The sequence below is a fragment of the Periophthalmus magnuspinnatus genome, chromosome 13 (genome assembly GCF_009829125.3).
Source record: "Periophthalmus magnuspinnatus isolate fPerMag1 chromosome 13, fPerMag1.2.pri, whole genome shotgun sequence".
NCBI lineage: Eukaryota > Metazoa > Chordata > Actinopteri > Gobiiformes > Gobiidae > Periophthalmus > Periophthalmus magnuspinnatus.
Window position 1 is genome coordinate 27,838,348 of NC_047138.1, and position 72,089 is coordinate 27,910,436.

The following is a 72,089-nucleotide window of genomic DNA, read 5'->3' on the forward strand; positions in this document are numbered from 1 at the left end:
TTGGTTAATCCACCTGTCAATCATCTGAACTCAGGAAGATTCTCCAGGCAAATCACTCAAGTTTTTTATTCTGGATCCTAAACAAAGTGGTATTAGCTTGATAATTAAAGATATAATACCCACAGGCCTACATTTTAGAAGGCATTTTGGGGATGAGAACCAACCGCTGGGGGCATGGAACTTTAGTAACTTTTTGAATTGACTGAAAGTTAAAAGTATATTCTCTGGAGATTACATTTTTGTTGTAGTATAGCAAGTTTTTGAGTCGAGTCTGATCATGTTCAGCATCTGTGAATTTACTTTTTGGATATTTCATGGCAAAGTACAATGTAATCAATGGGGGAACTGGCTTTTGTCGGCCATCTTGGATTATGACATCATCATATCCCAATGGTAAAAAGCAGCAATGCGTGAAATAATTTAGACTGAATGATAATATGTATACGCCTGTTAGATGAGAACTGTAAGGAATCAGTTGCAAAGGACAGACTATTTTCTCCATTTACGTTATTGGCTGAGAATCATGTGGAAACAACCAAATGTGACCATCTCATTTTCTCTGACATGGTTCAACGTCGGAGTGAGAGAAACAGTGCTTGTGTCTGCTCTATATTTATTAATCTACAACACTTATGGATCATTATGCAGTCATTTGCACCTTTTAAATCATATTCATCTAAAACGCTCAATAAAAGAAACAAGTCCGCTCACTTCTGCGTTAGAAAAATGCGATGCCCAATGGGAGCTGACGTTGCTGTAAACTTCATCACAACAAATAGACATGTAGCTGTCAGCTCCTCCTGTGGATAGCTGCAGATCACACAAGAGAGTAGCACTTTTTTAAATTTTTCATCTGTACCAAAATGACTGATTAACTCTTTAGGAACTGAGCACATTACAGACCAGTATAGCTCGCTTAGGCTTTTTTTTTTTCTTCTTTTTTTAGCCACAAACATCATGTTAAAGGAAGTATCAGCATGTACTTTTGCCCTTTTTCCCCACACAACTACGTCTATTTTACATATCCATCCTTATTTTTCCTTTGATGCATCACATAACTGACTTGGAGAATCACCTGCGACAACGTAAGCACATTACCGTAATGACAGTAACATATTTAAAGAGCCCCATGCCTCTGCTTTGTGATGCCATTTGAATTTACATGAAGCACAATTGGTTGCGAAGTTACAGTAATGGAAAGTCTGCAACCACGAGTCTATCAGCGGCGAGAGCATCCGACGCTATAGGGTTAAGAAAATAAAATTGGAGGACAAAGTAAGTATGGAGTCACGAAAATAAGAGATTAAAGATTGCTCAAACATGAACGAATCACTCCATGTACAACTTCCTGTGAGTAAATGGCGACTGGAAATAACTATAACACGGCTAAAAGCTCTGAAAAGTTCATTTTGCTGAATACGTCTGCTTTAAACCTATCCATCTTATTTCATTTTTATTTTATGGGTGCAGCTTTAAAATGACAAATTACCCCAAAATCAATTGGAAATCCAAATAATTACTCCAGACATTATAGTAAGTGTCCAGTTCGTGTTCAGTTCCGCCTGTTTGTGTCCTCACAGACTCACCGTGAACGCCGCAGTGCAGCCTCGGCTCTGATAAATGTTTAGAAACACGATTCTCGTTTGTCTGGCTCTTGTTTCACCTCCTTCATGTAGAAAGTATTTGACCAGGCCTCTGCGTCACCCGCTTTTTTCACTGCGTAGTTATTTTAGTGGTGCTTAATTTTAATGCCTGTCTGAAAGTCCACTCACACTTTGGCAGCCCTTGAGTAAATCGAACCCAAAATGCAACCACTCCTCGAACTTCAAAGACTAAAAACGCCTGGCCCTGAAACAGTCACTGAGGGAATGGTTCAAAATTTCGATTCTGTAATCACTATGACGACCTCAATCAGACTGTAACGCAGGGACGGTGAGTTATGTTTACTTGTTCATTAACTTTTACTACAACATGCATCCCATTAGTTCAGGCCCATGGACGGAAATTTCGGGGACAAAGGCAAGAAGTCTCCCATGGGCCCCGTGTAATACAAATGAATACGATGAAGGTCCAAAGTCTTAAAACCCTGGGGCCCGGGACAACAGACCCCTTTGTCTACTCACTTGCATTAGTCTACCATTTGGATTATCTTTTTACTCTTAGCTATTTACTAAGACATAGCATAATTTCAAAGGACAATTTGTCGTACCATTATACCCAAATTTAATAACAGGATGCTAATGTTAAAGTTGCATTACGTACCTTTTTATGTGGCTGCTTGGCTTCAGATGCTATTGCTTTGCCTGGAATGTTCTACAGTATGGAATTCAACTATTTAGCTTTTATTTTCCTACTCAAAATACCTTTAAAAATCATACTGACTGTGTGTAGGGTCACCTCATCACAGATCTGACCTGTAACTATGCCTGGTGGTGTTGTGCTTGTCTCTGATATAACATAACGCACACACAAAATAAGTTGCAGTGCTGTTCAGGGATATATTTGATTTGCTCCTTCACGTGGAGAGGAGCTTCCTGGACGCCTCCCTGGAGACGTGCTCCGGGCATGTCCTACTAGGAGGACACGCAGGAGGGACTACGTATGGAAAATCTCGGGGTCCCATCGGAGGAGTTGGGGGAAGTCTGGGGTGAAGGAAGTCCCTGTTTTGACTGCTGCCCCCGCGACCCATCCCCGGATAAGCGGAAGAAAATGGATGTCTGGATGAACAATATATTTTCATCATTATTATCCCATTTTATGTGCGCATTTGCAATACTTTCGGTCTTTCCAAGAGCTCCCCTTTCCTCCCGATCAGACACGTTGTATAACTAACCTCTCCGTATGATTTTTATTAGTTTTGTCTTGTCTTTGGAAACTCACCTGTTTTTTTCTCCAGTCCAGTATCAGTGTTCTGTCTCTTTCCTACAGTCTGTGTGGTTACTGTTTTGCTCCAGTCACATTAATTTAATAACCGCCAAGAAGCATTCGTTCCCAGTGTATTATTTTTCACTACTTTTCCAATTGGCCTTTTACTTATGTCGTTCTTTCTTAGACATATACCGTTAAAAAGACCTTATTTCTGCTGTAGTCTTTCGGTCAGTGCACCGGTGTTCTAGATGATTTGTGCTCCCTGCCAAGTTGGTGATTGCCATCCTTCCTCCTCTCTCCGGTTACTTCGGGGGCTGATGGATTTGACTCGCGATTGGGGAGGACAGGACCATTTTAGCTCCCCGTAAAAGAGCTGTCTGCGTAACCATCCTTGTGCCGAATACTGAAACTGCACATGACAGAACAGCAGTGCTATCAAATGGGGATTGGCAAGGATTCCAGGAATACAAGGATACATTGTGAATGTGGAAGCTGTGTAATGTTATTCATGTATTGGCGAGTGGAGCGGTCAGGCACTTTGGGTTTCACTTAAACCAGCCTAAATGTTGTACAATAGACTAATCCTCCAGCTATTTTTGTTTTGTTTTTCTTTGTTTGGTCAAAGTATAACTCAGTACAGTCTACATAGTTTATATTCAGTATAGGTCCCTCGTTTATCACAGGGGTTATGTTCTAAAAATAACCCGCAATAGGCGTAATCCGCAAAGTAGTCAGCTTTATTTTTTACAATTATTATAAATGTTTTTTGCTGTAAAACCCCTCACCACACACTTTATACACTTTTCTCACACAGGCGTTAACATTTTCTCACATTTCTCTCTTGTTTAAACTTTCTCAAAGTTCAAACCTTCATAGGCGCCTTTGTCGGTGCAGAACGTTTCATCGACATTGTGGGTTTTGTCGGAGAGAAAACAAATTGCAAACGTACAGCACTTCAGAGTCACACTGCGATCCAACTTTTATGTAAATTTGTCTGAACACATTCTGTACTGTACAGGAGACACGGCACGGAGGAGACTGATGGACAATGGTCGACAGTCCCTCAGCCAATCAGGACGAAGAACACAATGCACGCTCATACGCTGTAAAAAAACAAAAAAAAAACATGCTAAATTGCACACAAAAAAAATCTGCAAAACAGCAAGGCGACGAAAGGTGAACCGTGTTGTAGTGGATATAGTATAAAGAAGTGGACTAAGTGAGTTTGACGACACCCACAGCGTTCAGCTCCAGTCAAATGAAGCTCAGTGAAGCAGTTAAAGCAGCAAATTTAGAGCTGAGTTCCATATTTGGAATTCTGACCGCGAGTATCATAGCAACGAAAAAGCGGGAGCAAGGCTGAAGGTAATGTAAGTTGAAAGGCTTCTGTTATTAATGTTTATATTTTGAATCATGGACAAAATAGAGAAGTAAAAACACCAGAATCTTGTAGAGCGGGTTAATACGAACATTTTAATACCAAAATGACGAGACGGACAGCAGGAGTTACAGAGATAGCAGCAACTATTTTCTAACATAAAGTGAATTGGAGCCAGATTTGATAGCCGGAAGCTTACCGATGCGCAGTTCTTATTTGGAACGCGGCAGCTAGCATGTAGGTATGAGTAAAACTAATGTTTGTGTCCTGCAGGTAAATGTTCTCTTCACTATTTCGGATTCGTTTTGCCTTTGTACGATGAGTTATAGGAAATGGAGATGTTTCAAATACTGACAGAATCTGACTTAAATGACCATATAACTTTTCTGTTTTGATAGCACTGAATACTTTCATATGGAAGCTATCAGCACATATATGTATAACTATAACTGCAAGAACTCAGGATCCAAGATTGATCCATCAAACTTCTACGTCAAATTCCCAGCTCTGAAACGTCTTTTTTTGTTTTTGCTGGCAGTTTTTCCGAGTGTGCGAGGGTGTAACTTAAGCTATAGCCACAGAAATGCTAACACTGCACATGGGGAATGCTGAGACCAGACGCCCCGTTGAGAGAGACGCTGGGAGCCCACAGAACAGCACTGTGGACAAACCTGACCAGAGAGGTGATGGATGGACACTAAATGATGGTATGACAGACGTCTGAGGACCACTTTAAAGGAGAGAGGGATAAACGACATGTTTTACAATTCTTGGGTGTTTTTGGCAGCGGTGGGAAGGAACTAGATACTTTTTGCCTTGTTATTAAAACGGATTTTGGTGGAATTGTGCGTTGCCTGCCGTCAGACCGGGTTGCAGGGTCGTTATAGGAGGTATCCATGGGTTTCCGAATGGAGGAAAAGTTAGGACAGTTGCCATAGTGATTAACAATTTAGCTTGTGTGTTTTTGGTAGTGGAAGGAAGGAACTAGATACTTTTTGCCTTGTTATTTAAACGGATTTTGGTGGAATTGTGCGTTGCCTGCCTTCAGACCGGGTTGCAGGGTCGTTATAGGAGGTATCCATGGGTTTCCGAATGAAAGAAAAATTAGGACAGTTGCCATAGCAATTAACAATTTAACCTGGGTGTTTTCAGCATCGGTGGGAAGTAACTACATATTTTTTCCTTGTTATTTAAGGGGATTTTGGTGGAACTGTGCATTTCCTGCCTTTAGACCAGGTTGCAGGATTGTTTGTAGGAGGTATCCATGGGTTTCTGGAGGGAGGAAAACTTAGGATAGTTGCCATAGCGATCAACAATTTAAATTACGTGTTTTTGTTAGTGGAAGGAAGTAACTAGATACTTTTGCCTTGTCATTAAGTGTGACTTTGGTGGAACTGTGCATTGCCTGTCTTCAGGCCAAGTTGCAGGATCGTTCCAGGAAGTATCCATGGGTTTCCGAAGGGGAAAATTAGGACAGTTGCCATAGAGATCAACAATTTAAAGTAGATGTTTTTGGCAGTGGTGAGGAAGTAACTAGATTTTTTTTTTGCCTTGTTATTAAAAGAGATTTTGGTGGAAGTGTAAGTTGCCCGCCTTCAGACCGGGTTGCAGGATCGTTCAAGGACGTATCCATGAAGCAAAAATTAAGACAGTTGCCACAATGATTAACAGTTTAACTTGTGAATGGGAAAACGTCCTCAAAATGTTGCCTAAAAGGAAGTTGAAACCCATGAATGAAATCTAAAACTAACAACTATACTAAAAAGCGTAAACTACCCAAGACACTTAAAGAGGAGGTATTATGCAAAATCAACTTTTTGGCGCTTTCTACCATGTTATAACGTTGACCCCTCATCAAAAACATAATTGAAGAAGTTTTATAAGTCATTCATGCATGTTTGTGTAATTTAGTGATCTCTCCCGGGCCACCCATGCTCCCTCATGACAATTTCCCATAAATATACAAAACCATGATACTAAAAATATACTACAGCTACTCCATCCTAATGTGATATAAGGTAGTTTCATTAGTGAAATTCACTGTGATTTTAATGTGCTCTGACAGGGGAAAGAATTAGTACAGGGGACAAATTGAAAGTGAAACTAATAAAACATGTTAATATGTTATGTTTGGGAAATATGGTATTTTTAAACAATAAAAAGTAACATGGTGATATAAATATGTTATGTGTTAGCAGTGAACACCCCATAGAAGTATATTATCCCTCTTACTCTCCCTCCTATTCCCTTTATAGTGACAGTAGTGTGGCTGGTTTGAACAAGAACGGCATCAGCGCTAACTGTGAAATCCCAGATGGAACTAAAAACTGTTTCTCTTATCACATGAATCAACTTGACATTTTGAGTAAAAACTATTGAGATTTCCCATTGATGTTTTTATAGTTTATCCCCAAATGTAAGTTTGTAGAATGACTCTACGAGGTCAATAATGATGATTAGACTGAGGTTAGCACTGATGACATTTGAGACGCTGACTACACTGGGGGCATTAAACGCTGGAACTGTTCAAATATGTTTTAATATGGGATCGCACAAAAGCAGAATACAGGAGTGAATTGCAGTGCTCACATATTGCACAAAAAAATCATCAATTAAAGGTGACTTAGGGTCATTTTTAAGATTTAAAGGTCCTATATTACGCAAAACTGACTCATGTGAGCTTTACGTCGTGTTGTTAATGTTGTTACTTCCTCAAAAACAGACCTGGAGTTGTGTTTTGTTTCATTCACACATGTTTGAGTAACACTTCATTATTAGTCTGTAACATCTCCAAAGCTCAAAATGCTCTGTTCTACCTTGTGATGTCATGAAGTGGTAGTTTTCAAGTTAACAGCCCCTTTTACCTTTATTTCAGTTGAGTTCGGCAATCCCAGGGCAGAAATGATCCAAATGATTCTAGTGAAGCTGTGTGGAGTTTAAAAACACGGCGGAGCACTTCCTGTATTAACACATGACATCACAAGGTGGAACGGAGTGTTTTCTGTTTGAGAGAAAACAGCCCAAATATGCAGGGTTTGTGTGTTAAACATGTGTGAGTGAAACAAAACGCATCTCAAGGTCTGTTTGTGATGAGGAAACAACATTAAAACATAAATCAGATAATAGTGTAATATGGACGGTTTAAAGATTTGACCTTTTATAACTTGAATGAGAACCATTTTGGGACAACTTTATGTGTCTATCCTGGACTGTTGTTTCACGATCATGGTTTAATATTATTGTGAGAGAAATTAATACGTGGGCGGGGCTTACAGTTCATTCAAAATCCTGTTTTTCATTCATGGTTCAAAATCTGTAACAAGCCCTTTAATATAATGTATATGTATGGAAACGCCATTGTATTACATTTGCCCACTTATCTCAAGGTTGGCGGTTGAAGGCTGTCGTTGTGTCCTTGGGCAAGACACTTAACCCGCCTCTGCCCCACTGTCTGCGTACCTTGGTGTGTGAATGGGTGAGTGGTTCCTCGATGTAAAGCGCTTTGAGTGACTTGTAGGTGGAAAAGTGCTATATAAAAATGTGAGCGTTTACCATTTAAAATACCTGATTAGCAACACAGCTAATAGCAATATGGCATTAACAGATCGAGAACAGGTCTAGGGATAAGCACGAGCACTTTCTGGCTTTTAAAACAAACTACTATCTGTTGTATTGGATTATGCTGAGATGGTTTTAAAGAAAAGCTTTTAGCGTTGCAAGTTGAGTTTGTCCTCCAAAAACAGGCGACGGAAGCTAAGTATCGATCCCATGTGGTTGCTAATTTAAAAGTTTTGGTTTGAAAATTTCAGACTCTCAAACTCTAAACCGGCAAAATGGAAAATCAAGCCTGTTATGGAGTAAATGGTCTAGACGGACTTTCTGTTTAAGTACGAGCAGGGCTATTTCAATTCATCAAAATGTTTCTTCTGGTCCCTTAGTTCACCAAAATAGAGGCATTGTTTGTCCTTATTATTGATCTAGTTTCCAAAACCAACAGAAGAATAAATCAACCCTTACCAAATTGGGTAGAGTAGTACTTTTAGCAAGGGATTTGTGAAGACAGCTTTTGCATTGAGTTGAAAATGTTTTTAAAAAATATAAATATACTGATAATAAAGTTACTCAAACACGTGTGAATGAAACAAAGCAGAAATCCAGGTGTGTTTTTGATGACTTAACAACATAAAAACATGGCTTAAAGTTCACAATTTAGAGTCAGTTTAACCCAATATAGGACCTTTAACTGATCGAGGGTCCACTACCTGCTGTTTTCCATAGACATGTTATTGCTTTGTCTATTATGTTCCACAGAATAGCTTTAACCATATCTCCAAGGAGACAAACAGGTGGTGATTCCCTCAGACAAAGTTACAGGTCAGATTTATGAAAAGGCAACCCCACTCACAGAAAAAAATGTATGTTTTTCAAGGTATGTTTCAACTTAATAGATTTCAGAGACGAGAGCGGAGTTTTGTCATGCCATGCTAACCGCACACTTCCTGATTATCGGGCAATAAAATGCTTTATAATTAGATGCAGTGGACTTATTTTTGACACTATATCTGTACTGGGGCAAGACCAGTGTTGCTCTATGAAGTACAGGCCATAGATTATATAGAAATGGACATAGCTAACCTGCTACATGATACTGGTGTTTTTATTACGCTATTGTGTCCGTAAATCAAGATATGAACATTAATAAGAGACAAATCAGGCGCCTTCTTCTCCCGGAATCACTCCCGCTAGCTTTAGCAACAGTTTTGATTGACAGCATGAGCGGTGCGAGTGGAAAGGGGCGTTACCTTCAACAGCCTGGCTCCAGATTGGCTCTTTGGTTGCTATGATACTCATGGTCGGAATTTCAAATACGGAACTCAGCTCCAAATTCGCTCCTGTAGCCACGAGCCTCAGCGAGTTTTATTTGACTAGACCCAAAAGCTATTGCTGACATCACACTCCCTTTGTACAGTCTATGGTACAGGCCCTTAAATGTCATCCTATGGGACGTTACAGACAAAGCAATAACGTCTCCGTGGGAACAAACTGGATCCCCCACCCACCACGAAAGCTCCAGAGTGCACCTTTTGGGACTCTGAGCACGTTTCAGTTTGGCGCCTTGTACCGTCCTCTCCCTGTGTCACCTCTAAGTGCCCTGACACGGTCCCTCTATGACAGAACATCACTGGCAACAACAAGGAAGAAAAAACACGCAGTGACCTTATGAAAATCCTCTATTTACCCAGCCACGTGTTGTCTGATCTGGGCCAGACAAGGTAAGACGTGGAGAGCGGAGGAAGAAATGCACATGAGAAAAAAAAAAAGAAAAAAAAAATATTTGTAGAGTTGCCAGATCTGCTTCTTTATAGCAACTTTGGGCTTATTTATTTATTTATTTATGTATTTTTTGGGGTGGGAGTAGTTGCTTCAATATATTTACAGTAGCAGATAGTTTTTTTCAGTTTTTTTATTTATTTATTTATTAATTTTTTGGTCCTCCTGGGGGTAAGTTCATGTCGTAAAAGTGTGATTTTCAACCTTTTTTTGCGTCTATATCACAACATAGACTTAGTAATGACTGAAATACAGGCTATAGGTTAACGGTTGATTAACATTTTAAATCTGTTATTAATATTACAGGTGCACTATGTAACTTTTCTGATAGAGGAGCCACCACCTGCTTGACTCCATAACAACCAGACCACATCACCAGGTCAGGTTACAGGTTAGATCTGTGGAAAAGTGGGTCCGCTCAGAGTAAGAATGCATGTCTTTGTGGTAGTTTTAAGAAATAAAACACCAGCAAATTAATAAATCCATATGTGTTTGTTTAATGCCATACTGTGGATCATCCCAGGCAAAGAAATGACCAGCAGACAGCAGACTCTCCACCAGTAAAGTTACACAGTGCACCTTTAAAGAGCCTGTATACAATTTTTTACCCACGTGTTTGCGCAAAATGTGCCTTGCCCCAGTACAGATATATTGTATAACCAGCTCTTGAGGTCAAAATAAGTTAGCTGTGTCCTGCCTACGTCTGACCATAAAGCGATTTATTGTCCAAGATTCAGCAAGTGCACGTTAGCATGCTAGTTGTTGTTAGCTTTACTGCCATCTGGATGAATAATTAGGAATGTCTGACTGCATAAGTTGAGTGAGGAATAAGTTTGGACCACTGCAAAAGTTTAAAATGAACTTATGTTGTTTTTAAGATGGTAAAAACCAAAATGGCAAAGCGCCCGGGGTCACTTGTTTCAGGCGTTTTCTTAAAGACTTGCTTCTCTCTGAAAATCTGGCAACCCTGGCTATGGGAGAAAATATGGAAGCTATCAGCACCCACCTCATTGTTCAAACAAGACTGTGATGAAAACCTAGAGGAGATGACCTGACAGGAGAGAAGAGGTTAAGATGACACAGGAGCAGATCTGAGGAGCAGAGAGGACGAAGAGGAAGAGGAAGAGGAGGAGGAGGAGGGGATAGTTGCTGGGAGACAAGACACAGAGAGAGACTCATGTCCACTCCACCTGGGATGACTAAGGGACATGACCGTCAGCAGATAAAATGTGTTTGAAAGAAAAGGCAGACACAGGAGCTGACAGTGCTGTAGTTGGGATTTACAATGGGGTTTATTTTGTTCCTAAAATCCCCTTAGAATTACAAGGTTCTATCTGATGCACTTTTCTCCGAGGGCCCAGAAATCACTCTGTTATACATAATAGATTGGTAAGTCTCCTGTGGATCTTTTAAGTCCATACACATCACTGGACTCATTCTGGACTGTTCTACTTGCACAAATGGTATATTAGCATGTTGTTAATTTGCTGCTAAAAGCTCATTTTCTGTTAGCTGAGGAACTGAAATACAAATCAAATATTTTAAACATGTATTTTCCAAACCTAGAGATTATTTATAGTGGTAAAACATGAAATATGCTGTCAAGAGAATGAAAAGCATGTTTACATGTCAATAAAGGCCAAAAATGTCCCTGATAAAACACTGAGATCACTTTGTAGTATTATATAAACCAGTGTCTCTGCCTGTGTATTGTAGATTACTAGATTGTGAATAAAATACACCACACCCTGAGGTATGTTTTGACAGTAAATCATAAACCATAGTTAAAATATCAGTTTATCAGACAACAGTACCATATTTTCTGGAGTGAAAAAGCACTGATTCATTCTAGGGATTTACAAAAATGTTAAAAGCCTTTGTTATTTCATGACAAAAGTTTTAAAAAACCACCAACATGTTTCGGTCTTACTGAGCCTCCATCAAGGCATCTTAAAGAGCAAAATGGCTGCCGGGGATCTTTTATACCAGAATCAAAGAGTCAACAGTGAACAAGATAGTGACATCACCATTGTCGTTATCATCATCATCGTCATATCATTGCCATCATCATCATCATTATCATATTCGTCATCATCATGACGTCATCATAATCATCATCATAATAATCATTGTCATCATCGTCGTCATCATAATCATCGTCATCAGCATCATAATCATCGCCGCCATTATCATCGTCATCATTATCATCATCATTGTCATCATAATCATCATCATCAACGTCATCATCATAATCATCATCATCATCATCATCATCACAAGTTCATAATGTAACTTGATAATATAGAACCACAAAGAGTAAGATGAAACAGTCAAATCTAAATCATTCAACAGTCATTAAACCAGGGGCTTAAGTCTGTGCCTCTTCTAGACATTTGAGTGTGTTCAGTGCCAACTATTCTGAAACTGTTAGGGCAGTTTCTTTGTAATACACGGCCTGTTTTTATGTCATTTTTATCCTCAGTGAGTTAACAGGAACACTCTGATCTGTGATATCATATTTTTTGTCTGTGTTGGTCATAGATTGTGTATATAAATCGACATAGCTAACCTGCTAGCTGCCGCGCTGCAAATAGGAAGTGCTTGTGGGTGCACTTTCTGCTCCATCGGCTCTGACTCTGGCTCCTTCACTTTACATTAGAACACTGTGGCCCCTGTCTCTGTAACTACTCTTGTCAGACTCGTCATTTTGGTCTTAAAATGTCCGTATTAACCCGCTCTACATGATCCTGGTGTTTTTATTTAGTTGTTATGTTCGTGATTCAAGATATCAACATTAATAACAGGCAAATTAGGCGCCTTCTTTCCCCGAGGTCTCTCCTGTTAGCGTTAGCAACAGGTTTGATGCTAAACCCGAGGTGTGGGTTGAAAGGGGCATTACCTTCAACAGCCTCGCTCCAGATTGGCTGTTTGGTTGCTATGATACTCACCGTCAGAGTTCATAATATTGAACTCGGCTCCAAATTGTCCGCTTTAACTGCTCTAGCCTCGATCAGCTTCATTTGACTCGAGCTGAACGCCGCATTTAGACATTTGTAGATGCAGTCGGCACGTTTAAAATCCCCGGTGCTTGTCGTAAACCATGTCTTTTGCTGTACGGGTGTAAGGAGCTTTTCCAAAACAAATGGTTAATCTTTCCGACAAAAACGTTTCATTTTAAGGTGTCCCAAATTTGGATTGCTTTGTCACTATAATATGTAACTAAATGTACTTGATCCACATCATATTGTGCTTTCTCTTTGTGGACTAACATTCGTTCCCTCTAGATGTTTGGGCTGCTGGTTTTGCTTGAGAAACACTCTGACATTTATAACCTCTCTCTTCAAACCTCTCGTTCATATTTCTCACATTAAGTTCAAAGTCATCGTCTGAATCACAAATGCGTTTTAGCCTCTGAAACTGACCATAAGGTGTATTGTTGATTTGTTTAAATTTAGGTATAGCTGTCCGCTCTACACAGCCTATTTCTGTCAGCGGGCTTTCTAAACATAGATGAATATAAATCCCCGTTGTTTTTATGTCTAAAAAATGAATTTTAGATGGAGAGAAATCTAAACTCTAATCCTGACAACCATTTCAAAATAATAAAGGCTGTTCAGCATTTTTGTAAATCCCTCAGCCACAGCCTTTTTTTTGTTTTACGATGACTCTGATCCCAAATCTGATGAACACCAGAGCGAGACAGATTTTAAAACACTCAAATCTGCAGCATTTCACTTGATTTTTGTGAAATATATCCATGTAAGTTTTCATCTTTCGTCCTCACCGTACTTGTTTCCAGATACCTTTTTTTTTTGTTTCCAATGGGGATCATAGACTATATATAAAAGTACATAGCTAACCTGCACGGCTCCAGATTCGCCGCTGTGACTGCTCTAGTCTTGTTGAGCTTCATTTGATTTTGCTGTGGGTGACGTCGCACTCATTTAATCCACGTCTTTATACAGTCTGTTCGCACATGTTCATATAAACGTGGAATCGGCTCTAATGATTATTTTCCTTTACTGCTCATTTCATGCACATTCAGTTTCTCATTCTCCTGCATTTTTCAAACAAATATATCCATTTCTATCACTTATTACTAACACCCGTAGAACAACTTTTCACAGGAGGGTAGTGTAGCCAAAATTTGTACTCAAAAGTAACATTACTAAAGTAGAAGTAGTGGTTATTCAAGTAATAGTAACGGTAAGAGTAACTGTGATGGTGTAACATCTGATTTACAAACAAAACATTAATGATCTTAATCAAAATCTTGTGTTTTCAAAGGATAGAAACAAAAATTAGACAAATTAAGTCATATGTGAAGGAGCCGCAGGAAACACAAATGTTCAAATCATTTCATATTTTTGACATAAAGTTTTTGTCCATCGTAGACACAGTGGAACTAATACTAATCCGAACTTTTACTCAAGTACAAGTAAAAGTATGCAGTCTGAAAACTAACTCAAGAAGTACAATTTCGTTGAAGGTCCTATGTTACTCAAAATCACTTTTGTCAGCTTTAAGACATGTTAGAATGTTGTTACGTCCTCAAAAACAAACTCGGAGCTGTGTTTTGTTTTATTCACACATGTTTGAGTAACTCTTTATTATTAGTCCAAAGCTTTAAATGCTCTGTTCCACCTTGTGATGTCATGAAGTGGTAGTTTTCAAGTTAACAGCTCATTTTACCTATGGGTCAATAAAGATAGTCAATTCCAGGGCTGAAATGATCCAAATGATTCTAGTGAAGGTGTGTGGAGTTTAAAAACACAGTGGAGCACTTCCTGTATTACCACGTGACATCACAAGTTGGAACAAAACAAAAACAAATTATGCCTGAAGAGGTTTTATATGTCATCCATGCATGTCCCAGTTCAATTTAACACACTGTTTTTGGTGAATTTAGCATTTTCAAAACAATAAAAGGGAACATGGTGATCTAAATATGTTTTGTCAGCAGTTAATACCCCATGGAAGTAAAAAGTTACTCAAGTAAATGTAGTACTACCCACGTCTCTGCTGTTTACATATCGTGAACATGGCGGCACAGTATATACACATATTTAGCCTTGAGCGGTATTTGATACATGTGGAGGTTATGGGTAGGCGGTCTCACTAATCTTCATAAATAGGAGGGTCGTGTCCACAAACAGTCACCTGACCCGCGGCGTGTTGCCATGGAAACGGCTCCGTCCTGTTTAGACATAATGAATCATATTGACAGGCGGCTCCGGACACATGGGACTCTGGAATGGGGCGGAGACAAGTACAAGTATTTCCAGAAAGTGAAAGAGGGGGATGGTGACCTTTGACCCATTGGAGCATTGCCATAAATCAGTAAAACGCACACATAAATAAATAAACACCAGTTAAATGTGCACTATGTAACGTTTCTGAGAGGGTTCTACCATTTGTTCCATGGAGATGTTGCTGCTTCACCTGCAATGTTTCACAATACGGCATTAAACTTCTTGTCTATCTTGTATTCATTCATTTGCAGGTGTTTGTACTGCTCAAAAATACCTTGACATGCATTCTTACTGTGAGTGGGCTCGCCTCTCCACAGATCTGACCTTCATCTGGTGGCATCGCCTGCTCATTTCCATCGAGGTTCAGTTCAGTTCAAGTTTATTTACTTAGCACATTTAAAGCAACTTCAGGAGACCAAAGTGCTTCACATAAAAGTCAACAAATATACACAGCTAGTATTAAATGCCAGGGAGAAGAGGTGGGTTTTCAGTCTCGTCTTGCGCTGCGTTAAAGACTGAGATGGATTTAATGACATAAAGTGGAACTTTCATGTGCCGAGTAAATGACCATATAGATCTCCTTTCCTAAGCCAGTCTTGTCTCTGCTTGGGATTGGCTAAAGTACTGGCTTATTCTTTCTTTTTACATGTAGTGTAGAACTTTTCAGTAGAGGGGACTTGCCTTGTCTCCATAGGGATGTTCTTGCTTTTACTTGGAACATTTCACACTATAAGCTTTCATAATTCATCCTATGCAATTTACATAGTGGTGGAAGAAGTACTCAATTTTCGAATATAACTTTTAACAGAGAATATTATGGATGAGCAGGGCCGTCGACTGAAAATTTGGGGGCCCAGGGCAATAAGCCTCACATGCCCTGGAGCGCCGGACAACAGACCCCTTTGTCCCCCCCGTCTACTCTCCTGTGGGTAAGTCATTTTTTCTGCACATTCTGGTGATATAATGGCGATTATCTTTGTTGGCGATTATCTCGATTATATAAAATGTCCCATGAATGATTATTGTCAACCCTTTTTATCATGATAAACAGTGTTATTGTTTATTGTCCCATCCCTAAACTCAAGTAAAAGTATCACATGGAAAAATCTACAATCTAAAAGTGAGTGTGACGTCACCCATAGCGTTCGGTTCCAGTCAGATGAAGCTCATCGAGGCCAGTGGTTATAGGGGCCAATTTGGAGCCGAGTTGCATATTAGGAAGTCTGACTGCGAGTATCATAGCAACCAAAGAGCCAATCCAGAGCGAGGTTGTTCAAGGTAGCGTGATTTTTCTGTTATTACAGTATTTTCAGGACTATAAGTCGCACTTTTTTCATAGTTTGACTAGGAGTGCGACTTATTCTCAGATGCGACTTATATGTGAAATTGTTAAAATATATAATTTCACATCTTCGTTATTGTCACACTGACAACCACGCTAGCCCACTCTAGACTTGTGTACCAGTATGACAGCCACACGGAAGCGGCCTTCATCTACTGAGTTGGCAGAGTTGTTCAGAAGTGACACCGAGGATGAAGAATTCAATGGATTTAGTGATTTAGCGTGAGATCAGGAGTAAACTTGTTAACTTGTTTTTTATGCTTTATTTATCTGATTAACTGTTAATATCTTACATTAACATACCAGACATGTATTCAGTTCTGTCTATGCTTCATGTAGCTGAATAAATATAAATCTATTATGTTAGCATGCTCTACTGCTGTTCAGCCTGTAGTTCTGTATTTTATTGGTTTTTTTTTTGCTGGTGTGACTTATATTCCAGAGCGATGTTCCACCTCTGAATCCACATGGTACTGACCCACACATGTTCATATATAGTAACAGTCAGACCTAATTATAACTGTTTAGTACTGTCGGCCTATAGACTTGTCACTATCTGTTTCATTACATTTTGAACATTCCGAGCCCGGAGTGTCGGAACGGCGCTACACGGAACATCATAAAACGCTTGATTAAACTCAGAGTCTTATGGATTCACGAGTTTGAGAAGCTAATGAGCTGTCTGACCCCCTCCCCGTCGCTGCTAATGTCTTCAGACGAGATCCAAGGGTGAAAACAGAGGTTGTGTTGACAGAGACCCAGACAGCCCCGAACACAAGGCTGAACTTTGACCTTTCAACCCCCCTGACCCTGGAAATGCAGGAAGTAAAGCGCGGCCGCCCAGATGAGAGGCTCTGTCAGCGCGTGGAGGGAACGGCAGAGGAGAGAGACTGAGGTGAGTGAAAAAAAGAATGTGGAAGAGGAAAAGAAGAAGAAGAAGAAGAAGTGAGCCAAGCGATAAAGGGAGTGTTGACGTTTGTGAGGGAATGGAGTGATTTATCTACTAAAGGAACAAGTGTAACGGTTTGGATCTGATATAAACTGAGACGAGACTGCGCAAGGGTTTAAAGGGGCATTATGTAACATTTTCAACAAGAGAGAAGGGGGGGAGAAAGGAAGGAGAGAGAGGGAGAGAGATAAGTAGTAGAACGGGAAAGAGAACAAGAGAAGTAGAGAGTGGGTGACAGAGAGAGGGAGGGAAGGAAGAAGGAAAGAGAGAACAATGAGAGGGATAAGTAAGAGAAAGAGAGAGAGAGAAAGAAAGAAAGCAAGAGTTGTGGAGAAAGCAGGGCAGAGAGAGAGAAGAAGAAGAAGGAAAAAAGAAAGGGGTATAGAGGGGAAGGTAAAGGAAAAGAGGTAAAGAAGGATGGTGAGTGAGAGGGACAGAGAGAGAGGAATGAGGAGAGAGAGATGGAGGAGAGCAAGAGATGCAAAGAGATACTGGAGAGAGAGAAAAGAGAAAAAAGAAAGGATATAGAGGGGAAGAGAAAGGAAAAGAGGTGAAGAAGGATAAGTGTGAGAGGGAAGGAGAGAGAGAAGGAGAGAGAAAGACAGAGAAAAAGAGAGAAAGAGCTGTTAAGAGATGGTGGGAGAGAGGGAAAAGAGAAAAAGAAAGAAATATAGAGGGGAAGAGAAAGGAAAAAAGTGAAGAAGGATGGAGGGTGAGAGAGGAGAACAAGAGCTGTTCAGAGATACCGGGTGAGCGAGAAAAGAGGGAAAAAAAGGGTTTAGAGAGGAAGAGAAAGGAAAAGAAGTGAAGACGGATGGCGAGTGAGAGGGAAAGAAAGAGGGGGAGAGAGAAGAAGAACAAGAGCTGTAGAGAGATAGCGGGAGAGAAAGAGGCAAGAAAGAGAAAAAGAAAGGGATATAGAGGGGAGGAGAGAGAAAGAAGGAGAGAGAGAAGGAGAGCAAGAGCTGTAGAGAGATAGTGGGAGAGAAAGAGGCAAGAAAGAGAAAAAGAAAGGGATATAGAGGGGAGGAGGGAGAAAGAAGGAGAGAGAGAAGGAGAGCAAGAGCTGTAGAGAGATAGTGGGAGAGAAAGAGACAAGAAAGGGATATAGAGGGGAGGAGAGAGAAAGAAGGAGAGAGAGAAGGAGAGCAAGAGCTGTAGAGAGACAGCGGGTGACACAGAACGAGGAGAGAGAAAGGATAAGGATTGAGAGGGAAAGAGAGGAAAAAGAGGTGAAGCAGGACAGATGGAGGGAGGGAGCGAGAGGGCAGGAGAGAGCGTCGGGTACATCTGGTTGGCTTCTCTCTCTCGTGTTGCTGTTGTGCAGATGAGACAAAGATGAGGAGGAGACTCAGATCTGGGTCTGATTGTCTCCGCTCTGAGTCCTGGCTCCTGTCAGAGACTCAGTGTAATGGGGATTTCAACACTGTCTGTTTATTTTGGGTGGCTCTGTCCATCCAGCAAACTTTATAAAGACACTTCTAATCCTAAAAAAAATTAAATTAGGTTTTAAAGACGCTGTACTCCATTTTCACCACCTTAAAGTCCCCGTATTACACTATTTTCTGATCTATGTTATAATGTTATTTCCTCATCACAAACAGACCTGGAGTTGTGTTTTGTTTCATTCACACACGTTTAACACACAAACCCTGCAGATTTAGGCTGAGTTCTTACCGGAAACTGAAAACACTCTGTCCCACCTTGTGATGTCATGTGGTAATACACTGTGTTTTTACTCTCCATACACCTTCACTAGAATAATTTGGATAATTTCAGGCTTGTTTTTGAGGAGGTAACAACATTATAACATTGTCTAAACGCTCACAAGGGTTAATTTTGTATAATATAGGATCTTTAAAACAAAAACAACTAGCATGCTAACTGCAGCCTAATATTACTTCAGACTTCTTTCTGCGTATTGTATTTGAGCAAAATTAATCCTTGCATCTAATTAGAACACATTTGTTTCTTTACCGGTTTTTGTTGTAAATACATTGAAAACGTGCAAGTGGGGTCTCCTCTCCACAGATCTGACCTCTAACTTTGGCTGTCTTATGGCTTCACCTCTGTGTCGCTATGAAGATAGTCGATTTTAATGCCATAAAGTGCAACATTTCCAGGGAAAGCAATAACTTTCTTGTCCAATAACTAGGAAGTGTGGACTTACCATGCGAGCTGTGGTTAGGATTATTATTAATAAGTTCGGAGCATTATTTAGGCTGAGTTCTTATCTCAAGCGCAAAACACTCTGTTCCACTTTGTGATGTCATGAGGTAATACAGGAAGTGCTCTACTGTGTATTTAAACTCCGTACACCTTCACTAGAATTATTTGGATAATTTCAGACGTGGAATTGCCAATCTCTACTGAACTAAAGGTCAAATGTAGCACTTCATGACATCACAAGGTGGAACGGAGCACTTTGAGCTCCAGGTATGTTTTTGATGAGGTAACGACATTATAACATGATGTAAGTCTAATGCCATACTGTGAAACATTTCAGGTAATGCCATAACATCTCCATGAGGCTAAGGGGATGCAACCAGAAATGTTACACAGTACATCTTTAACTTGCTAATTTTATCTTGGCACAACAAAATACCATTTGCCTGATCTAATCTACAAAGGTCCTTGCTTTGAAATCCAATACTGCGGAACATTCCTGGCACAACGGGGACATCTCTATGGAGACTATGGGATGCCAGACACTCCATCAGCATCATCCATCCTGGCTTCAGAAAATTGCGCAATAAACTCATTACAATGCTCTGAATATATAAGTTAACATTTGGACAAACTGCAAACTGTTTAAAATGAGCTAGTTGTGTTTTTCACATTTTGAGACAGTATAAATCCGGTAGTTTCAGGTTTAATCTTTTGGCTTACTACGCTAGGCTCTGTGTCGCTATGTTTTATTTGTTATACACCTCAAATTTAGCTTTCCAAGGCTAACAGAGTCACTACCGCTTATGTCTCCTGTACCTGAGACAAGGCACATGGTCGAGGGAATACAGTTCTATCAAATTCATGTGTTTCTAGTAGCTCGCTGATGCAGAGCAGACCTCACTCAGAAGGAATGCTTCAGTTGTCTCTTATCCTCCTATGCGCCTCGCCTTTATACGCACTCTACCATATAAGTCTGTTTACAATGTGGGTCTTTGCGATGCCGGGTGCTGTGATTAGATTTCCTGTTTATGAAATGCATTATGGGAAGAACGCGGGCCATTTCGATTTCATGCCTGTGACAGAAGGAGACGCCAGTGGGGCTTAGGAAGAAAAACAAACTCAGACGAGAAAGTGGATGCAGCCGACGGCAAAGCACAAACTGTACATATGCAAGAGTCAGGGTCAGAGTCAGAGTCACGGAAGCACCGACGGTCGATATGTTATTCACTTTTTTTGGTTTGATGAGAACTGTAAAGAAGCAGCTCCACAGGGGAAAGACAATGTTAACCAATCATGGATACTAGACGAGAACCATATGGAAGCAACTGACAGTCCCAGACAAGTTTATCTGTGACGTCACCCATAGCGTTCGGCTCCAGTCAAATGAAGCTCATCGAGGCTAGCGGTTATAGAGCGGGAATAAGGAGCCGAGTTCCGTATTTGGAAATCTGACTGCGAGTATCATAGCAACCGAAGAGCCAATCCGGAGCGAGGCTGTTGAAGAAAACGCCCCTTCCCGCCCACACCGCTGGTTTAGCAGGGAGTGAGCGCTTAGCAACGCTGTCAATCAAACCTGTTGCTAATGCTACAGGGAGCGAACTCACGGAAAGAAGAAGAGAGTGAGAAAAGGAACGAACAGATCCTCGAATGTTCCATAGTATTGCATTAAACGTGTCCATCTTGCACTTGTTTCATTACAGGTTTTTTATCGCTTCTGATCTCGTTTCCTCATTAAAAACGTACCTGGAGTTGTGTTTTGTTTCATTCACGCATGTTTAAAACACAAACCCTGCATATTTAGGCTGAGTTCTTCTCTTAAACACAAAACACTCTGTTCCACCTTGTGATGTCATGTGGTAATACAGGAAGTGCTCCACTGTGTTTTTAAACTCCATATACTTTCACTAAACTCATTTGGATGATTTCAGACCTGGAATTGATCATCTCTATTGAACTAAAGGTAAAAAGTAGCTGAAAGGTAACTTGAAAACTACCACTTCATGACATCACAAGGTGGAACAGAGGATTTTGAGTTTTGGGGATGTAGACAGACTAATAATAAAGGGTGTGAATGAAACAAAACACAACTCCAGCTATGTTTTTGAGGCGATAACAACATTATAACATATCTTAAAGCTCTCAAGAGTGAGTTTTGTGTAATATAGGACCTTTAAACTCTAGAAATCTTTCAAAACTTCCACCCTGAGTACTCCTTCCTTGTAAAAACCTTTCCTTAACAATAACTCTTTAATCCTTCAGCTCAGTCCAAACCAGTTCAAACCCAAATCTGCACCAGATCTTTGCTCCTTGTGGTTTTAACCTACAACCCTCCTACACCTAACACAGATGCCGCAGTCTGAGTTAGCACCAGAGGCTAAACCCCCGCTGACCTGCACCGTCGCTTCAAATCCCGACGTGCTGCCTTTGTGCCCTTATGCAACATGAAACTTACCCAGAGCCAAAGCCAGTGTTTGTCTTCTAGGGCCCTTATTATGTGATTTTCCGATCTGTTATAATGTTGTTTCCTCATCAAAAACATACCTGGAGTTGTGTTTTGTTTCATTCACACACGTTTAACACAAAAACCCTGCCTTGTGATGTCACGTGGTAATACAGGAAGTGCTCCACTGTATTTTTAAACTGCATTCACCTTCACTAGTAACATTTGGATGATTTCAGCCCTGGAATTGCCAATCTCTACTGAACTAAAAGTAAAAAGCAGCTTGGAAACTACCACTTCATGACATCACAAGGTGGAACAGAGCATTTTGAGCTTTGGAGATGTAGACAGACTAATAATAAAGGGTTTGTTTTTTGATATTTTTTTAATTATTACTTGGTTTGATCGTATCCATCCACTTTATTCCGCTTTTGTTTTGATGGTAAATATGTATTATAGTTTTAGAGTTGAGTATAGGTATAGTTCCGAAGGTTGGTGGTTCGAATCCCACTCCTTGCACCAACCTTCGGATCAATGAACAAACACTCTACCCTATTTATTCTAAAACTATAAGCTACTGTTGCCCAAAACAGGAAGTAAAACATGAAATTTCACCAAAAAATTAACTGTTTTTGTAAATGCACAGGTTAAAATAGCATATGCACTTTAATGTTTCATGGCCTTTGAACCATAAAGGCGGAGTTGGAGTTCGGGGCGAGGGGTAGTGGGTGGTGCAGTAACATGTGGTTGCCCTGTTTGAGTCGGAGCCAAACGATTTTACTTTAATTGTCCGTGCGATGTCCCACAGCTGGGTTGGATTACAGGAGAGCTTTTCCTTGAGAGGGAGTGGGAGAGTGGCACACAGTGAAACAGACTTGGGAGACGCAGGAAGAAACATTTTATTGTGTGTCTGTTTTATGGGTACAGTCTGGTTGAGAAGATTCCTGTAAAATGAAAGTGGGAATTAACACTAAATCAACTCGTTTCGCTACTAATCTGAGTACATGGTGTTTTAATTACGTTCTCTGCGCTTCTAAGCTAAAGTCCGACACACAATACGGGATTTTTCAGTGTTAAACGTGTGAGCTATAAACACACACCACGGACACAAAGAGAATTGGGTAGAATTTTAAAATCTCAGTACAAGGACTGCGGCAGGAAATGGCAACGAAGAGACCGCACACCACAAGCTAAAAATTGTGAGCTATCAAAACTATAGCTCACTTTGCGTCAGCTGCTTCCTGTCTACAGTCGAACGGCTCGTTATGAGACACTAAAATGTTCAAACGATCAGATCAGAGCACTTCACTTTCACTAGTTTAGATGCAAGTCAAAACTGTGTTATTATTATTTGTGAAATGTGGTGTAATGGATCTTTCTTAAATGCTTTTAATGCACAGACGGCTGGCGACACGGGAAGTAGAGTCACTATTGCTAATCTGCAGCAGCTTCACCCTGACCCTCGCTGTGTGGATGTAAACAGACACATGCAAGGAACTATTTTTTTTTACATTTTAAACAACAATTCAAACTGGCTGATTGCACTCTTTTGTGGACTGGGTGTCATTACTTGCAGGGGACACATTCTAATGGATAATGCAGCTGTTTAACTTTGAAACTTTACAAGAGCTGAGTAATAAAGTCGTATTTAATTATTTTCGCCGTTCCCTGAGTTTGTATCTTGCGCCTCTCTGTGTCCGTCACTCCGTCTGCCCCTGAAGCTCTATTTTATTGGCTGATGCTGTAATGATGTTTTGTGCTATGAAAGAGCAGCTCAGAGTTGTAGTTCTGTAGCTTAAAAATTACATACAAGGATCTTAAATCAGGCTACACTTACCTGAAGTCAAGGAGAAGAAAATCAGGTCCTAAATCGGGCAAATGATCCTGTGGTGCAGGACGGGCTTAAATCTACATACAGTTTGTCTAAAACAGTGGCTCTCAAACTTTTCAGACCATACTACCAAGGAACAAATTTGGCTTTTCCAGTACCACCGGATCTAAATCATGTATAACAGGACTGTTCCAGGTTTAATCTAGGACTAAACCAAGTCTAAAAGTGGACTACATGTATGTCATTCCCACTGTTGTTCTGTACAAGACATTATTTTATAGTAATAGGCACAAAAAGTGGTTATAATGAACTTCAAACTAGGCTAATCCAAAAACTGAAGAACTGTCCAAATACCACTTAAAGAAGTACACAAACCACAGGAGTTTGTTGAGGAACACTGGCCTAAAACTGAGCGGGCCTGCACTGGTCAGTACAGTTCGAGACATCTCTAGATCCTGAGCTAGTCTTGGTCAGAACTACCTTAGCTTTAGCACTGAGAAACAAACATCTCTCTTTCTAAACACAGACGTGTCCTCTGGTGAAGTATTCATTTTAGTTTTCATTACAGTGAGGCTGCCAGGCGCTACTGTGCAAAGAGCCAATTCAAGTTTCAAATTTAGCAACTTCCAGGTCTAGGAGCTTTAAAAGAATTGCAATGACCACAAAGAAGAGTTGTGCCGCCGTAGACTGTATATATTTAAATGGACAGAGCTAACCTGCTAGCTGCCACTTTCCAAACAGGAAGTGATCATGGGCACGTTTCTGGCTCCATTGACTCCAAGTATCATCATTTTGTTCTTAAAAAGTTCATTTTAACCCGCTCTACATGATTCTGGTATTTGTATTTTGCTATTTTGTCCATAACTCAAGATATGAAGATTAATAAGAGACAAATGAGGCGGCTTCTTTCACCGAGGTTAGCAACAGGTTTGATTGACAGCGTTGCTAAGGAAGTGGCACTACCTTCAACAGCTTCGGTCCAGATCGGCTCTTTGGTTTGCGATGATTCTTGTGGTTCCAAATATGAAACTTTGCTCCAAATTGGCCCCTGGAGGATGAGCCTATTTTTCAGCAGTAGAATCATTAGCCTCCTCAGCCTCTCCATCTCCCTTTTTACTATTATAAGTAGGTACATAATCCATTCACTCCCCAACATATCGATGGTAAAACGACACAACAATCGCCAGTTTCCTTCGAACAAATCTACAGAAACATCACAACCGAACAACTATTTCACGGCGAAGATATATTCATACCCCAACACTGGAAGCGCACAAGTTGAAGTGTCTTGCCCAACGACAGAACAACATCACAGGTAAATAATATAAACCTACAGGTGTGATTTTCAACTCATTTGTATTGAATCACGATGCAGAAATCATCAGATCTTAAGCCGTTTTGATTCTCAGCTCGTGCAATTTGCGGTCGTACAGTCTCCCCATTGTTCTAACATTACCAGACGCAAGATTGACAGCTGTGGATGCCCTCTCCGCCCCGGCACATCTTGTCTCCTTATGCATTCTTCACGAAATCAGATCTGGAGGGAGGGTGATACAGCCACGGGAGCAGAGCCAAATTTGACTGCAGTTTTTCAGATGGAGGACTGGACTTGGTCAAATCCAGTGAGAGTTTTACAAGGATTTCAAAGCCTGGTCCTTTATTGCAGATTAGATCACCCTCAAGCTATTTTGTTTTTCCAAGATGTCTGTTTAATAAAATCAGCAAGTTAAAAATGTACAATGCAACTTTTCTGACGGGGTGTTCGTCATCCCTTAGTCTCCATAGAGATGTTCCCGTTTTGCCTAGAATGTTCCGCAGTATAGGATTTCAAAGCAAGGGCCTTTGTAGATTAGATCAGGCATAAGGTATTTTGTTGTGCCAAGATAAAATCAGCAAGTTAAAGATGTACTTTGTAACTTTTCTGATGGGGTGTCTGCCATCCCTTTACCTCCATAGAGATGTTATTGCATTGCCTGAAATGTTTCACAGTACGGCATTAGACTTATTGACTCTTGCGAGCGTTTAGACCATGTTATAATGTCGTTACTTTATCAAAAACATACCTGGAGTTGTGTTTTGTTACATTGACACATGTCTGAGTAATCCTGCGTCATTTGTCTGTCTATATTTCCAAAGCTCAAAATGCTCTGTTCCACCTTGTGATGTCACGAAGCGGTAGTTTTTAAGTTAACAGCTACGTTTTAACTTTATTTCAGTAGAGATGGGAAATTCTAGGGCTGAAATCATCCAAATGATTCTAACGAAGGTGTATGGGGTTTAAAAACACAGTGGAGCACTTCCTGTATCACCACATGACATCACAAGGTGGAACAGAGTGTATTCAGTTTGAGCGGAGAACGCTGCCTAAATATGCAGAATGTGTGCGTTAAACGTGTGAATGAAACAAAACACAACCCCAGCTATGTTTGTGTTTGTAATGAGGAAACAACATTATAACATACATCATAAAATATTGTAATATGTGCCCTTTAATGACTTTAAAGTTGCACTATGTAACTTCTCTGACAGAAAATACAGCACATGCTCATCTTCACGGTGATGTTATTCGTCTGTCTATTTTCCACCTTATTCAATTTTGTTTTGTTTTCTATCTCTGTTGATACAAGCATGACGTTGACATTAAGAGGCAAAGCTACATGTCAGATCTGTGGAGAGGCTGCCATGTTCACAGTAAGAATGCATGTTTTTCAAGGAATTCATGGGTTATAATGAGTAAATGCTAGATATACTGTTTTAATGTCACACTATGGAACATTCCAGGTGTGACACAACTTACATGACGACAAGGCCGGAGACACTCCACCAGGAAAGTTACATAATGGCCCTTTTAAAGTTAAATTGGAGAAGACAGTCTGTAAATGTCAAATTTTACTATCTCTTTGAATGCGGTCATTGAATACGTTTTGAGTACCTCCTCTCACGTGTTGGGATATAAACGCTAATCAAACACAGCCACATCTTGTTGCCATTTTCGACAGGTCAAGGGCTAACTACACAGAGATACAGATGATGCAAGTAAAAAGTGGAGATATTAAGTGTTTCGGGGGGAAATGGGTAACATATGAGCTGGCACGGCGAGGATCCATACAGCCAGAGAAATAAAAAATATCGAACAAAAGTGGGATTTTGGGAGTATATTGAGGAAAACGGGGCTGATGTGTCCGGAAAGACAAAACAGGAATGCGCTGATCTGGGAGATGTCTTTATTGAAATGCACACACACACACATATTGGGTTTCCATGCTTACTGGGGACATTACGTTGACTTTCATTCAATTATGAACTTTAAACCATGTTGTTGACGCAATAATAAAGGATTTACATCATGGGAACTGGTTACTGTCTCCATAAGGAAGTCAGGCCCCATTATGTAAGTGTTTGCACAGATTTCAGTCCCCAATCTGTGTGTAAGTACCTGCCCGCACTCTCACGTTTGGCATCCATGCTTTGTGGGGAGACGACATAGACTTACATTAATTTCCTGCAAATGCTAATGCTAATTCTAAATGGTAAAACGCTAAACGGTCACATTTTTATAAAGCACTTTTCCCATACATTTATTCATTCAGACACTGGGGGAGAGGTAGGTTAAGTGTTTTGCCCAAGGACACAACAACAGTATCCATCTGTGGGGGTTAGAATCGCACCACCAATCTGTGGGTCAGTGGATCTGACCGCTCAACCAATGATGTTTATGTTGAGAGCGGGATTCGCCAACCTCTAGATATGTGTATGCTCTACCAACTGAGCTAGTTTCGCTTCCATTTCTAACATAATCTAAACTCTATAGCGTCGGATACTGTCGCCGCCGATGGACTCGAGGTTGCGGACTTTCCATTAACGTAACTTCACAACCAATTGCGCTATCATGTAATTTCAAACGGCAACTCAAAGCAGAGGCATGGGGCTCTAAGGACTGAGCGCATTATAGGCCATTATAGCTCCCCTAGACTAAAATCATGTTAAAGGAAGTATCAGCATGTACGACCTTATTTTTCCTTTGATGCATCAAATAACCGACTGGGAGAATCCTGGTGGCACCTGCGCTCTGATTGGTCATCTTCGAGGGACAACGTAATGACAGTGACATATTTAAACAGCCCCATGCCTCTGCTTTGAGATGCCATTTGAATTTACATGATAGTACAATTGGTTGCGGAGTTACAGTAATAGAAAGTCCGCAAATCTATCAGTGACGTTAGCATTTGACGCTATAGGGTTAACCATCATTATGACTTGCCCAATCTTAACCTAAAACCCAAACGTAACCAAAATTAACCCATATATGAACTTTACCATGGGGATATTTGGTTCTTATAAAGCAAACGGTAGTCCCCACATTGCGATGCAAACCCGCACGTGTACATGTATATAGAGCTGTGAGCCGTGGGACATTTCTGACAAACATTTGCAGAACGAAGTTTAAATCAGTGTCTGAAGTTATGATTTGCAGTAAAGAGAATGAGTCCTGCCATGTATTTATCTGAGGAAAGAGTTTGGGAAAATTACATTGAATTTAATAGTTCATTTTGATATTCTCAGATGGTAGAGTGGTTAAATCCCAGCTTTGGCGACTGCATACTGTTGTTGTATCTTTTGGCAAGACTCTTCAGCCTCCTTGCCAAAAGCTTGAATGTGGTGTGTGCGATTGGTGGTTGCATGGATGGAATTTCCAAATAAAGGTGGTATAGGGAATGTTACCACTAGAGTTCAAAATAAAAACCTTTAGGGAACGCTAGTATTTTGAAATCTGTGAATGGAACAAATGTTTTTAGAGTGACTAAGGTTTGCCGTTCATCCAAGCAGCTTCTTCAGTTCTGACAGGGATCTGGTCACTGTCACTGGCTTATATCTGTCTGGAGCATGGACTGTTAGAAGTGGACTAAGTGAGTGTGACGTCACCCGTAGCGTTCAGGTCCAGTCAAATGAAGCTCATCGACGTTAGCAGTTATAGGGGCCAATTTGGAGCCGAGTTGCATATTAGGAATTCCGACCGTCTTTCTTTCTTTCTTTAGTCTTTCTTTGTCAGGGACCATGTACAAATGCATTAATCTTACAAAAGAAGAGATGATTTGTACCAGATTTAGCTTCTGCTTCTTTCCATGTGCAGTCACTGGGCAGGGGAACACCCATTAAAATAAACATTTCATTATAAGACTAACAGTTCATCATTGACATTAGCAGTAAAATACAATAAATGTCCCCAAGTGTAATACAGTATGTTTCCTACAATCCAAACCAATTTAAAAAATCAATTATGTGCAAGTTTTTACAGTGAAACAGAACAAATTAACTAGTCTCATATGAACACATTTGATTATCTAATATGTACTTTTTCCAATTTTTAGTATAATTATTCAAACCGTGAGCATCATAGCAACCAAAGAGCCAATCTGGAGTGAGGATTTTGAAGGTAACGCCCTTGCCTGTCCTCTCAGCTGGTTTAGCAGGGAGCGAGTGCTTAGCAACACTGTCAGTCAATCCTGTAGCTAACGGTAGCGAGAGCAACCTTGGGGAAAGAAGACGCCTGATTTGTCTGTTATTATTTCATATCTTGATTTACTGGGACAATAGCGAAATCAAAATGTAGAGCGGGTTAATATGAACATTTAAGATCAAAATGATGAGTCTGACAGGAGCAGTTACAGAGAGAAGCAGCAGTTTTTCAATAGAAAGTGAATTGGAGCCAGAGTCGATGGAGCTGGAAGCGCGCCCATGCTCAATTCCTGTTTGGAACGCGTCAGCTAGCAGGTTAGCTATGTCAATTTATATGTACAGTTTATGGTATGGAGAGAAGAAGTAGCTACATTGAAACTAACACACCCTAGTTGTTGAACCTAAGGAGTATCCGTATTGGTTAAGTCCACTGAACTCCCCTAAGGTGTGAACAGTCACTTTGAGTCATATTTTGCATCATCATTCAAGCCGCTTATGAGTGATCAGTGCCTATTGTTTTGTAATCCATCCTCACTGTTTTCTTCGGTTTGGTTTGGGTCTGAGGTCGGGGTTGTAAATGGGTGACACGTTGTACCTTCGACCCCATTTCTGTTCAGAGATGGGTTATCTTTCCTGACAAATGCCTCCTCTTTGACCCCTCTCTTAAACCATCTCTTCTCTTTTTCCAGTGTGTATCTCACTGTCCTCCTTTGACAGAATTCAATTTTCTTTTCCGATGGGACCTACGTGTACAACTCAGACAGAAAACGGTATTATATTTTTCTTCTAATAACACCTTTTGATGCCTGCTGGGTCACGCAGGAAGTCACAGGGCAGTGTCGCCACAAATGAACAATAAAAAGCGCAGATGTTTTCCGAAGAAATACGTAAGAACATTGTAGATCTGTTTTGTCATTTTACTAAAACATAATGCTTGTATAGGGCTTTTCTTGACACTCAGAAATGCTTCACACAGTTCGAGACAAAACATAAATGAAAGAAACATAAAATAGGAGATGCAGGTTTTGAACAGGTGCGGAGTCTTCAGGGCTTTTTTCAAGGTGTGTTTTTTACGTAACCTTCAGATCAGTGGACGAAAACTCCAACTGAGCAACTGTTCCGAGCGCGGTGGGCCTAAAGACAAAAACTGTAGAGAAGAAATAACAGATCCGCACTGCAGTTTTTTGGAGCTTTTTACTATTTTAATGTGACGTTTCAGGGTCAAGCCTTCTTCAGACATAAAGGATTCAACTTCACATCTGTTAACTGCAGTCTAAGGTACCCAGGTAACGAAGTACAAGTAGTAAAGTACTGTAATTAAGTAGAATTTTTAGGTATCTGTACTTTATGACTCAGGCACAGTGCACGCTTAGTGGAACTCAATAAACCTAGCATACATACAGAAACTGCAAACAATAGTTGTTTCCAGTTTCAGTGTAGTTAGCTCCTCCCTTCAGACAGATATAAGGCAGTGTCCACCAGAAATCTGACCAGAATTGAAGAAGTGGTTTGGATGAGCAGCGAAACAACTTCACTCCTACAACTTTTTGTCCAGTTGACAGATTTAACTTTTGGATTTTACTATAGATCAGACCTGGACTGCTGAGGAATTACACATCTATCTGTACTTTACATAAGTACAGTGGATACTTTTTACTTTTACTTCACTATATTTGAGAGCAGTATCTGTACTTTTTACTCCATTACATTTTTTAATTGAACTTAAAAGTAAAATGCGTTTTTCATGTGATTTGAGCAGTTATTTTTTACCATGTTCGTGGTAACATCCTGACTAAAGTTTTTGAGTTCAAGCTTCGGCTTTGAGCAAACAAACATAAATACATACAATTCATAAGAAAAATGAAGAAACTGATTCATATCTTTACTGTTGACCAAGATATGTATCATTTTAAATCAATATCACTACATTTAACACTAACAAATTGACACTTGTGCGAAATACTTTTACTTTTTACTCTTAAAGTACATGTGATTCTTTGACTTTTCCTTGAGTAACTTTTTACGTCTGTACCTGTACTTTAGCTTCAGTAACAAAACTGAGTACTTCTTCCACCACTGACCAATCACGTGAAAGAAATTAATATAAATGACTGTTGGAAAGATTACCGTTGTTCTTTGTTATCCAATGGAAGACAGTACAAACAGGTGTTCACTAATCACAGCCCTATATATTTGCATTGTGTACAGTTTATATACAAACCCAGCAATGTGTGTATCTATATGTAAGTGTGGTATTTCTCATTACCTACATTCTGTTCAGGTTTAAAAGAGCTCTGTCTCGAAGCTGTTTACTGCAGATCTAATTGCGTATTCAGAGGAGCGAGATCCTCAGTGAAGCCTGTGAGAATGAGCCGTGACAGGTGCCCCGCTCTGCTCCTGACAGGTGCTCTTGACAGGTGTTCTGCTCCTGACAGGCCTTTTCTCTATTAGCCTCTGATTAAAGGAGTCCTCAAGCCCCCACTTAGAGCCATCAGCGCTGACACTGAGCACCGCTGCGCAAGCAAGAAATGTGTGGAGGAGCCAGGGCTGTGTGAGAAAAGAGAGTATGTGACATGGATGAAAATAACCAGAAAAATATGTGTGGGATTCAATGCAATCCATATACATATGTTCAATGCATTACACAGTGTAATTATGCAGTACAACATGATTTAAAGACATGCAAAACATCCAAAGACATTTTAGTTTCGACTAATTCTAAACCTTAAACCAAACCCCAACCCCTAACCCCTAACCTAACCTCTAAACCTAATCGCTAAATTTATCCCATCCCTAATCCCTAACCCTAACCCCTATCCCAACCCTAACCCCTATCCCAACTCTAACCCTAATCCTACCCTAATCCAATTCTAACCCCTCAACCTAATCACTAACCTTATCCCCTCCCTAATCCCTAACCCTAACCCCTAACCCCTAACCCAACTCTAACCCTAATCCTACCCTAATCCAATTCTAACCCCTAACCTTAACCTCTATCCCCTAAACCTAATCCCTAATCTTAACCCCTACCCTAATCCCTAACCCTTACCTTAACCTCAAACCCTGGCCTAACCCTAATGCCAACCTAACCCCTAATCCTACCCTAATCCTCGACCCTAACCCCTAAACCTAATCCCTAACCTTAACCCCACCTTACTTTAACTACTAACCCTAAATATAAATCCTAACCCCTAAACCCTGACCCTAATCCTAAACTAACCCAACCCAACCCTGACTAACCCTGAAATTGGCACAGTATATTAAATGAATCCTTTATTTACTCATTTAAACACGACACATTATTACAGTTTAAATGTGTATTTAAAGACACTGTATCTGATTTTTCTGTCTTAAGAACATGAAACACAGAACTAGTTCATCTGATCATCCTAATTCCTCCCCATGATGAGTTTATAAGCATGTTTCACAACTTTGAGAGACAACAGTGGAGTTTAAAATGAAAGTAAAGTGCATGCTAACAGCGCCAGTAAAGTGAAAACTGAAACCTCCGTGACAGTAGCTCAGGTGGTAGAGCGTTTGTCCACTGATCTAAAGGTTGGCGGTTTGAATCCTGCTCTCAGCATGAACAACACTATAAAGCGCTTAAAGGTGGAAAAGCGCTATATAAAAATGTGACCGTTTACCGTTAACGACAGGGAAGGTGACAACTGAAATCTTCTAAGCAGCCAGTCTGTGTATAATAATGAGGGAACACTGTTATAATGTGGTTACTGTCAAATCCAATTGTGTTTTTTTATTGATTTCTTTCACTGTAGACTTCAGGAAATACATGTAATCTTTATCAGATGGCATTGGCATTAATACACTGTGATATGGCTTTTGGTTAGCTCATATTAGAATAACATACTATATCTAAGTGTAAGACTCCAGATGGTAAAGTGTAGCAGAGATGAGTGTGGCTGGTACATAGGCCTGGTAAGTTTAATAGGAGCTGTCAGTGTCTAGACTTAGGGCAGTAAAAACAGTGCCATAGGGATCAGTTACAGCCTCGGTGCACATCACAAGCCCAGGATCACATCACCTTTCAACGAAGTCACTGTTAACGTCAAAATCCTCAGTCTTTGTTCAGGCGGCATTTTATTTTCAAACCATAGACTGAATATTTAAATGGACATAGCTAACGTGCTAGACCTGGCGTTCCAAATTCGACGAGAGCTCGGGCGTACTTCCGGTTCCATCGACTCTGGCTCCAGTTCACTTTACATTGGAAAACCGTCGCCCCTCTCTGTGTAACTGCTGCAATGTGCCTCGACTTTCTGACCTTAAAATGTTCGTATTAACCCGCTCTAACTGATCCGTGTGTTTTTATTTCACTATCGTGTCCGTAAATCAGGATGCGAACATCAATAACAGACAAATCAGGTGCGTTCTTTCCCCTAAGGTTGAGCGTTAGCAACAGGTTTGTTTGACAGCATTGCTAAACAGCGGTGTGGGCAGGAAGGGGCGTTACTTTCAATGGTCTCGCTTTGGATTGGCTCTTTGGTTGCTATGATACTCAGCTCCTATAACTGCGAATCTCAATAAGCTTCATTTGACTGGAGCCTATGGGTGATGTCATACTCACTTAGTCCATTTCTTTATGCAGTCTATGTTTCAAACCATCAGACAGTGGAATTAGCTACAGACAGTCTGAAACTGTCTGCAGAGCTTAATAATTTTACTAGAAATTTGAAAGTCGATGGAGCTGGAAGCGCGCCCATGCTCACTTCCTATTTGAAATGCAGCGGCTAGCAGGTTAGCTATGTCCATTTATATATATACAGTCTGTGGCATGGACCGTAGGAAACATCACGTATTGGACATAGTGACATTTTATTGCATTTTACTGCTGATGTCAATGATGAACTGTTATAATGTAATGGAATGTGTATTTTTAATGTGTGTTCTGCACCTGCCCAGGAGAGGAGGAGAGAAGAGGAGGATGAGAGGAGAGAAGGAGGGACTGCACCTGCCCAGGGACTGCAACCATCCAGGGACTGCACCCGCCTAGGGACTGCAGATTGGAAAGTAGCAGTAGCTAAATCTGGTACAAATCATCTTTTCTTTTGTAAGATTAATGGATTTGTACACGGTCCCCGACAAAGAAAGAAAGAAACAAAGACTGAAAAGGATATCCACTGTAGCACACTGTATTTCTGTATGTACAATGGGATTACGGTGTCTATAAAGTGTCTATAGGACTCACGCGTCAATGTAAAGTACAGGTAAATCTTTTTAAACCGCCATATAAAATCCACCAGCGCGGAGAACAAAAGCTGACTAGAAACTGCATTTGGTCGAACTTTGATTGCAATTCAAATCGTTTCATTCTGCACTTGAACTAAGCAAGATAGGTGTATTTGTATATCACTTGTACACAAAGTAATTCAAGGTACTTTACAGACTAAGAAAGAGTTTAAAATCACAAAACAAAAAATCTTGCCCAAGTACTGCATATGTACACCATCGCTTAGTGGTTTTCATTAATAGTATAAATAACACACCCCTTTCTGTCATTGTCTCATTTGCAATATTTTAATAGAAATTTTACCTCTAGCCATAGTTTATTTTTTTATCCTTTTCAAGTCATAGTATCCTTTGCAGACCTTAACATTTCCATTCCCACAAAAACTCCTAAAACTTAAAACATACCTTGAATTACATCAGAAATTTCCTGGAATTCATTGCCATTTCCACTTGTCTATGTCATTTCCATTGATTTCCCAAATATATTTTTCCAAATCCAGTGTCTACAAAGTTCACGTCTGATGGGATAACTCCGAGTGAGGAGAAGAAACGTCCAGGCGGCAAGGAAAATATTTCATGTGGGATTTGATTTCTCCTGGGCACTTATGGGCAAAAATAAGCACAGGATCCAGCCGCGAAGTTGTGCAAATAGTGAGGAGAGCGTGTGTGTTTTCAGAGAGAACATAGTGAAGATTCTCCCTCTGGATGTTTATTTGGAGGATTGGACCTGCAGCTTTGAGACAGAGCTGAGAACAGACTGCAAGACTGAGCCAATGTAAACCTGTTAGCGCCCGAGACCCATTGACCTCCATTATCATAGTCAATATTATGGTGAGCTGTAAAGTAAGTTAGATTTTGTCAGACTGTAGATGTGGAACTGTCCTTTAGTCCTGGTTTGGACCTGGTTTAGAGCTGATTTAGTCCTGGTTTGGACCTGTTTTAGTCCTAGTTTGTAACTGGTTTAGTTCTGGCTTGGACCTGATATAGTCCTGGTTTGGAACTGGTTTAATTCTGATTTACTCTTGGTTTGGAACTGGTTTAATCCTAGTTTAGTCCTAGTTTGGAACTAGTTTAGCCTTGGTTTGGACCTGGTTCAGTCCTGGTTTGGACCTGGTTTAGAGCTGATTTAGTCCTGGTTTGGGACTGGTTTAGTCCTAGTTTGGAACTGCTTTAGTCCTGGTTTGTACCTGGTTTGGAACTGGTTTAGTCCTGGTTTGGGACTGGTTTGGTCCTAGTTTGGAACTGCTTTAGTCCTGGTTTGTACCTGGTTTGGAACTGGTTTAGTCCTGGTTTGGGCCTGGTTTAGAACTGCCTTAATCCCAGTTGGGAACAGATTAAATCCTGGTTTAGTTCTGGATTAGTCCTGATTTAGTCCTGGTTTAATCCTGGTTTAGTTTCTCTTTAGGTTGGCTTTAATCTTGGCTTGGTCCTCTAGAGGCCACTGATATCTGTGAATCACTGGAGGAAGAAGTACTCAGTTTTGTAACTTAAGTAAAAGTACAAATAGCAGAGCAAAAAAACAAAACAAGTAAAAGTATCACATGGAAAAATCTACTTTAGTAAAAGTATTAAAGTGCCCTTTTAAAAAACTTGAAAAAGTGAAAGTATTCCACGCAAATTTTGAGATCTTATGAGGTTTCAAATGTGGTGATTTTGATACAGATTTGTACTGAATTTTGTTCAACTGAAACTATTGAATCACTCATCTTTTTCCGGTTTTATTTATATTTTTTTGTTTGCTCAAACTGCAAACGTGTCAAAGATAAACCCCTCAGCTTTTCTAGCAAATACTTTTAGTCTTCAGTTCAGTTAAAAAATGTAGTGGAGTAGAAAGTACAGACGTAGTGAAGTAAAAGTAAAAAGTATCTACTGTATAATTGACTTAAGTAAAGTACAGATTCCTAAAAATTCTACTACTATTATGATTGTATTTATTAAATGTGGACTGTGTAAGTTTTTGAGTCTAGTGTCCACCAACTGCTTGTCTCCATGGAGATGTTTATTATAGCTTTACTTAGAATACTCCACAGTACGATATTACCCTTACCTACCTCCATGGACACAAGCAGGTGACACCACCAGGCCAAGTTACAGCTCAGATCAGTGGAAAGCCAAGTCCGCTCTCAGTAAGAATGCAGGTTTAGCAACAAAAACATCTGTAATTCAACACATACAATTAATAAAGCCATACTGTGGAGTATTTCAGGAAAAGCACCAACATCTCCATGGACACAAGCAGTTGGTGAAGGAGTATCAGCCACCTTGTTTTGGTAATAATATTGTTTTGTCTAGAATGTTCCACAATAGGCATTACCTTTTCATTTATTCAATTACACGTGTTTTAATTACTCAAAAATATGCATTGGTCACCTCTCCACAGATCTGACCTGTAGCTTGACATGATGTTATTGTCGGCTTGTCTCCATGAAAATACATAGGTTTAATGCTATACTGTTGAACATTCCAGGTAAAGCAATAACATCTCCATGGACACGAGCAAGTAGCGAACGGTCTCCAACAGAAAAATTACATGCTGTAGCTTTAAAGGGCTCATATTACACTATTTTCTGATGTATGTTTTAAATTTTCTTCAGCAAAAACATACCTGGGGTTATGACTTGTTTCATTCGTACATGTTTAACCCACAAACTCATTTCTTCTCTGGTACAGAAAACACTCTGTTCCACCTTGTGATGTCATGCGGTAATACAGGAAGTGCTCCACAGTGTTTTTAAACTCCACACACCTTCACTAGAATCATTTGGATAATTTCAGCCTTGTAGTTTCCAACCTCTACTGAACTAAAGGTGAAAAAATAGCTGTTAACTTACCACTTCATGACATCACAAGGTGGAACGGAGCATTTTGAGCTTTGGAAACGTAGACAGAGTGATCATGCAGGGTTACTCAGTGAAACAAAACACAACCCCGGGTATGTTTTTGATGAGGTAACAGCATCATAACACGGCTTAAAGCTCCCGAGAGTCATTTTTGTGTAATAAATATAATGTTTTTTTGCGTGATATCAGATTTTCAGGTGTCCAGGGACGGTGCGTGCCACAGCGGCGTCTTGATAGTGGACTGAGGCGTGATGGATGTGCTGTGTGCTTGTACAAATCAGGACTTTTGATTTATAACAGGTTCACATCTGGACAGCAGACTATTCAAACATCACTGCACTTTGATCAATGGATTTGACACATTTTCCATATGACCGTACCATTTGTCTTGACTCTATGGCTCTCAGTGAAAGATATGTGATCGACAGAGTATGGAGACTTGAGTGGGTACTTACACGTCGTCTTTTATCATTACACTGTTCAAGATAAATTGCCCTCTGGGATTACTACAATCCTGCAAAACAAGAACCAAGTAAGATTGTAGTGGATATGTCATTATTTAGTTGGTTTGGGGCCAGCAGTGTTGAATGAAGTACTTAATTTTGTTGCTTAAGTAAAAGCACAGATACAGAGGTAAAATGTTACTCAAGTATCACATGAAAAAATCTACATGAGAAAAAGTATTAAAAAACTTGTTTAAAATGTACTTTAAGAGCAAAACTAAAGTATTTCAGACAAGTGTTAAAGTGTTAATGCTGTGATATTTATTTCAAAAATGATACATATTCTGGTCAACAGTTACAATAAAAATACATTTCTTCTTTTTTCTTATGGATTTTGTGTATTTATTTTTGTTTGCTCCAAGTCGAAGCTTGAACTCGAAATCTTTAGTCAGGATGTTAGCGCAAACATGGTAAAAATAACTCCTCAAATCATATGAAAAGTACTTTTTACTTTTCAGCCTAGTTCAGAAATGTAGTGGAGTAGAAAGCATACATACTGCTCTCAGATGTAGTGAAGTAAAAGTAAAAAGTGTCCGCTGTAAAACTGACTTAAGTAAAGTACAGATACCTAAAAATTCTACTTCAGTACAGTACTTTACTACTTCTGCTTCGTTATCTTCCACCACTGAAGGCCACGACTAGTACCGTATTTCATAGTTTTCATAGGGTGTGTGTGACTAATACCCAGATATGATTTATATGTGAAATATATGTTTTTTTCTTCATTATTATGCATTTTTGGCTGGTGCGACTTATACTCCAGTGCGACTTATACTCTGGAAAATACAATACTGCAAAGTTCACGTTTCAGTTTAAGTTTTGCATAGCTCCTTATTCTTGTTTCAGCACTGCTTTAGCCCTGGTTTTCATTCTGGTTAAAACATTACACATGAAAACGAGTTATGTATCTGAGTATACAACTATCTGGAGTCCATTAGGTCGCAAGGCAAAAACAGCTCACTCGTCCATTGATCAGATTTTGGACGATTGATTCTCTGAAGTTCTGCGATTGTGTCCTTTGGCAAGAAACTTCACCCACGTCGCCTAATTTGAATCAGGAGTTTGAGTTATTAAAGGGTCCAATGACGCACATGGGGAGCCTCGCTTATGTCAGTCTACCTCAGGGCAGGTGTGGCTGCTAAAGGGCACGAGCCTTTCTACTTTTAACCTACGTCTAGATCCAAAATGTGCCCCAAAGTACAAAGGCAACTATCAGTAAAACATACTTTTTTCTTTCATTTTCTTGCAATCTTCGCTAAAACCACACCCTTTTCACACAATACTTGATACACTGTGGAACATTTCAGGTAGAGCAGTAACATTTCCACGGTGACAACAAGGTGACGGACCCTCTACCAGAAATGTTGCATCGCTTTGGAGTACTTTCTACCCACTTACAACCTAAACTTCACTAAATCCATCATTTTTTCACAAGTTCTTGGATTCAAAAAGGCTGCCGTGTTCCAGTGCATTAATTTGCCTAAGTTTGATCCGTGTGTGCTTCCAGATGTTGTTGACATATTTTACACGTGTTCCAATAAAGCCCTTTGTTTTGAGCCGTTTCTGTTGTTCCTAATCCCCACTCGGTGCTCTCACTTCCTCTGACATGCTACAGTAGACGTGTGCTTTGTGTTAGCATTAGCGCCTGATTTGAACCGCATGTTTAGCCCACTGCTCATGTCAAACACGTTTCATTCATTTGAAGCTTATAGCGCTGGCCTGGTTTGTCTTTGCACTTGGGCCAATTGTTCCTCCGCTGGGTAGTACTGACCCCGAAGCCTCTCCAGCTCTTGTCAGCCTGCAAATTCCTCTATTTCGGATCTTTACGATGAACAAAACCTACTGGGAAATATGGGAAGAATAACAATGCCTTTTGTTGAGTTCTATTCAAAACTTCTAGTGAGGCTTGACTAATGGAGCCAGTAAACTATTCTTTCTCTGTCATATTAGCTCTTTGATTGAGTGAGTGAAGTATCTTGCCCAAAAGCACATTGTAAAGCTGCTACGACATGGATCATCATGAAACTTTATTATTAGAGGTCAAATATGTGTACTCAACTGCTACAAAAGCCAGTCCAACAGTCCCACCCACTCCGAAGTCTGCGCTGGTTCTGGGGGTAAATTTTCCATTCATTTTCCCCATAGTCCATAAATTCAAACGTTAAGAGTTAAAATATAAGATTAGGCAAAACAACAACCAATGTCCAGCGTGTTCTACAGTTACTACAGATTTTTTTTATTATAATTGAGTTATTTTGTTTGTCAGGAGCAGTGACCCATGTCCAGATCTTGGTCTAGTCTTGGTCAGGACTACCTTAGCTGGAAGATTTTACCTGTTGTGCATGTTTTGGGTTGAGGGGTAAACCAGAGTCCCTGAAGTAAACCCATCCAGAAGACTTCAGGTACCTTTTTGGTGTGTCAAATGCAGGATACTGTGGAACATTCCAGGAAGAACAATAACATCTCCAAGAAGACAAGCAGGTGTCTCACAGACTATATATATATAAATGTACAACGTGCTAGCTGCTCTGCTCTAAATAAGAAGTGCTCATGGGTGCGATTCCAGCTCCATCGACTCTGGCTCCAATTCACTTTCTATTGGAAAACTGTGTCCCCTCTGTCTGTAACTGCTGCTGTCAGGCTCATCGTTTTGGTCTTAAAATGTTCGTATTAACCCGCTCTACATGATCCTGGTACAGTGGTCCCTCGTTTATCACAGGGGTTCAAAATAACCCGCAATAGGCGAAATCCACAAAGTAGTCAGCTTTATTATTTTTTTTACAATGATTATTATATGTTTTGCAGCTGTAAAACCCCTCACCACACACTTTATACACTTTTCTCAGACAGGCATTAACATTTTCTCACATTTCTGTCTTGTTTAAACTCTCTCAAAGTTCAAACCTTCGTAAGTGCCTTGGTTCTCGTCGCTCTCACTGGCGTTAGCAACAGGTTTGATTGACAGTATTGCTAAGCGCCCGGTCTCTGCCATACCAGCAGTGTGGGCAGTAGGGGGCATTACCTTCATCAGCCTCACTCCGGATTGGCTCTTTGGTTGCTATGATACTTTGTGGTCGGAATTCCAAATATAGAACTCTGCTCCAAATTCGCCCCTATAACCGCTAGCCTCAACGAGCTTCATTTGACTGGAGTCGAACTCTACGGGTGACGTCACACTCACTTAGTCCACTTCTTTATACAGTCTATGAAGTGTCTGAATGTTGCATAGCACAACTTTAGAATTCAGTTTTGCACATGTGTAGCTGAAAGTGCTTTTGATGCCTTATAAATGTGACAGATTTACGACTCTCTAATGGAGCCTAGAGTTCTTATAGAGACCTCTTAAACTCTATAACAGGTCCTGGGCCGGTCTCAGGTTTTAAAGCACACAAGGATCATTTTGTAACTTCATAAACTCACTTTTATCCCCGATGCTGCAGTGATGTCGGCTCCACACTTTTGGAGGGTGCTCATAAATAATAGAGCTCTCAGTGGCCTAAGTGTAAACAGCTCTGCGTGTGCGATAACGAATACGGTTCTCTCTCATCCAAATTAAACTGCGGATTTGGAGGACACTTTTGGCGTGTTTTTACTCAAATTACCGATCCGACCATCGCAAGAGTGTTTTTCAAACTCGGAGAAAACTACTTACAAGAGAGATTATGTAAGTATAGATTATCCCGTTGAAGTTCTAATTATCTTTAAATGCTGCTTTGAGTGACTTGAGACTGTTCTGATCAAATCAAGGCCGAACTTTGATATCAGGCTCCAAAACTAGAAGAACTGGTGTCCAAAAATATATTGGATCTAGTGCTGTCACAATACTAAATTCGATACTAATGAATGAATGTATACTACTTTTAAATGTGGTATTATATCTTTGTAATCCCTCAGTCGTCCAGGTAGGTTCCAAAGTGGTCCACGGGTGTGTTACGACCCAGATGGATCAAACATATTAAAGACGACACAGGAGTCAAACAGGTTACGAAAAGTTAAATCGTTTATTTTAACTTAATTTTAATTTACTTTAAAATGCCCCAAACCCCCTCCCATGCTCAAAACAAAGTAACAAACAAGAAAGGTGGACCTGAACAGAACAAAAGGCCTGAACAGAACAGGGCCAACCCCGTACAGGGTCGTAGAAGCGAGACATCACTAACCTAAAACGGAAAACGTCCCAAAACTAACCTTATCAAATGAAAGATGAAAACAGAACAGCCGGTCCAACTAGGTCAAACACAAAAAGGCTAACTGCAGCTAACACGTAATATGCAGCCTGCACCAAGCGACAGTCAGAGCCCTGGAGCGCGAGTAAGAGTAAGAAAGCAAAAGAGAGCGCCATGGATAGGTTAGCCTGTTTATACTGCGACCAGCCACGTCCCAAAACAAGCAAATATACATGCAAAAGGGTCGCCAGCACATAACAGAGCTTATACTAGTCTGTGTGGTCAAGATCATTCTAAAGCTTCAGGAAAGGTTCATTTCTGTCCTATGAGTTTTTTAGTGTCGATACTTGCTCAAAAAGGAAGTCTATCATGGCTAAATTGATACCACAAACCAGGACCAAACCAATAGGGCTGTAGTCGACTAAAGAAATTTGATTGATCAGCTAAAAAGTGGTCACGGCAAAAGCGCTCAAAACTATGAAATATCTCCATTAGTGCTCCATTGGGGTATACTAGTCTATGTGTCTTATGCTTGTTCTGATACAGCTCAAGATCATTCTAAAGCTTCAGGAAAGGTTCATGTCTGTGAATGTGACTTTTTTAGTATCGATACCTGCTCAAATGAGTATCTAGTTTTAGTACCAATTAGTATCTGATTTCCAATACTTTTGCCAACCCGAATTTGATCCAAAAAATACCATATATGTCATATAAAAGGCAAAGTTGTAAATGTACTTGAAATGAAATATGTAGATATATATAGCGGTTGGTACTACTTGGTTGGTTCGAATCCCGCTCTTGCCATTAAAAAAAAACAAAAAACATCACTTGTAGAGTGGTTGGATCCACTGACCCACAGGTTAGCGGTGTGATTCCAGCTCCTACAGATGAAACACTGTCATTGTGTTCTGGGAAACGACACTTGACCCACCTCGCCCCCAGCGTCTGTGTACTCTGGTGTATGAATGTGTGTGTGAATGGGTGAGTGGTTCCTTGATGTAAAACGCTTTGAGTGTCTTGAAGGTGGAAAACTGCTATATAAAATTAAGTTTCCCCACTGCTCGTGCTTCAGCTCAGGAACAAAACTAAGGCCGTAACCAAACTGTCTTCATTTTCAACACGTCACGAGTTTGGTATGAGGTCTGCCGTCCTTTTGTCTCCTCATTGTAAATCAGTTATAACTTATCACTGCTGTTATTGGGTTTCAGATGACATCACAACATTTTATAGGCCAAAAATATTTAATACAGATGGGGAAAGCTAAAACGAATGCTGTTCAAATGCAGATTGTTGTTGTAATATAGCAAAAGTCTTATCATTCTCGGTCTAATCATTAATAGAATTGATCACGTTTAGCATAATGAGTTCCAGAGGGCGGAGGTGGTGAAGGCTCAGGGCTACAGTGGGAAAAGTAATAGTAGTAGTGGTGGTGGTGTTGGTGGTTGTAGTGGTGGCGGTAGTAATAAGAGTAGTAGTAGTAGTAGTAGTGGTAGTAGTAGTAGTAGTAGAAGAAGAAGTAGTGGACTAAAACTATAAGCTAATATTTTGGATTTGATAATTTTGGGGGGCAGTAGATTTTTTTATTATTATTATTATTATTATTATTATTATTATTATTATTATTATTATTATTATTATTATTAGGCCCGAGCCTGGGACAACATCCTGGAGAGGGACTCATTAAAACCGCGTCCGGAGCGTGGAAAATGGCAAAAATCAAGTAGTAAACACGCCCCGACATGGCAGTGAGTGGTGTCAAACATTAGAACTTGACGAGCTCTAATTGTCACAAAAGACCCTGAGAAAAAAATAACGAAAGTCGACTTGGTAGCGCCACCTCAAACTTTGATTTTCATGAGGCCAATGGAAGCCCAACTTGGAGAAAAGTCAATGTAAAAATCTGTAACTCACATAAAAAATTGAACATGTCGGGACATGACATAAATGATATTATGGCCCGTCCTAAAATGTACAGGAAGTCGGCCAAATTGGATCAAACCCGGCAATGACAAAAGTGCACACCCTCACTTTCAGGACGTCTCCTCGCACAGTTTTCATCAAAAACACTTCAAGTTTGTCCAAATCCCACTAAACCCATCTGTGATTAAAGATTAACAATTACATTTTGATTATGACTTTGGGTGTGGTCATGGAAAATTTTCAACAAAATCGCTATTTTTGGAATATTTCAATAAAATATTTCTTTTTCACACATTTTTTGTTGGGAAAACGCTAATACAGCGTTTATGCACATTTGTGAGCTGAATGCAATGATATGCCAATCGTGGCACTATTTCACAAAATGGCTCTCTAGCGCCCTCTTCAAATTTAGTTTTCAAAAATTCATAGAAGACAATTGATTTGTCTTGGACTTGTGAAAAAATTCAGAGGGGCCTTATTTGTGATGGGGCACAATGTGAGAAAGTCACATGACTGTAGCTGTTATGGTTTAGGAGAAAAATAATGGGTGAAAAAAAAAATCCATTATTATTAGTATTCTTGTAGGATTGAAGCCACTTTTGACCCCCTGAACGTTAATGAAAACTCAATTTTATTGGACCCAAAAATCAAGGTTGGTGAAAAATGTATTATTTTGATGTTAAAAAAAAAAGTACATATCAAAATGACTCAATAGCGCCACCTCATAAATAAAAATAGATTATGGCCATGAGAGACCGTTTTCATCGTAGACAAATGAAATTTGGTACAAACACAGAACATGTCAAGTCAAGTAAAACATTATATTATGACTTCACCCTAAACCCTACAGGATGTCGGCCATTGTGGGCAGAAGCCATTTTTTTTCAAAATTGTAACTCTCACATTTGAATTTTTTACCCTGTGAATTTTCATTCAAGAAACTTGCAAATTGGACAAAATGAACTAGGCCCATGTGGGAATAGAGGCTCCTCCGACGGCTCCTCTGGGATGTAAACAGTCCGTCCTGTGAACAAACATCCATCAATGATCACAAACCCTGAAAAACAAAGTTCTATGAGCACATCTAAAGTTTGAAGTAACAGTACTGGAGTATATAGTTTTGGTTACTCTTCCCACTGTGAGGAAGTGTAGTAATCAGTTACATTTTACTTTTTGAACAACCGTATTTTTACTCCTATTTAAATAATACTTAGTTTGAAGTAACAGTCAACAAGTGACAAAAGCTTTATGTAGACAATATGAAATGATCTGAACATTTGTGTTTCTTGCACCGCTCCATCAGTAGTAGTTTCCCCAAATACTTCATATAAATACTCTTTGCTACTTGACAAATTTCTTGGGTTACTCTTAATCTTATTAGTGCAATTTGTGGTCAACTCTACCCTGGCTGTAGCCCCCCTTCCCTTTAATAGACTTTACCTCACAAAACACACTGAAAATATTCGGTTCTGGACCAAGTACTAAACATCTTGGACTAAACTGGGTCTTTTTAAATCTTACATCTAAAGTATGACTAAATCATTTTGCTATTTTAGCTGAATCAATGCTTTCCTGAGACGATACCAGGTCTGAAACAGAGAAACTATACAAAACCATTGACTAAACCCAATCTTAACTAAATAATTACCCAGGCACCGCATTAGGAGTCAAACTTGGAAATAAACCTGGACTAGACTAGAACTAAACCAGGACTAGAAAAGGTCTGTCATGGCTAAACTTGTATTTACAACTAGGATCAAACCAGTCGGGCTGTAGTTGACTAAAGACACATCCTGCACATTGATTGGCCAACTAAAAAGGGGGCGTGACATAAGCTCTGAAAACCATTACATATCTCTATGTATCTGCTCCAGACTGCACTCACAAGACTACACCTGCAGGGGGAGCTCATGCAAAAACTACTATTTATGCAGGAAATGAGTTTAATCTGCCTTTTTACATATAAATACCAAATCTTCAGCTATAACTCACTCACTAAGTTCTCCTTTCTGATCGATTAATAGCGATGACCCTTTTGACAATATACTCATATCTATCACTCTTTTCATTCAAACTCAATGACACTCATGTTCTTCGACCTCAGCTCCAGCAGTATAAGATATATCAACTGTTACGTTGGACCCGGGGTTTGCGGCGGTAACACCCCGGCTCGCCCCTCTCGTCTTTGGGTTGGCGTTCTGCTGACGAGGCTGGTTCTTGGCTCCCATAGAGATAATATTAACAGAATATAGACAGCGATATGTGTTTCTCTACGCAAACCCCCAAGGACACGAGTGATAGGAGAGGGATGAAGAGATAGAGAAAGAGAGAAGGAGAGGGGGAGAGAGAGAAGGAGGGAGGGAAAGAGAGAAATGGGTGGGAGGTTGATGGAAGGTTTGATTAGCTTTGCCAATCCGGGGCTACTGTTCATGTCTAACACTCAGAAATGTGTATATATAATTCATTTAAACCCATTTATTTAAAGTAACACTGCGTAACTTTCTGGAATTGGCACGTCACCTGCATGATTACATCGAAATAGCAAGTTAAAACTATACTCTAGAAAGTTTCTCCATGGCGATAGTTATGTTTTATGCCATATTGTGGAAGATTACGACCAAAATCAACAATGGAGACAAGCACGAGGTTCACAGTTTAAGGTCTAGTAAGAGTCAGGTTTGTGGAAATGCAAGCCCGCCCAAGCCCAGAGTAAAGATACGTGTTTTTCTTCATATTTCACTATTTCAGCTTGTTTAAAAAAAGTTACACAATGAGGCTTTAAGTCCATCTTTTTGTTTTAGTTTCACAATATGTAGCAAAATGAGTCTAAATTACGGTTGGACCATTTGGGAAAAAAAATCACTGAGGTGTTTTAATTGCTTTAAAATGCCTTAAAAATGACACCCAATCCCAGATCTGACCTGTAACTTGGACTGGGAGAAAAGTTTAATATCATACTATGGAAAATTCCAGTCAGGCAATAACATCTTCATTGAGACAAGCAGGTGATGAACTCTAAAAAAAGTTGCAGAGTGCACGTTTACAATGCCTTAAGTAAAGTGCTTCCCCTCGCTCACAGCCTGCAGACGTTCTTCACACTCTCCATGATGCTAATATTGCTTTATTGTTCTACTCTAAGTGCTGTGAGCTTGAATGGACCATGCAGAAATGGTCTTCTCTGTGTTGTGTTGTTTACAAAATGTCCTCTCACAGGCCTGAAAAACTCCTCGTCAGCACAAGTTTGGCCTTATGTGTTATGTGCTTCATATTTTATTTATATTGAAGCAAAACTACTGTGGGCAAGTTTGTATGAAAGACTCCACTGCATTTTAAAGCTCAGCCAGGCAACACTGAAAACCATAATTACTGTGCATGAGTTTGGGGCGTGGCATTAAAGGTCCTATATTACACTAAATGGACTTTTGTGAGGTTTAAGACATATATAATACTGTTATCTCATCAAAAACAGACCTGGAGTTGTGTTTTGTTTCAATCACACATGTTTGAATAACTTAATTATTAGTCTGTCTACATCTCCAAACCTAAAAATGCTCTGTTCCACCTTGTGATGTCATGAGTTAGCAGCTACCTTTTACCTTTAGTTCACTAGAGATTAGCAATTCCAGAGCTGGCATTATCCACATGATTCAAGTGAAGATGTTTGGAGTTTAAAAACACAGTGGAGAACTTCCTGTATCGTATTATGAAGCCATCTTTAATCTGAATGGCAGCCTGCTTTTCTTTCATCTACAACGGGGCTGTCCAACCTACGGCCCAGGGACCAAATGCGGCCCTCATGCCTCCTCCTAAACTGGCCCAGTTGATCAAGAAGTTCTTTTTTTTAACTATAATTTAAAGAGATTCTACCTCTATAACCTGAATTACATCACATGCAACACAAAAATAGTCTTCTACGTCATATTAAATGTACAAATGCCCTGTCAAACCTGTGTTAAATGCACTATTTGACTTCCTGTTTCGATACTTGTCTGTGGCCCTCTGCTTCAAATATGTTTCAGTATGCAGCCCTCAGTGAAAAAAAATTTGAATACCCTGAATAATTTGTAAGTCCGATGCATTATCCTATATAACACAGTATTATCTCATGTAGGCCTAAAAGGTATATATTAAAAAAATAAATAAATATGTGAGATACTAAACTAGCACTTTGCAGCAATCAATTTGTGCCCAACTTGTGTAACAATTCAGTTTTTATTAACGCGTTTTATTGTGAGACTGAGTGAATGTAGCGGCCCCTCCCTCCTGCAGCTCCAGCCCTATGGTCACTGTTACTGAGAGGAAAAGTGTAGTGAAAACAGCTCAGCGGGGGAGAGGGACGAGGAAAAAAGAGAGGGAGGAGGGTAGAGAACTGCAAAGAGTGCGGCTTTGTGTATGTGACGAATGCTAAACTTCACCAGCTACAAACGATTCTCTCTTAAAGGTCCAATACTACACAAAATGGACTCTTATGAGCTTTACGTCATGTTATAATGTTGTTACCTCGTCAAAATTATACCTGGAGTTGTATGTTGCTTCATTCACACTTGTTTGATCGATCCCGTTTACAAGGTCGTCTTGCACTGACCCTCAGAAATCACTCTGTTTCAAATGTTCCCAAATTGTTACGTCACAGGTAGAAATAATAAGATGTCCCATACAGCTTTCAAGTCCAGACGCCATTGGCCGGCTAATTGTGAGCATTTCGTCTCAATGTGCTTATGTTAGCATGCACGCTAGCTAGCTTCTTCGTAGATATTAGAAGGAGCCAGCTGATGCAAAACTATGTGTGTTTTCTAATTATTTTAAATTCTAATGAAAAAAACAAACATATATGCAATTTCTGACTTACATGCAGTGGTGGAACGTAACAAAGTAAAAGTAGTAAAGCCCTGTACTTAACTATGTGTACATTTTTCAGTAGATCCTTTTTACTTTTACTTCACTACATTTGAGAGCATGTATCTGGACTTTCTCTACTACATTTTTCAACTGGACTGAAAAGTTTAAGTACTTTTTAATCACTGTTTGAGACCTGCTGAAAAGGCTGAGGGGTTATTTTTGGCATATTCGTAGTTTAAAATATAGAAATAAAAACAGCTAGAAAAAAATATTGATTCAATTTTTTTTCCGATGGACAAAATTCATCTCAAATCTTTATCAAAATCACTACATTTGAAGCTTCATAAGATCTCAAAATATGCGCAAAATACTAAAGTACATTTTTACATGGGTACTTGCAGAGATTTTTCCATGCGGTACTTTTACATTTACTGTTTTTTATGTATAGTAAATGTACAGGTTAACAGCGGTGCTCTTTTGGCACAGCTTTTTGGCCGGCAGCTGTTTTGAACATGAAGTCAGTGGACCCTTTTGTATTGTTAAGACTTTTTGGATCACTATTGTAGTTTAAAATGAAGAAAATGTAGAACAATAATCTGTGTGTGTCAAAGATAATAAGTATAGAGCAGTAAAAAAGCCTCCATAACCGCACACATCGCCCTAAATCCTTTAAAAGCATTCCTACAAAATGAAAAGTATCAATAATACTTCAAAAATGACATTCTGAATCTCTGTCAGTTTCCGTGTGTATGTGGCGGTGAGCAGATGTCTTAAGTGGGCGAAGAAGACAATAGAAAGAAAAAAAAAGGTGTAAAAACTAAACAATCCCAGTTTATTTCATCACGCTCCCTCGCTGCCAAACCGCTCTGTTTAGTCAAATCTATCTGAGCTCCGAGTGTTTGAGCTGAGAGCCTGCCAGCGGGTTTGGCCGGGTTCACAATGGCCGAGACCAGACCAAATCCCGGCCGGCTCTGAACCGGGATCTGAGCCGGACTTCGGATCACATTAACATCAGGAGAGGGGCTCATTGTAACCTGTGCTCTGGACTCAAACCCCCAGAGTGGAGGCATAAGAAAAGAACGCTTTGAGTAATGTGTTCGGCCCTGCATGCTAACGGACTGCTCAAATACACCCCGAAAATGAAACAATAAAACAACAAACGCAACAAACTTAAAGCAGACCGATCGTGCTTGTATCTACGTAGCTACAATCTATAACCCCCGTGGATCATTATGTTATAATTTGCACATTTTAAATCGCAAAACTCATCTAAAACGACTTAATGAAAGAAATACGTCGGCTGATTTCTGTGTTAGAAAACTGCGGTGCCCAATGGGAGCTGACGAAGAGCCGTGCAGTTGCAGATCACAGTATACTTCGATGTATCGTGAGCGTTTGGACGATACGATATCACGATATTTGGGTTATAGTTACATTCTTAGTATTGAACTTATCTATCTTACATTTACTCATTTACAGGTGTTTTAGTTAAAAGAAATATATATTTGACCCCATGATGTCACCTTCTTATCTCCATTTAGATAGATAAGCTTTAATGCTATACTGTGGAACATTCCAGGCAAAGCAATAGCATCACCATAGTCCATCTTTAACTATATTTTTAAGAGAGCTGGTTGCTAACAATGTGCTAATTCAAGCTTTTGTATAGACTTGGCATTTCTTATAATTGCACAGTCCCTAATTTTCTAATTTACTTGTCTGTATTTTGGTTTAGCACGTAGTGGGCCCTTAGCAACGCTGGCAATCAAACCTGTTGCTATAGCGGGAGCAACCTCTGAGAAAAAAGGCATCTGATTTGTCTGTTATTAATGTTCATATCTTGATTTACTGACAAAAAAAAAAGCAAAATAAAAATACCAGGATCATTCTAAGATCAAAATGATGACAATAGAAAGTGAATTGGAGCCAGAGTCGATGAAACTGCTCATGCTCACTTCTTCTCAGCAAGTTAGCTATGTCCATTTATATATACAGTTTATGATTCTGACTCACATTTGCGCTGTGTCAACATCATTTCACTATCAATTTATTAAAATATAACAACAGAAGTTTCATATTGAGTCATAATTAAGGCAGCACTGAAGAGTTGCAGGTAAAACTTCACTGTAAACAATATATGAGCTGACGTCTCTGTCCATAAAGGCCTGTGAACTCTAACCAATCAGACCCTCACTGCCCACGAGCCTCATGGGAAATGTACTCGAACCACTAAAAGACAATTACCGGACATCTTTGTTTTCATTTCTGGTCTTACAAACCCGTCTAGACTGGTGCAGCAACACAAGTGCACCCATGAACCAGGACTAAACCAGGACCAACCCAGAACTTATCCAGGTCTAACCCCAGAATAAACCAGGTCTAAGCCAAATCTAACCCAGGATTTAGACAAGTGTAACCTCGGACTATACCAGGTCTAACTCAGGACTAAAACAGGTCTACAGCAAGGTTTAAATCGGGATTAAACCAGAATTTAACCAGGTCTAACCCCAGAATAAACCAGGTCTAAGCCAAGACTTAATCAGGTTAAAACCAGGTCTAAGCGAAATCTAACCCAGGATTTAAGACGGTGTAACCCAGGACTAAACCAAGTCTAATTAAGGACTAAAGCGGGTCTATAACAATGTCTAAACCAGGACTAATCCAGAATTTAACCAAGTCTAACTCCAGAATAAACAAGGTGTAATCCAAGATTTAAACCAAATCTAACCAAGGATTTAGACAGGTGTAACCCAGGACTAAAACAGGCCTAACTCAGGACTAAACCAGGCCTAACTCAGGACTAAACCAGGCCTAACTCAGGACTAAACCAGGTCTACAACAAGGTCTAAACCAGGACTAACCCAGAACTTAACCAGGTCTAACCCCAGAATAAACCAAAGACCTAAACCAAATCTAACCCAGGATTTAGACAGGTGTAACCCAGGACTAAACCAGGTCTACAAGAAGGTCTAAACCAGGACTAAACTAGGACTAAACCGGGACTAACCCAGAATTTAACCAGGTCTAAACCAAGCCTTAAACCAAATCTAACTCAGGATTTAGGCAGGTGTAATCCAGGACTAAATCAGGTCTAACTCAGAACTAAACCAGGTCTACAGCAAGGTCTAAACGAGGAATTAACCAGATCTATACCAGGACTGAACGAAATTTAAACAAGGGTGATCGAAGCCAGGACTAACCCAGGTCTAACCCAGGATTAAAACAGGTCTAACCCAGAAGTCTAGCCCAGAATATAACCAGGTCTATCCCAGTACGACTAAACCAAGCCCAACCCACGATAAAACTAGGTCTAACTCAGGACTAAACCAGGTCTAAACCAGGACTAACTCTGTTCCAAATAGATACTGATCACTGCAGACTGGGAACTCCCCACAAATACTACAGTTTCGGAGATTGTCGAATTAACTCTGAGGACAAAACGCTGCCCGACCACAGCTATACCATGTGCACCACTGTTATTACATTTTCTTGGATTACATTTCGTTTCAGATTGAATAACTGTCAGTAGAAATTCTGCAGATTACAAATTACCTAGAATAACGGTATCCTTTAGTGCCTAGACATGAACAAAGCCAATCCTTTAGTGCCTAGACATGAACAAAGCCAGTGTTTCTGCATTGTTCTGTTACAGTGCGAGTGATGTCTTTATTATTGAGCGAATGGACTGAGAACAGACAAAATATGACAATCCACATAAAAGCCTCACTCTCGGGGGGCACATGAAAGACTAGCTCTCCTCTCCTCTCTCGTCTCCTACCTCCTTTTGTTCTCTCCTAGCCTCCTCCCTCCTCTGTCCTTCCTCCCTGTCGCATAATCGTACATTCAGCTTCAAACTGTGAATGCTAACAAGGCTTTTAGCCACACTGAATTAATGTATCCAGTGCATTTGGCTAATGTGCTACCTTTCAAATGTCACCTTTTATGTTGTGAATGCGTCCCAGCTCCTGCATTCATTTTGAACCAAATTGCGGCGTTGGTTTCACAAAGTTCATTGGGAGACGCGCGATTACCGGCCTTCTCTTGTTGTGGATCGTGACTACAGCTGACAGAGGGATGTTATTGGGGTTTAGGTTTCAAATTAACTCAAATCAAATGTAAAAGAACTGCCACTTTACGTCTAGAGTTTGGGGAAAAAAAAAACAGCAGAGGAAGAAGCAAAGCGGCCGACGTGAATGAGAAGAGTTGGCCATTGATGTGTTGAATGTAGCAGTTTCAGCGAATGGTTAAAGAGGTGGTTTCTAAAACATGAAACGAGAAAGTATTTAAATCGCTCTAACAATTTTCCAGCACGAACAAAACTCTTCTGGCACTCACAGGCATGAAATTTGTCGGTACATATCAGAGACTGTATAAAGAAGTGGACTAAGTGACTGTGACGTCACCCAGTCAAATGAAGATCATCGACACTAGCAGGTATAGTGGCGAATTTGGAGTAGCTAGTATCATAGCAACCAAAGAGCCAAACCAGGATCACGTAGAGCGGGTTAATACGAACATTTTAAGACCAAAACGATGAGTCGATGGAGCCGGAAGCGCGCCCACGATCACGTCTTATTTGGAAGGACTTAAAAAGTGCACCAAATTTCTTCCTATGACACAACAATCCAGGAAAAATTTAAATGGAGTGATTTTTGAGAGTCCGAGCAAAACAAAAAAAAATCCTAGTTATGTTTGTGATGAGTGAATAACGTTATATTATCAGTTTAGCTTGTCCATTTTTGGTCCTAGTTTTAGCCCAATGAGAGTCCAAAGATTGACTTGGTTTGGTCCTGTTCTTGTCCTGGTTTAGTTCTTGTCTAGTCCAGGATTAGTCTCTGTTTAGTCCAAATAAGGATATTGTTTATGCAGAAGTGTGAAGTGTGTTTTGTTACAGATACAGAGGCAAAAAGGTACGCAAGTTACAGTAAAAGTACATGAAAAATCCTACTTAAGTAAAAGTATTTTAAGTAAAACATAACATTCTTGATAGTTTTAGCCCAGTTAGAGTCAAAATACTGACGTGGTTTGGTCCTGTTCTTGTCCTGGTTTAGTCCTAGTCTAGTCCAGGATCAGTTCCGAAATTAGTTCCAGTCTAGTCCAGGGTTAGTTCCAAAATGATTCCCAATAAGGATATGGTTTATGTGGAAGTGTGAGCGCTCCATAAGTGGTGTTCTACAGAAGAGCCAAAACATCCCTGGTATTTGTCCCAATATAATTAAAACTTCAAATCGTTATCTCTGACTTTTCACTTGTCTCTTTTACTTTTTCCAAAATACTCGACAACAGCTTCATCCCAGACAGTAGCAGCTCTAAATAATGCAGTGTAGAAGTGAGTCGTGGCCTGTTTCTTGCAGTTTCATCATATGTTCTTATACAGTGTCTGAGGAAAGGCTCACTCTGGGGTAAAGAGCCGCAGAGCAAAGATGGAGCTGTCAGCTGTCAATCTGCGGGAGTAACTCATTCAGTATTCAGATAAATCATGTATGGGAGGACAATTATGTTTTAAGAAGTAAAAGTACAGATACAGAGGTAAAAAGGTACTCAAGTAAAAGTACAGATACAGAAGTAAAAAGGTACTCAAGTGAAAGTACAGATAATGAGGTAAAATGTTACTCAAGTAAAAGTACAGATAATGAGGTAAAATGTTACTCTAGTAAAAGTACAGATACAGAGGTAAAAAGGTACTCAAGTGAAAGTACAGATACAGAGGTAAAACGTTACTCAAGTAAAAGTACAGATACAGAGGCAAAAATTTAATCAAGTAAAAGTACAGATACAGAAGTAAAAAGTTACTCAAGTAAAGGTACAGATACAGAAGTAAAATGTTAATCAAGTAAAAGTACAGATACAGCAGTAAAAAGGTACTCAAGTGAAAGTACAGATAGAGAGGTAAAATGTTACTCAAGTAAAAGTGCAGATACAGAAGTAAAACATTACTCAAGTAAAACTACAGATACAGAGGTAAAATGTTACTCAAGTAAAAGTACAGATACAGAGGTAAAAAGGTACTCAAGTAAAAGTACAGATACAGAAGTAAAAAGGTACTCAAGTAAAAGTACAGATAATGAGGTAAAATGTTACTCAAGTAAAAGTACAGATACAGAAGTAAAAAGGTACTCAAGCAAAAGTACAGATACAGAGGTAAAAAGTTACTCAAGTAAAAGTACAGATACAGAGGCAAAATGTTACTCAAGTAAAAGTACAGATAATGAGGTAAAATGTTACTCAAGTAAAAGTACAGATACAGAAGTAAAACGTTACTCAAGTAAAAGTACAGATACAGAGGGAAATGTTACTCAAGTAAAAGTACAGACACAGAAGTAAAACGTTACTCAAATGAAAGTACAGATACAGAGGTAAAAAGGTACTCAAGTAAAAGTACAGATACAGAGGTAAAAAGGTACTCAAGTAAAAGTACAGATACAGAAGTAAAAAGGTACTCAAGTAAAAGTACAGATACAGAAGTAAAAAGGTACTCAAGTAAAAGTACAGATACAGAGGTAAAACGTTACTCAAGTAAAAGTACAGATACAGAAGTAAAAAGGTACTCAAGTGAAAGTACAGATACAGAGGTAAAATGTTACTCAAGTAAAAGTATAGATACAGAAGTAAAAAAGGTACTCAAGTGAAAGTACAGATAGAGAGGTAAAATGTTACTCAAGTAAAAGTACAGATACAGAGGTAAAATGTTACTCAAGTAAAAGTACAGATAGAGAGGTAAAATGTTACTCAAGTAAAAGTACAGATACGGAGGTAAAATGTTACTCAAGTAAAAAAGTACAGATACAGAAGTAAAACGTTACTCAAGTAAAAGTACAGATACAGAGGTAAAACGTTACTCAAGTAAAAATGCAGATACAGAAGTAAAATGTTACTCAAGTAAAAGTACAGATAGAGAGGTAAAATGTTACTCAAGTAAAAGTACAGATACGGAGGTAAAATGTTACTCAAGTAAAAAAGTACAGATACAGAAGTAAAACGTTACTCAAGTAAAAGTACAGATACAGAGGTAAAACGTTACTCAAGTAAAAATGCAGATACAGAAGTAAAATGTTACTCAAGTAAAAGTACAGATATAGAGGTAAAACGTTACTCAAGCAAAAGAAAAAGTACCACATGAAAACATCTACTTAAGTAAAAGTATTTTAAGTGCAGTATAAAATTCTTGGTCACTCGCTTAATTAAATATATAGTGTCATATTGTCTGCTACCAGTGTCATCTAAAGGTCTGTCTCTTCATAAAAAAATATAAATTAAAAAAAAGCTTTTCTCCATGGTGATTGTTAAGTTTAATGTCAGACTGTGGAACATTCCCAGCAAACCAATAACATCTCCATGGAAACAGACCAGTGGTGGAAAAAGCACTCTTTTTTTTATTTTTTTATTTTAACTTAAGTAATGTACAGGAACAGAGGTAAAAAGTTACTCAAGTAAAAGTAAAAGTAGGCAAGGCATGGCAAGTTTATTTGTATAGCACAATTCACAAAGTATTTCAAAGTGCTTTACAGAATAAGAAAGACATAAAATCACATAAATCAAAATATAAATAATCGTAAATAATCATCATGAATTAACATTAAAACAGAAGAGTGCGGAATAAAAACCTTTACCACATAAAAACATCAACTAAAAGTATTTTAAACACAGTATAACATTCTTGGTCACTAGTTGAATTAAATATATAGTTTCATATTGTCTGCTACCAGCGTTATTTCAAGTATCTTCATAAAAACTGAAAAAATTGAAAAATTAACTGCTGTAATGTACAAACAATGGCATATCTGTGGATTTCAGTGTTGAATAATTAGCACTGTTGCCATAGCTATTAACAATTAGAAACAAAACATTATGCCTCTTGAATCGTGAAAAGTACTCAAAATGGCGTCCATAAACAGGAAGCTAAAACCCAGGAATAACTTGCTGATATAATGTTTATTGTCTCATCTGTTTCAACTGAACTAAAGGTAAAAAGTAGCAGTTAACTTGGAAACTACCACTGTATGACATCATAAGGTGGAACAGAGCGTTTTGAGCTTTGGAGATGTAGACAGAATAATAAACCAGGATTACTCAGACATGTGCGAATGAAACAAAACACAACTCCAGGTATGTTTTTTGACGAGGTAACAGCATTTTAACCCCGGCTCAAAGCTCACCAGAGTCCATTTTGTGTAATATAAGACGTTTAAATGCTTTGCGCGAGATTAATTACGCTCATAAACGCTTTAACGGCCTCTACTTCTCACTTATGATCGCGCACATGGCCTTGAAAGAGCCGGCGTGACCCTGTGGCACACCTGCTGTTACCTGACTCCACCTGTCGGGGGCGATTGTACCCAGCGGGGGGGGTTTCTCACACAGAGGCCAGGATCATCGGGGACTAATGAGGGGTCAGAGGTCAAAGGGGAAGAACGGCCCTGAGGAAACAACAGCAACCAGGGAAGGAAGAAATACAACCGTTTGAAAAGACACAAACAGGAAGGTATAAGATGTGTATAAATCTGGAATTGGATAAGAAGAAACTGTCAATTAAAGCTACACTAGGTAACTTTTCTCTGTGTCTGCAACCTGCTTGAATCAACCTCTTTTTCTTCCATAGACTTTCGATTATTCCACGCCATGACGTTAAAATTATCTTCCTTGTAAGTGGTTTTAGTGTTCGAACGTTCCTTGGTAAACATCTCTCCACAGATCTGGCTTGTAACTTGGCCTGGTGGTGTCAACTCCTTGTCTCCATGGAGATAGATAAGGTTAATACCATACTGTTGGAAGATTACAGGCAAAGTAATAGGACCAACATGGAGACAAGCAGGTGGTGGACTCTTAACCAGAAAAGTTCCATAGTAAAGCTTTAATAGCTCCTTTTCCTGCTCGTACGACTGCTACTACATCATCAGGTTTATCCGTGCACCGTAACCCCCGGCAACCTCACTGTTAGCGTCACTACTTCCTGTCCAGTTTTATCTTTATGAAGTTTTTGCTAAGTCGCACTAAAATAAATAAATATTTAAAGATCACAAAAATAAAATGAATACTTCTGAGATGTTTGTGTCTAAATGCTAACGCTAATGCTAATTTTGAGGCATTATAAACATTAAAACAACACCACGAACTGAAGTATTCTACATGTAACAGTCTTTATTTTAATGAATTTGAATTTTAACAGGTTGTTTCTTTTATGTTTCTGATTTTAACACAAGTGACTGTTAGCCTCGAGATGCGGCGAGCTAGCTAGCGTGCACAGAGCTTATTGATATAAAGCATTAACCGCTCTGTTAGATTTGACCCATTATAAAATAAAATTAAATACGAGATTAAATTAAATAGAAACGCTCCGGTGACTACTTTAACTTTGCTTTTACTGCTTCGTTCAATCACCGGTCCACCGTTTCCCGCGCGTGATAAACGACGGCTAACGACAAAACCGTTTGAGATGTGACAGGGGACACGCTCGCTCTTCCTGCTTTATACAAATGTGTTGACAGAGCGGGCTTCCATAATGGAGACTGTCCCCTGACCTTTGACCTCTGACCCCGGGCACAGCGTTGCTTTTCTGGTCACTGCGATGCTAAACACAAAGACAAGGCTGTTCAGGGAGAATGAGAACGGGGCAATTTGCGAGAGGTTGCGACCTGAAACTTTAAAATGACGACATGGGAGGGATAACGTAAAGATGGGTGATTTATGCATTCCTTGTTACCTTCATTACTAACTTGGAATTCCTTTATTTACCCCAGTGGTGGATGAAGTACTCAATTGTGTTACTTAAGGTAAAGTACGGATATAGATTAAATAAGTTACTCAAGTAAAAGTAAAAGTATCACATGAAAATATCGCCTTAAAGAGCCGTATTACGTTATTATCTGATCTATGTTATGTTGTTTCCTCATCACAAACACACCTGGAGTTGTGTTTTGTTTCAGTCACATGTTTAACACACAAACCCTGCATATTTTAGAGCTCTTCTCCCAAACAGGAAACACTCTGTTCCACCTTGGGATGTCATCATGTGGTAATACAGGAAGTGCTCCACTGTGTTTTTAAACTCCATACACCTTCACTAGAATCATTTAGATGATTTCAACCCTTAAATTGCCCATTTCTACTGAACTAAAGGTAAAAATGTAGCTGTTAACTTGAAAATTACCACTTTATGACATCACAAGGTGGAACAGAGCATTTTGAGCTTTGGAGATGCAGACCCATGTACATTCAGGTGTGTTTTTGAGGATGTAACAGTATTATAATATGGCTTAAAACTCACAAGAGTCAATTTGCATAATATAGGACCTTTAACTAAAAGTATTTGAGTATCTGTTTAAAAATGTACTTTAAGAGTAAAAATAAAAGTACTTCACACAACTGTTGTTAATTTGTTAAAGTGTTAAACGCAGTGATATTGATTAAAAATGATACATATTTTGGTCAACAATAAAAATACAAATAAATTTCTTAACTTTTCTTATAAATTTTGTGTGTTTATTTTTGTTTTCTCATTTTATTATTTTTATTTTTGAACTCGAAAACTTTAATCAGGATGTTACCACAAAAATAGTAAAAATAACCCCTCAAATCATATAAAAAGTACTTTTTACTTTTCGGTCCTGTTCAAACATCATGTAGTGGAGTAGAAAGTACAGATACTACTCTCAAATGTGGTGAAGTAAAAGTAAAAAGTAAACTACAGATACCTATAAATTCTATATTAGTACAGTACTTTACTACTTCCACTTCGTTACCTTACGACATTGAAACAGACGCTTACGAAAAAGTTGCAGAGTGCCCCTTTAATCGTTCTTGTGGCGCTGAGTCACTGTTAAACACATAAAGTCTCATTTGCTCTTAGTGAGTGCAGCCGGATTATTTATGAGCCAATAAAAGTACACGGGAGAGAGTTATTCCTTATTAATACACTCTCTTATGGACAGTGACACAGATCCATCACAGAAAAGAGAGAGACGGGTCAGAATACTGTGATCGCTCATCTGGAAAGAGAGAGGGAAGGAGGGAGAGAGAGAGAGAGAGAGACAGAGAGAGAGACAGAGAGAGAGAGAGTGAGGTCAGAATACTGCGATCGCTCATCTGGAAAGAGAGAGGGAAGGAGGGAAAGAGAGACAGAGAGAGAGACGGGTCAGAATACTGCGATCGCTCATCTGGAAAGAGAGAGGGAAGGAGGGAGAGAGAGAGAGAGAGACAGAGAGAGAGAGTGAGGTCAGAATACTGCGATCGCTCATCTGTAAAGAGAGAGGGAAGGAGGGAGAGAGAGAGACAGAGAGAGAGACAGAGAGAGAGACGGGTCAGAATACTGCGATCGCTCATCTGGAAAGAGAGAGGGAAGGAGGGGGAGAGAGAGACAGAGAGAGAGAGTGAGAGAGAGAGTGAGGTCAGAATACTGCGATCGCTCATCTGGAAAGAGAGAGGGAAGGAGGGAGAGAGACAGAGAGAGAGAGACAGAGAGAAAGAGTGAGGTCAGAATACTGCGATCGCTCATCTGGAAAGAGAGAGGGAAGGAGGGAGAGAGAGACAGAGAGAAAGAGTGAGGTCAGAATACTGCTATCACTCATCTGGAAAGAGAGAGGAAAGGAGGGGGGAGAGAGAGAGAGAGAGAGTGAGAGAGTGAGGTCAGAATACTGCGATCGCTCATCTGGAAAGAGAGAGGAAAGGAGGGGGGGAGAGAGAGAGAGTGAGAGAGTGAGGTCAGAATACTGCGATCGCTCATCTGGAAAGAGAGAGGGAAGGAGGGGAAGAGAGAGAGAGAGACAGAGAGAGAGAGTGAGGTCAGAATACTGCGATCGCTCATCTGGAAAGAGAGAGGGAAGGAGGGAAAGAGAGAGAGAGAGAGAGACAGAGAGAGAGAGTGAGGTCAGAATACTGCGATCGCTCATCTGGAAAGAGAGAGGGAAGGAGGGAGAGAGAGAGAGAGAGAGAGAGTGAGGTCAGAATACTGCGATCGCTCATCTGGAAAGAGAGAGGGAAGGAGGGAGAGAGACAGAGAGAGAGACATAGAAAGAGAGTGAGGTCAGAATACTGTGATCGCTCATCTGGAAAGAGAGAGGGAAGGAGGGAGAGAGAGACAGAGAGAGAGTGAGGTCAGAATACTGCGATCGCTCATCTGGAAAGAGAGAGGGAAGGAGGGAAAGAGAGAGAGAGAGAGACAGAGAGAGAGAGTGAGGTCAGAATACTGCGATCGCTCATCTGGAAAGAGAGAGGCAAGGAGGGAAAGAGAGAGAGAGAGAGACAGAGAGAGAGAGTGAGGTCAGAATACTGCGATCGCTCATCTGGAAAGAGAGAGGGAAGGAGGGAGAGAGAGAGAGAGAGAGTGAGGTCAGAATACTGCGATCGCTCATCTGGAAAGAGAGAGGGAAGGAGGGAGAGAGAGAGAGAGAGAGTGAGGTCAGAATACTGCGATCGCTCATCTGGAAAGAGAGAGGGAAGGAGGGAGAGAGACAGAGAGAGAGACATAGAGAGAGAGTGAGGTCAGAATACTGTGATCGCTCATCTGGAAAGAGAGAGGGAAGGAGGGAGAGAGAGACAGAGAGAGAGTGAGGTCAGAATACTGCGATCGCTCATCTGGAGAGAGAGAGGGAAGGAGGGAGAGAGAAACAGAGAGAGAGTGAGGTCAGAATACTGCGATCGCTCATCTGGAAAGAGAGAGGGAAGGAGGGAAAGAGAGAGAGAGAGACAGAGAGAGAGAGTGAGGTCAGAATACTGCAATCGCTCATCTGGAAAGAGAGAGGAAAGGAGGGGGAGAGAGAGAGAGAGGTCAGAATACTGCGATCGCTCATCTGGAAAGAGAGAGGGAAGGAGGGAGAGAGAGAGAGACAGAGAGAGAGAGACATAGAGAGAGAAAGAGGTAAGAATACTGCGATCGCTCATCTGGAAAGAGAGAGGAAAGGAGGGGGAGAGAGAGAGAGATGGGTCAGAATACTGCGATTGCTCATCTCTAAAGAGAGAGGAAGGGAGGGAGAGAGAGAGAGACAGAGAGAGAGAGTGAGGTCAGAATACTACGATCGCTCATCTGGAAAGAGAGAGGGAAGGAGGGAGAGAGAGACAGAGAGAGAGAGACATAGAGAGAGAGTGAGGTAAGAATACTGCGATCGCTCATCTGAAAAGAGAGAGGGAAGGAGGGAGAGAGAGACAGAGAGAGAGAGTGAGGTCGGAATACTGGGATCGCTCATCTGGAAAGAGAGAGGGAAGGAGGGAGAGAGAGACAGAGAGAGAGTGAGGTCAGAATACTGCGATCGCTCATCTGGAGAGAGAGAGGGAAGGAGGGAGAGAGAGAGAGAGACAAAGAGAAAGAGTGAGGTCAGAATACTGCTATCACTCATCTGTAAAGAGTGGGAAGGAGGCAGAGAGAGAGGGCCAGAAAGAGGGAGAGACAGGGGAGAGAGAAAGAAAAAGAGAGCAAGCTCAGAATCCCACTATCACTTATTTCAGAAAGATGGAGGAATGAGGCAAGAAGAAAAGAGGCTGAAGAGAAGGAGATAAAGAAATTAATGGAAGTGATTGAAGAAGAGTGAAGGAACGATGGGGAGAGGATGGAAAAGGAGGAAACAATAGTAGAAAGAGAGAAGAGAGCTACACAAGGGAGAAGATAAACTTTAAAGACATAAACACCAAATTCCCCCAACGATATTCTACAAGGTGTGTGTTTATTTTGTATGCATCTAAAGATAGTTTTTTTTTTTTTTAATCTTTACAAAACAACACAAAAAGTTCCTCTTTCATCCATTTTCAGCCGAGTATGTGATTCTGTTCTCGTACTGTGGTCTGTAAATGACATAACTGATCCCAACCTGATGTCATTTCCTTGTTCCTCATAAGTTTTTTCCTCCAAACATGTAATCTCACTGTGGTTTGTTTTGTGTGAGCTGCAGCAGAGTGTGTGTCCCCCATCGTCTGCGTTCACTTCTCTGTCTTCACTCGTTTCATTTGTTTTCACCGTCACACCTCCGCTCACTCTCATCCGTCACACTGGCATATGGCTCTGTACTGTTTATGTCATACACCTATCTACTCTCTCTCTGTTTTTCTCTCTATCTCCCCCTTTCTCTATTTTTTCTCTGTATATTTTATCATACACTCCTTGTTCTTTCCACTCATCTCTCTCTCTTTCTTTCTCTATCTCCCTCTTTCACTTTCCCTCTTTCCCCTTTTTTCAGTTTATTTTATCGTACACTCCATTTTTTTCCTCCCCCTCTCTCTGTCTTTCCACCTTGTCACTCCTCTCTGCCTTCGCTCTTTTCTCCTCTCTCTTTCTCTCTCCCCCTCTCTCTCTTGTTCTCTTTTCACCCTGTCACTCATCTCTGCCCTCTCTCTTTTCTCCTCGCTCTCTCTCTCTTTCTCTTTCTACCCTGTCACTCATCTGTGCCTTCTCTCTTTTCTCCTCTCTCTCTTTCTCTCTCCCTCTCTCTCTTTCTACCCTGTCACTCATCTCTGACTTCTCTCTTTTCTCCTCTATCTCTTTTCTCCTCTCTTTCTCTCTCTCTCTCTTTCTCTTTCCACCCTGACACTCATCTGTGCCTTCTCTCTTTTCTCCTCTCTCTCTCTTTCTCTCTCCCTCTCTCTCTTTCCACCCTGTCACTCATCTCTGACTTCTCTCTTTTCTCCTCTCTCTCTTTTCTCCTCTCTTTCTCTCTCTCTCTTTCCACCCTGTCGCTCACCCCTGACTTCTCTCTTTTCTCCTCTATCTCTTTTCTCCTCTCTTTCTCTCTCTCTCTTTCTCTCTCTCTCTTTTCACCCTGTCACTCATCTCTGCCTTCTCTCTTTTCTCCTCTCTCTTTCTCTCTCTCTCTCTTTCTCTTTTCACCCTGTCACTCATCTCTGCCTTCTCTCTTTTCTCCTCTCTCTTTCTCTCTCTCTCTCTTTCTCTTTCCACCCTGTCACTCATCTGTGCCTTCTCTTTTCTCCTCTCTCTCTTTCTCTCTCTCGCTCTCTTTCCACCCTGTCGCTCACCCCTGCCTTCTCTCTTTTCTCCTCTCTTTCTCTTTCCACCCTGTCGCTCACCCCTGCCTTCTCTCTTTTCTCCTCTCTTTCTCTTTTCACCCTGTCACTCATCTCTGCCTTCTTTCTTTTCTCTCCTCTTTCTCTCTCTCTTTCTTTCATATCTCATTTGTCAAAATCAGTGTCATCTGTCACATCTTTGTTGTCTCTGTTGGTCTTGGACATTTTTCAGTGTCCAGGCTGCACACAAAATGATCGGGTTGATGGATATAAAAAACAAAACAATAATAATAAATAAAACAAATTTTCCTCTCATATTGATCACCATTTTTGTGATGCAAACTAGAGGCACTGCTCTGTCTGCAGCTCTGGTCTCCAAGTTGTAGTCAATGGAGCCATTAGCACCCAAGGACACAACAGCAGTACACACTAGAGCTGGGATTGAACCTGCAACCTTTCAAAATAAAATACCACCATTTTACTACCAAAACCGTTCATCCTTTATAAGACACTACTCTTTTCTTTTCTTCTATCAACTACACTATGACACTATCCCTGCTTGCCCCCTCTCTCACTCTGCGCTCCCAGCATGCACCTGGCTCACTCCGGTCAGAACCAATCAACACGTTCGGCGGGGGATCCGGAGCGCCCCCCGCTGGCAGACCGCAGGACCAGGAGTTCACCTGGATGGGGGTCGGATGCGTTGGCCCGGCGTTAACACAAACGAGTCCGGACGATGCATTTGCGGTCGCAGTTTGAGCTCGGAGCGATCGCAGATTTGACTGTTGTTTTCGTGCAGCGGTCCTCGGCGAGAAGCGACTGCGGAGAGGACCTGTGTGACCGGACTAGGAAGTACTGAGCGAAAAGTACACCAAAGGAGGAACAAGTACTTCAGACATATTAAAGGTCCTATATTAAACAAAATGGACTCTTGTGAGCTTCAAGTCATGTTATAAAGCTGTTAAATCCTCAAAAACATACCCAGAGTTGTGTTGTTTCATTCACACATGTTTGGGTAACCCTGCATTATTAGTCTTAAAATGGTCCGTTCCACTTTGTGATGTCATGAAGTGGTAGTTTTCAAGTTAGCAGCTGTCTTTTACCTTTTGTTCAGTAGATAAGGGAAATTCCAGGACTTAAATGATCCAAATGATTCTAGTGAAGGTGTATGGAGTTTAAAAACGCAGTGGAGCACTTCCTGTATTACCACATGATGACATCACAAGGTGGAACAGAGTGTGTTTGTGATGATGAAATAACATTATAACATAGTTCAGACGGTCTTGGTATTGGATTAAGCTTGAGTAAAAACTGAACTGAAACATAATGAACACCAGTTGTATTTCTTTATTTGAGTGAACATAATACTTTGATCTGAAACACACATTTTAATAACCTCAAACACGTCCGTCCAATCAGATTCATTCTTTTCAGCGACGCGTGTGAAAAAAAAGAAGCTCATTGGTCACCCATCATTTTGAACAAATCAAATTTTCCCTCACCTCAGATTAACAGAGTTTAGGTCTTCGCTCATTGATTCTACAGAAATACTTGATAAGTTTTGTCAGTCCCTTTCCTTTTCTTTTTTCACCGTAAGCAGCCATATTTGTTTTGACACGGACGGAGCATGTCTGTCCCTGATTGGCTAATGCACCTGTCAATCACGCCCATCTGAATTTGGAGAGACTGACCGGAACCAGACTCACATCTCTGTAAAGTATTGAACAAGTGTGTATTCTGGATCCCAGGAAAGTAAATGGTTAATAATAGTAGTAGTAGTAGTAGTAGTAGTAGTAGTAGTAGTAGTAGTAGTAGTAGTAGTAGTAGTAGTACATAACATGAGTCCTGTTCCTCTTGTGGACGGTGGATTACAGTATTGATAGAAGACTCAGAGTTCAGATCAATTCATGAAGTGGAGCCTGAAGTCCTGCTCCGAACAAGTGAGTCGCAATGAGGACACTCCCCCTTTCTCTCTTTCTCCATCCCTCTCTCTCTCTCTCTGTTTGTCCCTTTGTCTCACCCCCGCTCATCTCTCTCCCCCCTGTCTCTTTCTCTCTATCTCTTTCTCAGTTTTTCTCCCCCGTTGCCTCTTCATCGTCTTTCTTTCTCTATCCCTTCACTACCTCCTCCATCCCTCTCTCTCTCTGTTTGCTCTTTCATTCTCTCTGTTTGTCCCTTTGTCTCACCCCCACTCATCTCTCTCTCCCCTGTCTCTTTCTCTCTATCTCTTTCTCTGTTTTTCTCCCCCCGCTGTCTCTTCATCGTCTTTCTTTCTCTATCCCTTCACTACCTCCTCTATCCCTCCCTCTCTCTCTCTGTTTGCTCTCTCATTCTCTCTGTTTGTCCCTTTGTCTCACCCCCGCTCATCTCTCTCTCCCCTGTCTCTTTCTCTCTATCTCTTTCTGTTTCCCCCCCCCGCTGTCTCTTCATCATCTTTCTTTCTCTATCCCTTCACTACCTCCTCCATCTCTCTCTCTCTCTGTTTGCTCCCTCATTCTCTCTGTTTGTCCCTTTGTCTCACCCCCGCTCATCTCTCTCTCCCCTGTCTCTTTCTCTCTATCACTTTCTCTGTTTTTCCTCCCCCCTCTGTCTCTTCATCGTCTTTCTTTCTCTATCCCTTCACTACCTCCTCCATCCCTCTCTCTCTCTCTCTCTGTTTGCTCCCTCATTCTCTCTGTTTGTCCCTTTGTCTCACCCCCGCTCATCTCTCTCTCCCCTGTCTTTCTCTCTATCTCTTTCTCTGTTTTTCTCCCCCCGCTGTCTCTTCATCGTCTTTCTTTCTCTATCCCTTCACTACCTCCTCCATCCCTCTCTCTCTCTCTCTGTTTGCTCCCTCATTCTCTCTGTTTGTCCCTTTGTCTCACCCCGCTCATCTCTCTCTCCCCTGTCTCTTTCTCTCTATCTCTTTCTCTGTTTTTCTCCCCCCGCTGTCTCTTCATCGTCTTTCTTTCTCTATCCCTTCACTACCTCCTCCATCCCTCTCTCTCTCTCTCTGTTTGCTCCCTCATTCTCTCTGTTTGTCCCTTTGTCTCACCCCGCTCATCTCTCTCTCCCCTGTCTCTTTCTCTCTATCTCTTTCTCTGTTTTTCTCCCCCTGCTGTCTCTTCATCGTCTTTCTTTCTCTATCCCTTCACTACCTCCTCCATTCATCCCTCTCTCTCTCTCTCTGTTTGCTCCCTCATTCTCTCTGTTTGTCCTTTTGTCTCACCCCCGCTCATCTCTCTCTCCCCTGTCTATTTCTCTCTATCTCTTTCTCTGTTTTTCTCCCCCCCGCTGTCTCTTCATCATCTTTCTTTCTCTATCCCTTCACTATCTCCTCCATCCCTCTCTCTCTCTCTCTGTTTGCTCCCTCATTCTCTCTGTTTGTCCCTTTGTCTCACCCCGCTCATCTGTCTCTCCCCTGTCTCTTTCTCTTTATCTCTTTCTCTGTTTTTCTCCCCCTGCTGTCTCTTCATCGTCTTTCTTCCTCTATCCCTTCACTACCTCCTCCATCCCTCTCTCTCTCTCTCTGTTTGCTCCCTCATTCTCTCTGTTTGTCCCTTTGTCTCACCCCCGCTCATCTCTCTCTCCCCTGTCTCTTTTTCTCTCTATCTCTTTCTCTGTTTTTCTCCCCCCGCTGTCTCTTCATCGTCTTTCTTTCTCTATCCCTTCACTACCTCCTCCATCCCTCTCTCTCTCTCTCTGTTTGTCCCTTTGTCTCACCCCCGCTCATCTCTCTCTCCCCTGTCTCTTTCTCTCTATCTCTTTCTCTGTTTTTCTCCCCCCGCTGTCTTTTCATCGTCTTTCTTTCTCTATCCCTTCACTACCTCCTCTCTCTCTCTCTCTCTCTCTTTTTCTCTCTCTCTCCCTTCTTCCCGTTCTCTTGCTGCATGAAAGTAAAGTGTAGATGTGTAAATATTTGTGTATATTCATATATATTTCTTCTTCATTGTCAGTACAAACCAATAACAACATCACTGTGCAGGGGCGTAGACAAGAGGAGGACAAAGGGGTCTGTTGTCCCGGGCCCCAGGGGTTTAGGGGCCCAGAACTGGACCTTCATCTTATTCATTTACATTTGAGGTGGGCCCGTGTAAGGCTTCTTGCTCATGTCCCCAAATTTCTGTTGACGAGGTGATGTTTCTGAGCTTTTAATTGTAATGTTGTTCCTTCATTATTAAGATACTAAAACTTGCTCATTTTTTATTGATTTTTGATTCATACTTGTTTGCGTAATCCTGTATTGTCCTGTATTTGAGGCCTGTGCGCTCAAGAAATGGACTGCATATAAATGGACATAGCTAACCTACAAATTAAAAGTGAGCATGGGCACGCTTCTGACTACATCGACTCTGGCTCCAATTCATTTTCTATTGAAAAACTGTCACTCCTCTCTCCGTCACTGCTGCTGTCAGACTCGTCATTTTGGTCTTAAAATGTTCGTATTAACCTGTTCTACATGATCCTGGCATTTTTATTTTGTTATTGTGTCCGTAAATCGTGATATGAACATGAATAACAGACAAATCAAGCAACTTCTGTCTCCAAGGTTGCTCCCTCTACCGCAGGCAAGGCGAGTTTATTTGTATAAAGCACAATTCATACACAAGGTAATTCAAAGTGCTTTACAGAATAAGAAAGACGTTAAAATCACACAAATCAAAATATAAATAATCACAAATAATCATCATAAAATTACCATTAAACGAGAAGAGTGCAGAATAAAAACCTTTCAGGCGTTATCTTTCAGTTCCGCAGGCATGCCCAAACTGTGGCCCGGGAGCCAAATGTGGCCCTCAGAGCAACTTTTCTTGGTCCTCAAGCTTTCAGGTGAATTGGCCCATATTACCTTAAACAGTAAACAGTATTTTTTTACTGTACATTTCTCAAAATCTACTTACTGCCCATCTCAAATATTTAATGTGTCCCGTTGAGGATGTGAGCATGAATAAAGATTTAGTGGTTCAGTCAAATTTGTAATAAACACACAGATTTGAAGTATTCACTGTGTTGGTGACCAGTCTGGAAGTTTGGACACCCCTGCACTAGCGCTAGCAACAGGTTTGATTGTCAGCGTTGCTAAGTGTCCGCTCCCTGCTAAACCAGCGGGGCGGGTGGGAACAGACTTTTTCCGTCTTGCTTCCGATTGGCTCTTTGGTTGCTATGATACTCGCAGTCAAATTCCAAATATAGAACTCAGGAAATGTGTGTTTTCACCTACCCCCTATCTCCGCCCACTGCTCTATGACGACTTTATGTATTTAAAAATTCAGATTCCGGGTCATAGGGTTAAAAAATGTCACATGTGTTTTTTGTGTGGTCAATATTATGATTTACATTGAACAGAATCTTTCCCCTGTTTGTAGCTCACACACACACACACACACACACACACACACACACACACATATATATATATTATTTCAAATGTTCCTGTATTTCCAAATGGAGACAGAGGTGTTTTTATTGACTCCTCACATCCCTCGTTCCCTGCTCTGTTTCTCCACTGTGCACCTGAAAGGCTGGTGCGCTGTGGAGACTCGTTTTTTTATCTCCCTCTTTGAATCTCCCATCCCCCACTCAAGCTCCCCCTGAGACCAGGACCCCAGATAACCCCACATCACCACATCAAAGACGAGATGAGAGAGGAGGAGGGAGGGAGAGAGGGAGAGGAAAGAGGAGGGGAGAGGAGGAAGAGAGAGAGAGACATAGAGGGAGGAGGGGAGAGGAGCAGAAAGAGAGGAGGGGAGAGGAGGAAGAGAGAGAGAGAAACATAGAGAGAGAGGGGGGGGAGAGGAGCAGAGAGAGAGGAGGGGAGAGGAGGAAGAGAGAGAGACATAGAGAGAGAGGAGGGGAGAGGAGGGGAGAGGAGGAAGAGAGAGAGAAACAGAGAGAAAGGGGGGAGAGGAGGAAAAGAGAGAGAGAGACATAGAGAGAGAGGAGGGGAGAGGAGCAGAGAGAGAGGAGGGGAGAGGAGGAAGAGAGAGAGAGAAACATAGAGAGAGAGGGGGGGAGAGGAGCAGAGAGAGAGGAGGAAGAGAGAGAGAAACATAGAGAGAGAGGAGGGGAGAGAAGGAAGAGAGAGAGACATAGAGAGAGGGGAGGGGAGAGGAGCAGAGAGAGAGGAGGGGAAAGGAGGAAGAGAGAGAGACATAGAGAGAGGGGAGGGGAGAGGAGCAGAGAGAGAGGAGGGGAAAGGAGGAAGAGAGAGAGACATAGAGAGGAGGGGAGAGGAGGAAGAGAGAGAGAAAGACATAGAGAGAGAGGAGGGGAGAGGAGCAGGGGGAGATAGAAGGGGAGAGAAAGCGAGAGAGAGAGACATAGAGAGAGGGGGGGAGTGGAGGAGGAGAGAGAGAGAGAAAAGAGGAGGGGAAAGAGAGGAGGAGAGGGAGAGAGGAAAGAGGAGGGGAGAGGAGGAAGAGAGAAGGAGAGAGAGAGGAAAGAGGAGGGGAGAGGAGAAGACAGAGGAGGAAGAGGGACAAGGAGGAGAGAGATGGAGGGGAGAGAGAAGAGGATAGAGAAGGAGGAGAAGAGAGAAGGAGAGAGAAGATAGAGAGGTGGAGAGAAGGAGGAGGGGCAGTCATGTTGGGTGCTGTATGTTCAAAGAGGTGTGAGCTTGTACCTGCAGACAGATCAGGCTGATGTCTCTGTTCCATCTCTGTATCTCACTCCTGCTTTGGGCTTTTTGCATGAGGAGAATCAAGACTACTCCACTTTATCTATTTTAGGCTTTTAAGAGTTATACACAATTTCACACAAATATTTAAACAATCACTTAGATCAAAGGACTAAGGGAATGTAGTTGTATTTCGTAAAAGCAGCCCAACGAGCCAACGAAAACAGGAGGATCTGGATCACTCCTCAGTCTGTCACAGTAACATATTATGAGTGTGATATACTGCTGAGGTAAAAATACACAAGAAATGATAATATTGAAACCATAACGCAAAATCATTCCCCAAAAAAGTATTTCAAATGTACAAGATTGTTAAAAAATATGAACTGAATTAAATAAATGGCACAATGTAACACTTAAGTAGTTAGTTTGTGTCTATAATGAGCCATAGAAGTTCATAATTCAAACTTCTACAGCTCAGATCTCATCGTAAAACTGATAAATAACCAAATATTTCCTGCTGGTATAAAAAAAAAAAAGTACCACCTGATCCCTCCTGTCCTCACAAGTACTGGAAAAAATTCAAATTAAAAAAAAGTAATTGATCAAATATCTTAATCAGACTTGTTGTACTGTACTTTTCTCTCTTTTTCTTCCTTCTTTTTCTTCCATCTTTTCTCACTCTCTCTGTCTCTTGCTCTATGTTTGTATCTCTCCTCTTCCTCTCCCCCATCTCTCCATCTTTCCTTCCTTCCTGTCTCTCTCTCTCCTCTCTCTTCCATCTCTCACCTATCTCTCCATCTTTCCTTCCTTCCTGTCTCTCTCTCTCCTCGCTCTTCCATCTCTCACCTATCTCTCCATCTTTCCTTCCTTCCTGTCTCTCTCTCTCCTCTCTCTTCCATCTCTCACCTATCTCTCCATCTTTCCTTCCTTCCTCTCTCTCTCCCCTCTCTCACCCATCTCCCCTCTTCCTCTTTCACTCCTCTTCTTTCTCTTCTCTCATCTTTCCTCTTTCGCTCTCCCCTTCTCTCCTTTCTACGCCACCTTACTGTCACTCATCTATCTGCCCGCCCTCTCTTCTTCTTCTTCTTCTTCTTCTTCTCCCACATCACTCCTCACTCACTCCCTCCCTCTCCATCCTCTCTCTATTGCTTTTGCCTTCCTTCCTTCCTTCCTTCCTTCCTCTCTCTCTCTTTCCTCTCTCTCACCCATCCCCCCTCTTCCTCTTTCACTCCTCTTCTTTCTCTTCTCTCATCTTTCCTCTTTCGCTCTCCCCTTCTCTCTTTCTACGCCACCTTACTGTCACTCATCTATCTGCCCGCCCTCTCTTCTTCTTCTTCTTCTTCTCCCACATCCCTCACTCACTCACTCACTCCCTCCCTCTCCATCCTCTCTCTATTGCTTTTGCCTTCCTTCCTTCCTCTCTCTCTCTCTCTCTCTCTCTCCCCTCTCTCACCCATTTCCCCCTCTTTCCCCATCTATCTGCCCGCCCTCTCTTCTTCTTCTTCTTCTCCCACATCACTCCTCACTCCCTCCCTCTCCATCCCTCCCTCCCTCTCCATCCTCTCTCTATTGCTTTTGCCCTCCTTTCCTCCCCCTCTTTCTCTGTCTCTTTCTTCACGATAAAATATATATATACATATTTTACAAAGGCGATTGATAAGACATCTTAATCTGACTAGTTCTTTTGTGTAGTGATTTATAAAGTCTTTTAAATCACCTTTATATCGGGACCATTAGTGACACGACGGGACTGGATTTCTTGCCGTGTTCTCTGTAGCTTCGCCTCATCAATGGTTGCCGTCACATCTATTATCTTTTCGCTTTAGTTCAGTAATGTCCCGTATCCTTTGTGATATTTTTTTAACACAGCCCCGTAGAACCCATGACACACATTATGTAGGGTTTTTAGGGTTTTTATAATGACAAGAACAAGAACAAATGAATAACAGATCCAATTAATACAGTGGTCCGTCGTTTATCGTGGGGTTACGTTCTAAAAAATAACCCGTAATAGGC